This window comes from Cervus elaphus, chromosome 2 (genome assembly GCF_910594005.1).
Source record: "Cervus elaphus chromosome 2, mCerEla1.1, whole genome shotgun sequence".
Classification (NCBI taxonomy): domain Eukaryota; kingdom Metazoa; phylum Chordata; class Mammalia; order Artiodactyla; family Cervidae; genus Cervus; species Cervus elaphus.
The window spans coordinates 22,616,933-22,689,021 of record NC_057816.1 but is presented as its reverse complement, the minus strand read 5'-3'; the positions used below and the strand labels follow the sequence as shown (position 1 = coordinate 22,689,021).

At 38.4% G+C, this 72,089-nt stretch overlaps 4 protein-coding genes and 1 pseudogene across 6 annotated transcripts; all 5 read right to left on the bottom strand.

The window, feature by feature from the left end:
- Positions 1-3,921: 3,921 nt before the first annotated feature.
- On the bottom strand, positions 3,922-4,878 carry LOC122706300 (olfactory receptor 147-like). The gene has a single exon (XM_043921438.1). It carries the CDS (start codon positions 4,876-4,878, stop codon positions 3,922-3,924), a length of 957 nt encoding a protein of 318 aa, XP_043777373.1.
- Positions 4,879-14,868: 9,990 nt separating this feature from the next.
- LOC122704969 lies at positions 14,869-15,799 on the bottom strand (annotated as a pseudogene).
- Positions 15,800-31,855: 16,056 nt separating this feature from the next.
- Positions 31,856-33,279, bottom strand: LOC122704958 (olfactory receptor 8B3-like). 2 transcript variants are annotated; one of them, XM_043920116.1, is made up of 2 exons: positions 33,272-33,279; positions 31,863-32,808 (listed from the first exon to the last, which is right to left on the bottom strand). In XM_043920116.1, the coding sequence occupies exons 1-2, from the start codon at positions 33,277-33,279 to the stop codon at positions 31,863-31,865; spliced, it is 954 nt and encodes a 317-aa protein (XP_043776051.1). The 2 variants fall into 2 exon arrangements, with proteins under 2 accessions (XP_043776060.1, XP_043776051.1); XM_043920125.1 differs by lacking the exon at positions 33,272-33,279 and having other exon boundaries at positions 31,856-32,822.
- Positions 33,280-36,701: 3,422 nt separating this feature from the next.
- Positions 36,702-62,461, bottom strand: LOC122675550 (olfactory receptor 8B3-like). 2 transcript variants are annotated; one of them, XM_043874457.1, is made up of 3 exons: positions 62,396-62,461; positions 39,047-39,092; positions 36,702-37,648 (listed from the first exon to the last, which is right to left on the bottom strand). In XM_043874457.1, exon 3 carries the CDS (start codon positions 37,629-37,631, stop codon positions 36,702-36,704), a length of 930 nt encoding a protein of 309 aa, XP_043730392.1. In that variant the 5' UTR covers positions 37,632-37,648; positions 39,047-39,092; positions 62,396-62,461. The 2 variants fall into 2 exon arrangements, with proteins under 2 accessions (XP_043730392.1, XP_043730401.1); XM_043874466.1 differs by lacking the exons at positions 39,047-39,092; positions 62,396-62,461 and adding an exon at positions 41,344-41,352 and having other exon boundaries at positions 36,702-37,637.
- Positions 52,904-53,854, bottom strand: LOC122675561 (olfactory receptor 8B3). The gene has a single exon (XM_043874479.1). It carries the CDS (start codon positions 53,846-53,848, stop codon positions 52,904-52,906), a length of 945 nt encoding a protein of 314 aa, XP_043730414.1. The 5' UTR covers positions 53,849-53,854.
- Positions 62,462-72,089: the final 9,628 nt, after the last annotated feature.

The following is a 72,089-nucleotide window of genomic DNA, read 5'->3' as shown; positions in this document are numbered from 1 at the left end:
AAAAAAGCAGCTCTTGGTTTCATTGCTTTTTATACATTTTTAATCTCTAATTTATTTAGTCTCTGAATTTTATTATTTCCTTCCTTCCACTGACTTTGAACTTTATTTGTTCTTTTTTTCTAATTTCTAGGTTATTTGAGATTCTTCTTCATTTTAAGGCATACCTGTACAGCTATAAAAATACCTCTTAGAACTGCAAAAAAAAAAAAAAAAGTTGCATTTTTATTTGCATTTGTCTTAAAGCATTTTCTGATTTCCTATTTAATTTCTTCTTTGACCCATTAGGTTTTTTAGTAGCAGGTTGTTTAGTCTGCATGTGTTTGTGGTTTTCCCATTTTTCTTCCTGTAGTTTCATACTGGAGTGCCCGAAATAGGTGTTTAATATAATTTTTATCCTCTTAAATTTGTTAAGATTAGTCCTGAGGCCTAGTATGTGATGTATCCTGGAGAAAGTTCCATCGCTACTTGAAGCTAGGGTGTGACTTCCCCTGAAGTGTGATGGCAGTCACTGCATTGGTGGGATGTAGGGCTGGAGTTGGTGGAGTTAGAGCGATCCAGGGGTGAGCAAGAGCTTCAATTCTCAGTGGCTTTCACCACCTTATCAGGGGTAGGGTGCAGCCTAGGTGCTGGAACAAGAGTCTTGAGAAACTGGGTTTCTCCTGTCTGTAACGGCAGTCTGATTTTTTCTGGGACAGGACCAAGGCCTGAGAGCTTGGGGTGGTGCTTCTGGGCTGGTTTCTCTTTTTCCCCAGTGTGTATGTCTCAGTGAGAATCTGGGCAGGACTGGAGGGTTGGGGCCATACCACTGAACTGGCCCTGCTCCCTCCTAAGTTCACAGAGGGATGTACGCTCTGTTGATAATGTTCTCCTCTCTGGAGCTAACTTCACTCCTCCTGGAGTGTGCGCAGAGACATATGAGCTGACAATGGCTCAGTTGCAAGCTCAGTGTCCAAGTCACCTCTGTTTTGTCCAAGAGTGCACACTTTCTTTGGCAATGGTGGCCTCCCCTTAGCAGGCAGCAGCCACAGGGACAAGAGGGACTGAGCAGAAGCTCAGTTAAGGCTTGGTGGGAGTGTTGGAGTGGCCCCTACCAGCTGCCCAGAGTCCCAGGCAGTTTTCAGTCTGCTGTCTCCGTGCTATGACTGGGAGTGAGCAGTGCTGGCAGAGGCCCTTCAAGAGCAGGGTCTCCGTTTCTTACAAACTCAGGTAAACCTCCACTGGTTGTCAAACCAGATATGGCGGCTCATCTTCCTGTTGTTAAACCCCAGGGCTGGTGTGCCTGAAATCTGGACGGAAATCTTCCCTCCTCGGGGAGGACTCCCTAGCCTGTGATATCCCCTTCCTCTTCTCTGTCCCAGGCTAGGGGTATGTGTTCTGACCTGATGACTTCCCTCCCCTTCCTGCAGATTCCATGTGGATCATTCATTACAGCCTTGGTTGTAGAACAGCTGTTCTGCTAGTGCCCAGGTTAATATCAGCAAGAGTTGCTCCATATGTAGTTGTACTTTGAGGTGTTCCCGAAGAGGGGTGAGCTTAGCATCCTGCCACTCTGCCATTTTGATCTCCTTTCTTATTTTCTGTAGTTTCAATTGTTATAGGCTACCTCTGTGTGGAAGATCAGGCTTAGGTAAAAATTTAAGTTCTTCCCTGGTCTTTCCGAGCCTGCATTATGTACAAGCATGGGGACTTTCTAATTACCTCTGGATGTGCTTCTTGCTTTTCAAAAGCCTTGGTCTTTGTGTCTGACTCCCACAAGACAAAAAAGAGAAAAACAAAGATGAGAAGGATAAAGGGTACTGGCCTTTAAAGCCCCTGGAAATCACTTCAGCTGTATCAGGCGGGGATTATAGCCATGGTGGGGAGGTGCACCAACAGTGGCTGTTCCCCCTGTGTCTGCATGTGTGATTCAGAAGCAACAACTAGTAATCAGGGGACAGACATGGGATATTTGAGGGGAAAAGCCCTACTTTCTCACTTTGGCTACCATTAAGCTTTGTGGAAGTTTCTCCTGAACATGTGCATGCCGGCCAGCCATGCAGAAAATATTTACATTATCCTTTGACACATTATACTGAAGACTTTTAAGGTAGAATATTTAACTAAGAAAAATAATAGTTCAGCATCCTTTTCAGTAAAGACAGGGCCAAAATTTGTGTATTCACAAAATATTTCTTTTAAGATGTCATTATACTGCCAGCTGCACTTTGCAGTTTAGTAACTTAAAATATTTATGGAAGCACACAAAATCAAGAGTGATTTAGTTGTTCCTAGGGCCTTAAGCTCTGTTGGCTTAACTTTGTTAAGTATCAAATAACAAGTTGGTGTCCTATCCAGAGAAACTCTGTGATAATGGAATAGGTAGTCATTCCCTTCTCAAGGGGATCTTCTCAAACCAGGGACTGAAGCCTAGTCTCTTGCATTAGCAGGCAGATTTTTTACCCTCTGAGCTATCAGGGAAGCTTGAAACCCCATGAGCTCTGAATGTTTCTAGGACCTTCCAGAAAGAAGAGGAGAGTAACAGGTAGGGGCTTTAATTATCCATCATTTTACTCTAAATTTCATCTTTCTAACTTGAATTCAAATTATTCTTAACTATTTTACTAGTTTATTTATTATTTTATTACTGCTGCCTTCTTTCTATGTGGTTCCAAATGTAACCACGGTGTTTTTCACCTTCATTTTCCCAAAGCGGTACTAATTTATGGTCATGTATTTTGTAGTTTTACCAAAAATTTAAAGACATTTACAGTCCTGTACAGAAAGGATACAGTTTCAAAATAAAATGTTTCCTGAGCCTCATGAACACTTCTCACACACGGTCTCTTTTTTGTTGACCATGTGCCTTGCTGAGGAGGTCTGTCCTAATGACATGATTCTGGGCACCTTTCTCACCCAGATCCTATTCTTTTAGTAACAGACACTTCCAAACATCCCAAATTCAGTTTTCTTAATTTTGCAGAAAAAGTAACCTCCCAATTTGAATCAATCATTTCACCAATAGTTGAGCCCAAAAAGCCTTCCTTTCCTAACTAAAGAAACCAATGAAACTCTTTGCTAAACAAGCAAGCATCAACAAAAAAGGTAACACGTGGCATGAGAGAAATTCTGTAATAAATAATAGTCAAGCTACAAGTTAAAAATATTTTCTCAAAGTACAGTCTTACTGAAACAAATAGAACAGAATTAATTTGATATAAGCAGTTTACAAATTAGTAGACTTGAAATTAGAAGGTTAACAGTTTAGTCTAAATTTTTTCTTTAAAGCTGTGACTTTAAATCAGTAACCGTTCTGAACTTCATTTTACTATTGATGAAATAAATATATTTATATGATGTGCATGTACTGGTTTCACTGCACAAGGGTAAAAAGAAAATACTTGCTGAAAGCAAGATTTAAAATATTTACAGATGCAAAATGAATCATACTCAAAGCCATTTTAGAAACTTCAGTATCTAGCATTTAAAGGAAACATTTTTTCATAGTCAGAGAATGGATACATGGGAGTAGAAATAAGAGATTATGATGCATGCTTCTAAAAGTAAGTGGGTAGATAAGCACAACTCCAATGAAACAGTGTTACTCTAGTGTTATCTAGGTGATTTCCTTCATTGGTTGCTCATTATATCAGAGGTGTTTCAAATTTGATCACTTGAAGACCATTTTCTTTTTCCAGTAAAAACTAAAAGTTTGAAATCACAAAAAAACATAGATGACATTTCTAATTTAATGTTATTACTAAATAGGAAAAATGGAAGGATACAATATTATAGAAAAAAGAAGTTCCAGATAGAAAAATTGGAAGTAAATTATTGAGAAAAGGCACACATTTTCTTAATCATGTTATGAAAAAAACAGGATAAGAAGGCTGCAACTAAAAATATTTAATTAATTTTTAATTAACACAGAATCTCCTTGTCATATCAATAACTGCACAGAAGCATACTCTCTGGTGAAAAACATCTAGGCAGGGTTTTTCTCAGAGCAAGTTTAACATCTTTGTTCCTCAAACTGTAGATTAAGGGGTTCAGCAAAGGAACCGTATTGGTGTAAAAAACAGAAGAGATTTTTCCTTCATCCACAGACACAGCAGAAGATGGTTTGAGATACACAAATGAAATTGATCCAAAGAAGAGAGAAACAGCAATGACGTGAGAACTGCAGGTGCCAAAGGCTTTGGATCTGCCCTCTTTGGAGCTGATTTGAAGGATGTTGGAGAGGATGAAAACATAAGAGACAAAGATGGTGATACTGGGCACAGTGACATTGAACCCTGCTATAATGGAATCTACCAGCTCATTGACATAGGTGCTCGTGCAGGAGAGCTTGAGCAGGGGCATGATATCACACATAAAATGGTTGATGGTGTTTGCCTCACAGAAGGTCAGTCTCAGCATGCATGCAGTGAGAACCATGGCACCGGCAAAGGCCATGAAGTATGAACCAAGCATAAGGCTGGAACACACTTTAGGGGTCATGGCAACATTATACAAAAGTGGCTTACAGATGGCCACATAGCGGTCATAGGCCATTGATGTCAGCACATAGATTTCAGAAATCACAAAAAAAATGAGAAAATAGAGCTGGGTCATGCACCCCATGTAAGATATAAACTTCTTTGATATGAAGTTAATCAGCATTTTGGGTGTAAACACAGAAGAATAACAGAGATCTATGAAGGACAAGTTAAAGAGGAAAAAGTACATGGGCGTATGTAGGTGTGAAGTCAGCCCAATAAGGATTAACAAGCCCAAATTTCCCATCACAGTGACCATATACATTACTAGAAAGAGGAAGAAGAGCGGGAGCTGGAGATCTGGTTGGTCTGTCAATCCCAACAAAATGAACTGAGTCATGGAAGAGCCATTTCCTGGAGCCATTCTTCTCTAAGTAAACCTGTGAGCACAGGAGAAAAGGTTTACATAGAGGAATCTCACAGCAGCTCCTCTCACATAGTGATGTATGCACAGGGAATGACCAGAACTATCCAAAACTTGACCCATAGAAATTTTTTTACCATTACCATGGAGATGCGAGACAAGAGTTTTCCCTTTCAAGGCGTTATAAACTAAGCAGCAAAAAATCACCAAAGTTTAACCTACAGAGTGAAGGGAACAGCTGCCATATGCAAACATAACTGTTGGGGGGTGGGGGGGAAGGAAAAGGAAAAGAAGTTTGAACTAGGACAGAATTTTCCTTCTCTCATCTCACCATTTCTTCTTCATGCATTGGACCCACCCCTCACCAGTAAATTGAACCCTGTGGACCATAACCCACTAGGCTCCTCTGTCCATGGGGATTCTCCAGGCAAGAATACTGGAGTGGGTTGCCATTCCCTCCTTCAGGGGATCTTCCCGGCCCAGGGATCGAAACTGTATCTCTCGGTCTCCTGCATTGGCAGGCAGGTTCTTCACCACTAATGCCACCTGGGAAGCCCAAAATTGAAGGCAGCAACCCTCAGAGCCTGATGCTTTTCTCTAATGCAGATTAGACCTGATGGAGTAGGAGTCAAAGAAACTGTCATATATATATATATAAGATCCTTGGTCTCCATCTCAAACAAGCAAAACACAAAAATAAATGGAATTCAGAAATTCACCCTCCATAGCCAGAAAATCCAAATTCTTTCTTCTTATTATGGCTATATCCCTGATCCAGGAAGGTCAGTTTCAGATTCATAGGCTTTGGTTTCTTTGATTCTAAGAAAATACCACCTGCAATTAATCTCTGATATTCCCTGGAAAGTATATTCAGAATTATAGATCATCATCTTGAGTATGACTTTTCACTCTATCAAGGAGCAGATAGCAATAAACAGTCTCTGTTAATATCATTCTTGCTACACAGTAAGTCACAAAAGATATACTGTGAGTGTAATGGTATAATGTACTCAGATATAAAAAGGGCAGCCGCTTCCTCAGTCTCTTCCCCAGGGAACAGTTTCTGGGTGTAATAGGTAACTAAGGGGATTGTATTTACACCTAGACCACAATATGTCTTTTGTTCCTTATGCAATTAATATTTCATTCAAGTTTTTCCTTCACTGCAGGGACTGTTAACCCTCCAAGGACAAGCCAAAATTAACAACCATTTCCCATTAGCAACATGCAGAAGGCCCCAAGCCCTAGAATCTCCTCCTCTGTATGACCACACTGATTCAAAAACAATTTCTGTACAAATTCCCTTTGTGAGAAACCCAAAACTTAGTTAAAAGGATCCTGCCCACAGTTTGAGCACGATACCAGTTATGTTGAAGTTGTTAAGAAATTTCAAAATAAACTCTTGCCATATACCTATGGTGGTCCAGAACCACGTGACTGGAACAAACTTCCCCCAGTTCCCAGATTCTTCCTGGAGAGATAAAGAGATGTACAACACAAACAAAGCCCCAACTTTTCTAGGGGCTATCCTGAAGACTGGCTTCAGTATGTTTCAGTATAGCCTGTGCCAGAAAGTTGAGGGGACATAGGGTATGGCATAGGTTAGCTGCCTGAGGTGAGAGAAAGAACTGAGATAGCAGTCTGGGCTAGAATTCACCTCCCCTTCGCTTAACACAGCTAGCTGTAGAAAATACTTTTCCTACAGCTTCTCCTTAATTAAGGAAAATGTGCACTGTGCATCCAATGACCCGATTTATCTAGGGGCTGCTTGAGGAATTGACTTTAGTCTCCTCTGTTTTAGGAGCCTGATGTGATCCTAACATGATCCAAATACTTGAGAGCTACTAAAAATAAAGTGGATTGTACTTTTACAAGGTTAAAGAGGTTTGCTTTTTCTAGCTAGGCTTAATGATGTGGGTTTCCTCCAGCACAAAGCCAGTTCATGAGGACTAAAATAGGTTGCTGTTTTGTCTATATACAGACACAAAAGCAGAAAGTCAAGGTAAAATGAAGGAAAGTTCAGTTACATTCCAAAAAAAACAAAAGCCTTTCCAAAACAGCCTAAAAGTGGCCCTAATGAAATGGATACATGCTTTACATGACACAGATTTCATTTAACTGCCATAAAGATGCTCATTGTAGTCACCGAACAATACATGAACAAGTGAGAATTTTAGCTTTATGAATACCAAGCAGAAATCATGAAGCCAAAGAACACAATAATTGAATGGAATAATTCACTAAAAATTCAAAACAGCAGACTAAACAAACTGAGGAAAGGATTGTAAAATTTGGGGGGGAAAGACATTTGAAATAATTCAGTAAATGGAGGATAGAGAAAAAAGAATTAAAAATAGTGGGCAAAGTCTAAGGGATTTATGAAAAATGTCACCTCGACCATATAGGCATTATAGAGATTCAGAAGGAGAATGTGAGAAATGAAGCAAAATATTTCTTGAAGAAATACTGGCTGAAAAATCACTGCATCTGTGCAAGGAAATGGATCTCCAAAACCAGGAAACAAAAAGGATCCCAAAGAAATCAACTGAAAAAGACACCTTACAATCAAGTTATAAGAAGTCAAAGACAGAATTTTTTTTATTGAAGTGTGGTTGTAAGTTTCAGATGCACAATATAGTGATTAAATATTTTTATAGATTATACTCCATTTAAAGCTATATTAAAATACTGACTGTATTCTCCATCCATATATTTTTATTTTATGCATACTGATCTGTATCTCTTAATCCCCTCCTTCCTTGACTGTCTCTCACCTCTTCCGTCTCCCCACTGATAACCACTACTTTGATCTCAGTATCTGTGAGATTGTTTCTGTCCTATTATATTAACTTTTTCCTTTTTATTTTTTATATTCCATATATAAGTGGTAATACAATATTGGTAATTCTCTGTCTGCCCTATTTCACTAAAAAATATTCTCTAGGACCAACCACATTATTGCAAATGGCGGGATTTCATTATTTTTATTGGCTGAGTTATATATTAAACATATATTATATAGCCCAGCTTTAAAAATGTTATATATGATACTTAGTCATTAAATATATATATATGTGTGTACATATATACAAATACATGTATATGTATATATACATTTTTGCTGTTATTCACTCACTAAGGGCATGTCTGACTCTTTGCAACACGCCAGGCTTCCCTGTACTTCACTATCTCACGGAGTTTGCTTAAACTCATCTCCATTGAATCAGTTATGCCATCCAACCATCTCATCCTCTGTCACTCACTTCTCCTGCCCTCAATCTTTTCCAACATCAGGGTCTTTTCCAGTGAGTGGGTTCTTCGCATCAGGTAGCCAAAGTATTGGAGCTTCAGCTTCAGCACATCCTTCCAACGAATATTCCAGGTTAATTTCCTTTAGGATCAACTGGTTTGATCTCCTTGCTGTCCAAGGGACTCTCAAGAGTCTTCTCCATTACCACAATTCAAAAGCGTCAATTCTCCTAGATCACTACCATTAAAGCTCATCACTAACTTTAGGTTCTCTTTTGATGTATATTACATAGGTTTGAACAAATTTATAATGACATATATCCACCATTATAGTATCATACAGAGTAGTTTCATTGCCTAAGAATTAATCTGTGCTCTGCCTATGGATCCTTCTCTCCCCTGGCAACTAATGATCTTTTTACTGTCCCAATAGTTTTGCCTTTTTCAAAATGGTATGTAGTTGGAGTCATATAGTATGTAGCCTTTTCAGATTGACTTCTTTCATTTAGTAATATGAATTAAGTTTCCTCCAGTCTTTTCACAGCTTGATGGCTCATTTCTTTATACTGCTGTATAATATAACTGTCTCGATGTGTCACAGTTTATTTATCCACTCACCTTCTGAGGGGTATTTTATTAGCTTCTAGGTTTAAGTGATTATGAATAAATTCTGCTATAAAGATTCATGTGCAGGTTTTTATGTGGATGTAAGTTTTCAACTCATTTGGGTAAATTCCAAGAAGTATAATCGCTGGATCTCATGGTAAGAGTAGGATTAGTTTTGCAAGAAATTGCCAAACTGACTTCCAAAGTGGCTGTACCATTCAGAATTCCCATCACCCATGAAAGAGAGTTCCTGTAGTTCCACATTCTCTTCAGGACTTCATGTTGTTTATATTCCAGATTTCAGCCATTCTAACATGGTGTAGTAGTATCTCATTTTTTAAAAAGTATCTCATTTTATTAAATCATGGTTCATTTATAATGCTCTGTTAATTTCTCTTGAATAGCAAAGTGATTCAGTTATACACTTATATATATATATATATATATATATATATATATATATATATTCTTTTTCATATTCTTTTCCATTATAGTTTATTACAGGATAGCAACTGTAGTTCCCTGAGCTATACAGTAGGACCTTGTCTATTCATTTCCTATATAATAGATTGCACATGCTAATCCCAAACTTCCAGTCTATCCTTCTCCAACCACCATTCCCTTCCCCTGGCAACCATGAATTTGTTCTCTATGTCTGTGTGGTTCTATTTCATTGTTGCTTTCATTTGCAGTTTCTTGATGCCATATGATGTTGAGCAACTTTTCACATGCTTATTTGTCAACTGTATATCTTTTTGGTTAGATATCTGTTAAGGTCTTTGACTCATTTATAAATAATCTTGCTTTCTATTGTATAGCACACGGAACTCTGCTTAATGTTATGTGCCACCAGGATGGGAGGGGTGCTTGGGGGAGAATGGGAACATGTATATATATGACTGAGTCCCTTGGCCGTTCACCTGAAACTACCACAACACTGTTAACCAGCTATACGTCAATACAAAATAAAAAATTTGAAAAAAATAAAGAAAGCATCAGTACTTGGAAGGATCTAGAGAATTTTACGATTAGTGAAATATCTCATATAGAAACATAGTATAAGATACCAGTTATATGGGAATCTAAAGTATAAAACAATCAAATGTATACATCAAAACAGAAAGAGGCTCAAAAACAAAGGGAAAAAACTACAGGTGACCAGCAGGGAGAGGGGCACGAGGAGGGTACAGGATTAAGAAATAAAAATTGCTATGTATAAAGCAGATAAGCAACAAGGAGTTATTTTATAGCACAGGGAATTATACAATTATCTTGCAATAATTTTAATGGAGTATAATCTGTAAAAACACTGAAACACTATGCTGTACATCTGAAAATAATGTTGTCAATCAACTATATTTCAATAAAAAATGCATTTAAAAAATAAATTTCAGCATGAAAAGGTGTTTGTAGTTAAAAAATTATAATAAAAGTCTTGGACAAACCAAAAGGAATTAATATTATATTTTGAATGGCCTGATGTAAGATTTCAGGCATAGGAATCAAGGGAGATAAATTGAACTGGCAAGAGAAAATTTAGAATGAAAGACCTATACAGCTATCTAATCTTATCTAAATAATTTATTTCCAAAATGTTTTGTATACAATATTTACATGATTCTGTGTTAAAGTATGTCTACCAAGTAATTAAGAAAAATAGCAAGAACTCACAAAGCTATATATCATCACAGTTTTTAATTATAAATAGATCTATTTATAAAAATAATTCTCCAAATAAGACAATCAGCAAAATCAATGACAGCACCAAATTCACTCACACTAATTTGACTAAATAAGCTCTTTTAAAAATTACCTATCTCATAACATTTAGCTAGATTTTTGACAACAAGTACACATGGGGGAAAATATAGCTATAAGCACTGAATCAACTATGTTGGAAATATTTTATGACCTTGGTAGATATTAAATTGAATGTTTAATTATTTATTAAACCATGAATGAATGGTTTAATAATCTAGCATGTCTGTTATGTTTGATGATAAAAAAAGAAAAACAGGTATTTTCAACCTTTATCATATTAACATAAATTATCTAAAAACTGAAAATATTCTCATATTTAAAGATGAATTATGGTGATTTTATCTACTCGATAACATTTCCAAATAAAATCATCAAAATTCTAATGTAAATGTGTGCTTGTTTGTGGAATGTAATTTTTCTGTCAGGTCTAATGAAAGAAATATCAATTACCAATCAGAAATTCTCTTTTTACTTATTTTATTGAAGTATAGTCGATGTACAATATTATATGAGTTACAGGTGTATAATATAGTGATTCACAATTCTTAGAGGTTATATTCCATTTATAGTTATTATAAAAATACTGGTTATATCCCCTATGTTGTACAATATATCCTTAAAGCTTATTTTATACATAATAGTTTATACCTCTTAATTACCTATCCTTTTTCTTTTATTTATTTTTATTAGTTGGAGGCTAATTACTTTACAATATTGTGGTGGTTTTTGTCATACATTTACATGAATCAGCCATGGAGTTACATGTATTCCCCATCCTGATCCCCCCTCCCACCTCCCTCCCCACCCGATTCCTCTGGGTCTTCCCTATGCACCAGGCCCAAGCACTTGTCTCATGCATCCAGCCTGGGCTGGTGGTCTGTTTCACCCTAGATAATATACATGTTTTGATGCTGTTCTCTCGAAACATCCCACCCTCGCCTTCTCCCACAGAGTCCAAAAGTCTGTTCTGTACATCTGTGTCTCTTTTTCTGTTTTGCATATAGGGTTATCATTACCATCTTTCTAAATTCCATATATATGCGTTAGTATACTGTATTGGTCTTTATCTTTCTGGCTTACTTCACTCTGTATAATGGGCTCCAGTTTCATCCATCTCATTAGAACTGATTCAAATGAATTCTTTTTAATGGCTGAGTAATATTCCATGGTGTATATGTACCACAGCTTCCTATCCATTCGTCTGCTGATGGGCATCTAGGTTGCTTCCATGTCCTGGCTATTATAAATAGTGCTCTGATGAACATTGGGGTGCACGTGTCTCTTTCAGATCTGGTTTCCTCAGTGTGTATGCCCAGAAGTGGGATTGCTGGGTCATATGGCAGTTCTATTTCCAGTTTTTTAAGAAATCTCCACACTGTTCTCCATAGCGGCTGAACTAGTTTGCATTCCTACCAACAGTGTAAGAGGGTTCCCTTTTCTCCACACCCTCTCCAGCATTTATTGCTTGTAGGCTTTTGGATAGCAGCCATCCTGACTGGCGTGTAATGGTACCTCATTGTGGTTTTGATTTGCATTTCTCTGATAATGAGTGATGTTGAGCATCTTTTCATGTGTTTGTTAGCCATCTGTATGTCTTCTCTGGAGAAATGTCTGTTTAGTTCTTTGGCCCATTTTTTGATTGGGTCATTTATTTTTCTGGAATTGAGCTGCAGGAGTTGCTTGTATATTTTTGAGATTAATCCTTTGTCTGTTCCTTCATTTGCTATTATTTTCTCCCAATCTGAGGGCTGTCTTTTCACCTTGCTGATAGTTTCCTTTGTTGTGCAAAAGCTTTTAAGTTTCATTAGGTCCCATTTGTTTAGTTTTGCTTTTATTTCCAATATTCTGGGAGGTGGGTCATAGAGGATCCTGCTGTGATTCATGTCGGAGAGTGTTTTGCCTATGTTCTCCTCTAGGAGCTTTATAGTTTCTGGTCTTACATTTAGATCTTTAATCCATTTTGAGTTTATTTTTGTGTATGGTGTTAGAAAGTGTTCTAGTTTCATTCTTTTACAAGTGGTTGACCAGTTTTCCCAGCACCACTTGTTAAAGAGGTTGTCTTTTTTCCATTGTATATTCTTGCCTCCTTTGTCGAAGATAAGGTGTCCATAGGTTCATGGATTTATCTCTGGGCTTTCTATTCTGTTCCATTGATCTATATTTCTGCCTTTGTGCCAGTACCATACTGTCTTGATGACTGTGGCTTTGTAGTAGAGTCTGAAGTCAGGCAGGTTGATTCCTCCAGTTCCATTCTTCTTTCTCAAGATTGCTTTGACTATTCAAGGTTTTTTGTATTTCCATACAAATTGTGAAATTATTTGTTCTAGTTCTGTGAAAAATACCGTTGGTAGCTTGATAGGGATTGCATTGAATCTATAGATTGCTTTGGGTAGTATAGCCATTTTGACAATATTGATTCTTCCAATCCATGAACACGGTATATTTCTCCATCTGTTTGTGTCCTCTTTGATTTCTTTCATCAGTGTTTTATAGTTTTCTATGTGTAGGTCTTTTGTTTCTTTAGGTAGATATACTCCTAAGTATTTTATTCTTTTTGTTGCAGTGGTGAATGGTATTGTTTCCTTAATTTCTCTTTCAATTTTCTCATTGGTAGTGTATAGGAATGCAAGGGATTTCTGTGTGTTAATTTTATATCCTGCAACTTTACTATATTCGTTGATTAGCTCTAGTAATTTTCTGGTAGAGTCTTTAGTCACCTATCCTTTTATTGCCTCTTCCCACTTCCTTTTCCCCACAGATAAACATACATTTGTTCTCTACATCAGTGAGTCTATATCTCTTTTGCTGTATTCACTAACTTTTTACAGTTTTCTGATTTCACATATAAGTAATATCATCTTTGTCTTTTTTTGCCTGACTTATTCCCTTAGCGTAATACCCTCCAAGTCCATTGATGTTGCTGTAAATGGGAAATTTTCATTCTTTTGATGGATGAGTAATATTCCATTGTATATATTTGCCACATCTTATCTCTTCAATCTGTTGATGGAGTTTAGGATACTCCCATATCATGGCAATTATAAATAATGCTGCACTGAATATTGGGGTACAAATATCTTTTTGAATTAGTATTTTCATATTTTTCAGATATATACACAGGAGTGGAATTACTGGACATATTGTATTTCTATTTCTAGTTTTCTGAGATAACTCCACACTGGAAAATTCCCACTTTCAAGCTCATTCAGAAACAACTCTCCAGAAGTTCTATCTGTCCCTTCACAGTTCTTTCTTTCCTTCCATTTTTTTTCACAAGATGAATAGTGGCTGCAAAAACTGGTCTCTGAAATTTTAGCTGTGTGATTCTGAGCAAGTCACAGAACTATTTCCTCAGCAAAAAATCAGATAAGGAGATTTATCTTTTAGACCATTTATAAAATTCTAGAACACATTATTTTCTACAGATTTAAATTTTTCTCTAATAGAGGGAAGGAGTCAAATTTATGAACTAAAAGAAAAAAATATCAACAAGACAATGTTTCTGCCAAATGCTTTTGTTTTCTTTTGAAAAGTGGAAAACACATCTTTCTTTGCAAAAGCGAAGCCCCCTTACATAGTTAGACAACGAATCCTGACCTTATGTTTGATAACATATCCCACAGTCGAATATACCACTGTGCAACTTTTAATCACAATTACAATCCACTGATAGGCAAGATGATAACAATTTCAACTATATTTATGACAACATATCAATTGACCAATAAACTAAAAACAGGCATTTTTATTGGTGTGGGTTGAGAAAGGTAGGTAGAATAGTTTAGCTTATTCATTCTCAAGTACCCTCAAGAATAAAAGAATCATGGTTCAACAAATTATTCGATTGCTTTACCTATGTGGCACCTAAAATACAGAACAGGAGCTATTACTAAAAGTAACTCCAGAAATTTTCTGGAAATTTTTACATCTTTACCATGTCCACTATTTTGGGATTACTTCTCTGTGTTAATGGAGTGGTAAGTAATGACAGAACTGATACAGGAAAGGGCTCTATGTAATGAAAGCAAGAAAGAAAAAAATTGGTCAAACAGCATACTACCTTATGGCATACCTTGGAGGTGTTGACACAAGGGAAATAAGTGGTGTTATCATCAGATGGGAAAGGTTATTGGTCCCTACTCTCCAAATGCTATGGGATCACTTAGGGCTGAGGATGATTCTCCAGTCAAATAGGCCCACAGTGTTACATTATGTGGCAAGAGAAGAATAGGCATCAGACATTAGAGATGAAATCCTGTCAAGAAGACATGAGGAAGACAAAGGAAGAAGTGAAAAAAGAATGAGAGGAAGAGGATAAAGTCGAGCAGGAATAAAAGAAAGACGACAAAGAAAAGGTGGCATAAGTGGTTTGGTTCAGTCTGTAATTCTCTTCAGGATTTTCTTCACAGCAATTTTGACATCCTTGTTCCTGAGGTTATATGAGAGGGTTTGGCATGGGTACCACATTGGTGGAAAAGAGTGAGAAAAAGTTCCCTCTTCTACAAACCCAGAAGATGATGGTCTGACATGAGTGTGCAGCCCAAATCCATAAAATAGACCAACTGTTGTAAAATGGGACAAACAGGTGCTCAAGGCTTTGGATCAACCTTTAGATGATGGCATATGAAGAATACTGAAAAGAATCAAAGTGTAAGAAATAAAAATAACGAAGCTAGATACTATTACAACTGTTCCCACCACAGCATAAACTACAATCCTATTGGCATAAATGCTGCTGTAGGTGAGCTGGAGGAGTGGGAAGATGTCACACATGAAATGGTTGATGATGTTGGAATCACAAAAGTTCAGCCTCATCACACACCCTGTGTGGACCATGGCTCCAGGAAACCCCATCACATATGAACCAGACAGCAGCAGAGAACACACCTGAGGGGACATGGCCGTTGTGTACAGCAAGGCCTTACAGATGGCCACATAGCAATCATAGGCCATGGCTGTCAACACATAGCACTCAGAGCTGACAAAAAAGCAGAAGAAAAATACCTGAGATATACATCCTGTAAAGGAGATAGCATATTTCTCAAAAAATAAAGCTCATTAGCATTTTGGGGATAAAGACAGATAAGTAACAAAGATCAATAAAAGAGAGATTGAAGAGAAAAAAGTACACAGGGGTGTGTAGGTGTGAATTTAGACAAATTAGATTCATTAAGCACAAATTGCCCACCACAATGATCATGTAGTTCAGCAGAAAGAAGAAAAACAGAGGTAGCTGGAGTTTAGGTTGGTCTGTCAATCCCATAAGGATAAACTCAGTCACAGAGGAGGCATTTTCCATATTCATTTACTACACAGTTGTGATCTGTAGGAACAGGGACAGAAACTCAGATTCACAATGGACCTTCATGGACTTTCCCTCTGTTTCCCGAGTGAGAGCTGGATCTCTTCGTTTATAACCACAGCCTTGTCTAAAGACACTCATCAAAGCATCCAAAATACAAGACTTGTAATGAGGGGGAGGAGCCAAGATGGCGGAGGAGTAGGACCGGGAGACCACTTTCTCTCCTACAAATTCATCAAAAGAATAACCGAATGCAGAGCAAACTTCACAAAACAACTTCTGATCGCTAGCTGAGGTCATCAGGCGCCCAGAAAAGCAGACCATTGTCTTCGAAAGGAGGTAGGACAAAATATAAAAGATAAAAAGTGAGACAAAAGAGCTAAGGACGGAGACCCGTCCCGGGAAGGGAGTCTTAGGCGGCCTTGCTTGGGCTAGGGTCCGGGCCTGAGTGCCCTGAGGACAATCGGGGGGAGCTTCTGTGAGGTGCCAACTTGAACTGTGGGAGACCAAAGGAGAGAGAGAAAATTGACCGGCCGGAACACACTGCCGGCCGTTCGCAGAACAAAGGGACGGGGAAAGTCCCGAGAAGAGCTCGCAGGCTGCGGACCGGCCCAGCCCCGCCGGAGGCAGGAGGCAGGGGGGAGGGGAAGGTCGCGGCGAGACACAGGGCGCAGGCACCCGACCGGCGCGGGGCGGGGACTGGGGCTGGGGACGCGGAGGGCGGAAGGCGCGCGCACCCGCCTGGCGCCAGCGGAAACTGAGACTGGGTCCGCGGAAGGGAGTGGGTGCGCCACACCTGGGGATAGCGCGCCCACCAAGCCCCTGGCTGCCTGGACCGCTCTGACCGGGAAGGCACAGAGAGCAGGCGCAGCTTTTCCTTCCGCGCTTTTGTGTAACACCGAGGGCTGGAACCTCGCGCAGCGCGGGGCGCGCTCCATATAGAACAGCCGGGAGCCTGAGCAGCGCAGACGGAGAAAGCAGCGTCAGCCCCTTCCGGCAGCGCCAGCCCGCCCCCGCAGGGCCAGCCCCTCCCCGCAGCGTCAGCCCCGCCCCCGCAGGGCCAGCCCCTCCCCGCAGCGTCAGCCCCGCCCCGCAGCGTCAGCCCCTCCCAGCAGCGCAACGGAACTAGCTACCTGAATAAGAGTCCGCCTCCGGCCGCCTGTGTCAGGGCGGAAATGAGCCTCTGAAGAGACCGGCAAACAGAAGCCAAATAAACAAAGGGAACCGCTTCAGAAGGGACTGGTGCAACAGATTAAAATCCCTGAAGAAAACACCGACTTCACCGGAAGGGCCCTGTAGATATCGAGAAGTGCAAGCTGGAACGAGGAGCTATCTGAAACTGAGCCGAAACCACACTGACCGCAACAGCTCCAGAGAAATTCCTAGACATATTTTTACTTTTTTTTTTATTTTTCTGTTTTTTCTAAGTAAGGAAAAAAAAAAAATTTTTTTTTTTCTTTTTATATTTTTCTTTTTTATTTTTTCTCTTTTATTTTCCTTTAAAATTCCCTATTACTCCCCCATTACTCCTTAACTTTCATTTTCATAGATTTTTACGATTTTTTTAATTAGGGGAAAAAAAAAATTTTGTTTTTCTTTCTTTTTTTTTTTTTTTTTCTTTTTCTTTTTTTTTCTTCTCCTTTTTCTTCTTTTTTTTTTCTTTCCTTTTTCTCTTCTATTTTCTATTTTTCTTTTTCTCTTATTTCTTTTAAAGTCCTCTAGTACTCCTCTACTACTCTTCATTTTCATCTTCACTACACTATAACCTTACAAAAAAAAAAAAAGAGAAGCCCTATCTTAAAACCGAAGATTATTCCCTCCCAATCTTGACTCTCTGTTTTCTACCTCAGAACACCTCTATTTCCTCTTTTCCCCTTCTCTTCCCCATCCAATTCTGTGAATCCTTGTAGGTGTCTGAGATACGAGAACACTCTGGGAACAGACAGCTGCGTAGATCTGTCTCTCTCCTCTTGAGTCCCCCTTTTTCTCCTCCTACTCATCTCTATCTCCCTCCTCCCTTTTCTCCTGTTCATGTAACTCTGTGAACCTCTCTGGGTGTCTCTAACGGGGGAGAATCTTTTCGCCATTAACCTAGAAGTTTAATTATCAGAGCTGTATAGTTGGAGAAGTCCTGAGACTACAGGAAGAATAAAACTGAAATCCAGAGGCAGGAAACTTAAGCCCAAAACCTGAGAACACCAGAAAACTCCTGACTACATGGAACTTTAAGTGATAAGTGACCGTCCAAAAGCCTCCATACCTACACTGAAACCAACCACCACCCAAGAGCCAATAAGTTTTAGAGCAAGACATACCACGCAAATTCTCCAGCAACACAGGAACATAGCCCTGAATGTCAACATACAGGCTACCCAAGGTCACACCTAACACATAGACCCAACTCAAAACTCATTACTGGGCACTCCATTGCTCTCCAAAGAGAAGAAATCAAGTTCCACGCACCAGTACACTGACGCAAGCTTCCCTAACCAGGAAACCTTGACAAGCCAAACGTCCAACCCCACCCACTGGGTAAATCCTCCACAATAAAAAGGAACCACAGACCTCCAGAATACAGAAAGTCCACTCCAGACACAGCAATCTAAACAAGATGAAAAGGCAAAGAAATACCCAACAGGTAAAGGAACAAGAAAAATGCCCACCAAGTCAAACAAAAGAGGAGGAGATAGGGAATCTACCTGAAAAAGAATTTAGAATAATGATAATAAAAATGATCCAAAATCTTGAAAACAAAATGGAGTTACAGATAAATAGCTTGGAAACAAAGATTGAAAAGATACAAGAATTGTTTAATAAAGACCTAGAAGAAATAAAAAAGAGTCAATTAAAAATGAATAATGCAATGAATGAGATCAAAAACACTTTGGAGGGAACCAAGAGTAGAATAACGGAGGCAGAAGATAGGATAAGTGAGATAGAAGATAAAATGGTGGAAATAAATGAAGCAGAGAGGAAAAAAGAAAAAAGGATCAAAAGAAATGAGGACAACCTCAGGGACCTCTGGGACAATGTGAAACGCCCCAACATTCGAATCATAGGAGTTCCAGAAGAAGAAGACAAAAAGAAAGGTCATGAGAAAATACTCGAGGAGATAATAGCTGAAAACTTCCCTAAAATGGGGAAGGAAATAGCCACCCAAGTCCAAGAAACCCAGAGAGTTCCAAACAGGATAAACCCAAGGCGAAACACCCCAAGACACATATTAATCAAACTAACAAAGATCAAACACAAAGAACAAATATTAAAAGCAGCAAGGGAAAAACAACAAATAACACACAAAGGGATTCCCATAAGGATAACAGCTGATCTATCAATAGAAACCCTCCAGGCCAGAAGGGAATGGCAGGACGTCCTGAAAGTAATGAAAGAGAATAACCTACAACCTAGATTACTGTATCCAGCAAGGATCTCATTCAGATATGAAGGAGAACTCAAAAGCTTTACAGATAAGCAAAAGCTGAGAGAATTCAGCACTACCAAACCAGCTCTTCAACAAATGCTAAAGGATCTTCTCTAGACAGGAAATGCAGAAAGGTTGTATAAACGTGAACCCAAAACAACAAAGTAAATGGCAACGGGACCACACCTATCAATAATTACCTTAAATGTAAATGGGTTGAATGCCCCAACCAAAAGACAAAGATTGGCTGAATGGATACAAAAACAAGACCCCTATATATGCTGTCTACAAGAGACCCACCTCAAAACAAGAGACACATACAGACTGAAAGTGAAGGGCTGGAAAAAAATATTTCATGCAAACGGAGACCAAAAGAAAGCAGGAGTCGCAATACTCATATCAGATAAAATAGACTTTCAAATAAAAGCTGTGAAAAGAGACAAAGAAGGACACTACATAATGATCAAAGGATCAATCCAAGAAGAAGATATAACAATTATAAATATATATGCACCCAACATAGGAGCACCGCAATATGTACGGCAAACACTAACGAGTATGAAAGAGGAAATTAATAGTAACACAATAATAGTGGGAGACTTTAATACCCCACTCACAACTATGGATAGATCAACTACACAGAAAATTAACAAGGAAACACAAACTTTAAATGACACAATGGACCAGCTAGACCTAATTGATATCTATAGGACATTTCACCCCAAAACAATCAACTTCACCTTTTTCTCAAGTGCACACGGAACCTTCTCCAGAATAGATCACATCCTGGGCCATAAATCTGGTCTTGGAAAATTCAAAAAAATTGAAATCATTCCAGTCATCTTTTCTGACCACAGTGCAGTAAGATTAGATCTCAATTACAGGAAAAAAATTGTTAAAAATTCAAACACATGGAGGCTAAATAACACACTTCTGAATAACCAACAAATCATAGAAGAAATCAAAAAAGAAATCAAAATATGTATAGAAATGAATGAAAATGAAAACACAACAACCCAAAACCTATGGGACACTGTAAAAGCAGTGCTAAGGGGAAAGTTCATAGCATTACAGGCTTACATCAAGAAACAAGAAAAAAGCCAAATAAATAACCTAACTCTACACCTAAAGCAATTAGAGAAGGAAGAAATGAAGAACCCCAGGGTTAGCAGAAGGAAAGAAATCTTAAAAATCAGGGCAGAAATAAATGCAAAAGAAACTAAAGAGACCATAGCAAAAATCAACAAAGCTAAAAGCTGGTTTTTTGAAAAAATAAACAAAATTGACAAACCATTAGCAAGACTCATTAAGAAGCAAAGAGAGAAGAACCAAATTAACAAAATTAGAAATGAAAATGGAGAGATCACAACAGACAACACTGAAATACAAAGGATCATAAGAGACTACTACCAGCAGCTCTATGCCAATAAAATGGACAACTTGGATGAAATGGACAAATTCTTAGAAAAGTATAACTTTCCAAAACTGAACCAGGAAGAAATAGAAGATCTTAACAGACCCATCACAGGCAAGGAAATCGAAACTGTAATCAAAAATCTTCCAGCAAACAAAAGCCCAGGACCAGATGGCTTCACAGCTGAATTCTACCAAAAATTTAGAGAAGAGCTAACACCTACCTTACTCAAACTCTTCCAGAAAATTGCAGAAGAAGGTAAACTTCCAAACTCATTCTATGAGGCCACCATCACCCTAATTCCAAAACCAGACAAAGATGCCACAAAAAAAGAAAACTACAGGCCAATATCACTGATGAACATAGATGCAAAAATCCTTAACAAAATTCTAGCAAACAGAATCCAACAACATATTAAAAAAATCATACACCACGACCAAGTGGGCTTTATCCCAGGAATGCAAGGATTCTTCAATATCCGCAAATCAATCAACGTAATACACCACATTAACAAATTGAAAGATAAAAACCATATGATTATCTCAATAGATGCAGAGAAAGCCTTTGACAAAATTCAACACTCATTTATGATTAAAACTCTCCAAAAAGCAGGAATAGAAGGAACATACCTCAACATTATAAAAGCCATATATGACAAACCCACAGCAAGCATCACCCTCAATGGTGAAAAATTGAAAGCATTCCCCCTGAAATCAGGAACAAGACAAGGGTGCCCACTGTCACCACTACTGTTCAACATAGTGTTGGAAGTTCTGGCCACAGCAATCAGAGCAGAAAAAGAAGTAAAAGGAATCCAGATAGGAAAAGAAGAAGTGAAACTCTCACTGTTTGCAGATGACATGATCCTCTACATAGAAAACCCTAAAGACTCTACCAGAAAATTACTAGAACTAATCAATGAATATAGTAAAGTTGCAGGATATAAAATTAACACACAGAAATCCCTTGCATTCCTATATACTAACAATGAAAAAACAGAAAGAGAAATTAAGGAAACAATACCATTCACCATTGCAACAAAAAGAATAAAATACTTAGGAGTATATCTACCTAAAGAAACAAAAGACCTATACATAGAAAACTATAAAACACTGATGAAAGAAATCAAAGAGGACACAAACAGATGGAGAAACATACCGTGTTCATGGATTGGAAGAATCAATATTGTCAAAATGGCTATTCTACCCAAAGCAATCTATAGATTCAATGCAATCCCTATCAAGCTACCAACGGTATTTTTCACAGAACTAGACCAAAGAATTTCACAATTTGTATGGAAATACAAAAAACCTCGAATAGCCAAAGTAATCTTGAGAAAGAAGAATGGAACTGGAGGAATCAACCTGCCTGACTTCAGACTCTACTACAAAGCCACAGTCATCAAGACAGTATGGTACTGGCACAAAGACAGAAATATAGATCAATGGAACAGAATAGAAAGCCCAGAGATAAATCCACGAACCTATGGACACCTTATCTTTGACAAAGGAGGCAAGGATATACAATGGAAAAAAGACAACCTCTTTAACAAGTGGTGCTGGGAAAACTGGTCAACCACTTGTAAAAGAATGAAACTAGAACACTTTCTAACACCATACACAAAAATAAACTCAAAATGGATTAAAGATCTAAATGTAAGACCAGAAACTATAAAACTCCTAGAGGAGAACATAGGCAAAACACTCTCCGACATAAATCACAGCAAGATCCTCTATGACCCACCTCCCAGAATATTGGAAATAAAAGCAAAACTAAACAAATGGGATCTAATGAAACTTAAAAGCTTTTGCACTACAAAGGAAACTATAAGTAAGGTGAAAAGACAGCCGTCAGATTGGGAGAAAATAATAGCAAATGAAGAAACAGACAAAGGATTAATCTCAAAAATATACAAGCAACTCCTGAAGCTCAATTCCAGAAAAATAAATGACCCAATCAAAAAATGGGCCAAAGAACTAAACAGAGATTTCTCCAAAGAAGACATACAGATGGCTAACAAACACATGAAAAGGTGCTCAACATCACTCATTATTAGAGAAATGCAAATCAAAACCACAATGAGGTACCATTACACGCCAGTCAGGATGGCTGCTATCCAAAAGACTACAAGCAATAAATGCTGGAGAGGGTGTGGAGAAAAGGGAACCCTCTTACACTGTTGGTGGGAATGCAAACTAGTACAGCCACTATGGAAAACAGTGTGGAGATTCCTTAAAAAACTGGAAATAGAACTGCCATATGACCCAGCAATCCCACTTCTGGGCATACACACTGAGGAAACCAGATCTGAAAGAGACACGTGCACCCCAATGTTCATCGCAGCACTGTTTATAATAGCCAGGACATGGAAGCAACCTAGATGCCCATCAGCAGATGAATGGATAAGGAAGCTGTGGTACATATACACCATGGAATATTACTCAGCTGTCAAAAAGAATTCATTTGAATCAGTCCTAATGAGATGGATGAAACTGGAGCCCATTATACAGAGTGAAGTAAGCCAGAAAGATAAAGAACATTACAGCATACTAACACATATATATGGAATTTAGAAAGATGGTAATGATAACCCTATATGCAAAACAGAAAAAGAGACACAGAAATACAGAACAGACTTTTGAACTCTGTGGGAGAATGTGAGGGTGGGATGTTTCAAAAGAACAGCATGTATACTATCTATGGTGGGGCAGATCGCCAGCCCAGGTGGGATGCATGAGACGGGTGCTCGGGCCTGGTGCACTGGGAAGGCCCAGAGGGGTCGGGTGGGGAGGGAGGTGGGAGGGGGGATCGGGATGGGGAATGAGTGTAAATCTATGGCTGATTCGTGTCAATGTGTGACAAAGCCCACTGAAATGTTGTGAAGTAATTAGCCTCCAACTAATAAAAAAATTTAAAAAAATAAAAAAAAAAAAAAAAAAAAAAGACTTGTAATGATTATTCCCACAGACTCCTCATTTTCGTCTTTCTGTCCTTATTCCTCTTGTTTGTCTCTGTGCTTAAAAAAACCTGGTAGACTCCCAGTGTCTCCGCACATCATTTTTCCTTCTCTCCAAGCTCTGTTCAGGATCAGGGCTGAAAAGGACAATAAATATGTGGTTTTCCTCAGAACCCTCAATATATATAATCTGAGATTTGAAAGGAATTGAGACAAAGGTGATTCAACCCTCACCTTCTTTTTCCTCAATGCCTCACTGACACTGAACCTTAGGACTCCTTCTACTCTACGGTCCTTAGAAGGTCAGTTTCTGACAAGGAAGAAGACAGTATCCATCACTGTGGTCATCAGTCCTTGACATACTAAGGGAACAGGCCACAATTTTTATATGAGAATTCTCCCAGAAGGTTTTCTTCACTTGCAAGGACAACATCCACCTTCAGTTCAGTTCAGTTCAGTCACTAAGTCGGGTCCGACTCCTTGCGACCCCATGAACCGCAGCATGCCAGGCCTCCCTGCCCATCACCAACTCCCATAGTTTACCCAAACTCATGTCCATTGAGTCGGTGATGCCATACAACCATCTCATCCTCTGTCATCCCCTTCTCCTCCTGCCCTCAATCTTTACCAGCATCAGGGTCTTTTCAAATGAGTCAGTTCTTCACATCAGGTGGCCAAAGTATTGGTGTTTCAGCTTCAACATCGGTCCCTCCAATGAACACCCAGGACTGATCTCCTTTAGGATGGACTGGTTGGATCTCCTTGCAGTCCAAGGGACTCTCAAGAGTCTTCTCCAACACCACAGTTCAAAAGCATCAGTTCTTTGGCACTCAGCTTTCTTTACAGTCCAACTCTCACACCCATATATGACTACTGGAAAAACCATAGCCATGACTAGATGGACCTTTGTTGGCAATGTCTCTGCTTTTTGATATGCTATCTAGGTTGGTCATAACTTTCCTTCCAAGGAGTAAACGTCTTTTAATTTCATGGCTGCAATCACCATCTGCAGTGATTTTGGAGCCCAAAAAAATAAAGTCTGACACTGTCTCCCTGTCTGTTTGCCATGAAGTGATGGGGCCAGGTGCCATGATCTTAGTTTTCTGAATATTGAGCTTAATGCCAACTTTTTCACTCTCCTCTTTAACTTTCATCAAGAGGCTCTTTAGTTCTTCACTTTCTGCCAGGGTGCAAGGGTGGTATCATCTGCACATCTGATGTTACTGATATTTCTCCTGGCAATCTTGATTCCAGCTTGTGCTTCATCCAGCCCAGCATTTCTCAAGACATACTCTGCATATAAGTTAAATAAACACAGTGACAATATGCCTTGATGTACTCCTTTTCCTACTTGGAACCAGTCTGTTGTTCCATGGCCAGTTCTAACTGTTGCTTCCTGACTTGCATACAGATTTCTCAAGAGGCAGGTCAGGGGGTCTGGTATTCCCATCTCTTGCAGAATTTTCCACAGTTTATTGTGATCCACACAGTCGAAGGTTTTGGCATAGTCAAGAAAGCAGAAATAGATGTTTTTCTGGAACTCTCTTGCTTTTTCAATGATCCAGAGGATATTGGCAATTTGATCTCTGGGTCCTCTGCCTTTTCTAAAACCAGCCTGAACATCTGGAAGTTCTCGGTTCACGTATTGCTGAAGCCTGACTTGGAAAATTTTGAGCATTACTTTACTAGCGTGTGAGATGAGTGCAATTGTATGGTAGTTTGAGCATTCTTTGGCATTGCCTTTCTTTGGGATTAAAATGAAAACTGACCTTTTCCAGTCCCGTGGCCACTGCTGAGTTTTCCAAATTTGCTGACATATTGAGTGCATCACTTTCATAGAACCATTTTTTAGGATTTGAAATAGCTCAACTGCAATTCCATCACATCCACTAGCTTTGTTCATAGTGATGCTTCCTAAGGCCCACTTGACTTCACATTCCAGGATGTCTGGATCTAGGTGAGTGATCACACCATTGTGGTTATCTGGGTCGTGATGATCTTTTTTGTACAGTTCTTCTGTATATTCTTGCCACCTCTTCTTAATATCTTCTGCTTCTGTTAGGTCCATACCATTTCTGTCCTTTATTGAGCCCATCTTTGCATAAAATGTTCCCTTGGTATCTCTAATTGTCTTGAAGAGATCTCTAGTCTTTCCCATTCTATTATTTTCCTCTATTTCTTTGCACTGATCACTGAGGAAGGCTTTCTTATCTCTCCTTGCTATTCTTTGGAACTCTGCATTGAAATGGGTATGTTTTTCCTTTTCTCCTTTGCTTTTCACTTCTTTTCTTTTCACAGCTATTTGTAAGGCCTCCTCAGACAGCCATTTTGCTTTTTTACATTTCTTTTTCTTGGGGATGGTCATGATCCCTGTCTCCTGTACAATGTCATGAACCTCCATCCATAGTTCATCAGGTACTCTGTCTATCAGATCTAGGCCCTTAAATCTATTTCTCACTTTCACTGTATAGTCATAAGGGATTTGATTTAGGTCGTATCTGAGTGGTCTAGTGGTTTTCCCTACTTGCTTCAATTTAAGTCTGAATTTGGCAATAAGGAGTTCATGATCTGAGCCACAGTCGGCTCCTGGTCTTGTTTTTGCGGACTGTATAGAGCTTCTCCATCTTTGGCTGCAAAGAATATAATCAATCTGATTTCGGTACTGGCCACCTGGTGATGTCCATGTGTAGAGTCTTCTCTTGTGTTTTCAGAAGAGAGTGTTTGCTATGACCAGTGCCTTCTCTGGGCAAAACTCTGTTAGCCTTTGCCCTGCTTCATTCTATACTTGAGGCCAAATTTGCCTGTTACTTTAGGTGTTTCTTGACTTCCTGATTTTACATTCCAGGCCCTTATAATGAAAAGGACATCTTTTTTGGGTGTTAGTTCTAAAATGTTTTTTGGTTGGGTTGTCTATTTTTCTGAGAGTGAGTTGTATGAGCTTGTGTATTTTGAAGATTAATCATTTGTCGGTTGTCTTATTTGCAATATTTTCTCCCATTCTGAGGGTTGTCTTTTCATTTTGTTTAGTTTTATTTGCTATGCAAAAGCTTTTGCATGCTTAGCTGCTCAGTCATCTCTGACTCTTTGTAACCCCACAGACTGTAGCCTGGTCTGGAGCCTCCCAGGCTCCTCTCCATGGGACTTTCCAGGCAAGAATACCAGAGTGGGGTGCCATTTCCTTCTCCAGGGATCTTCTCGACACAGGGATCGATCCTGCAATTTCTCCTGCATTGTAGGCAGGTTCTTTACCTGCTGAGCCATCTGGGAAGCCCTATTTAATTAAATTCCATTTTTTTATTTTTGTTTTTATTTCCATCACTCTAGGTGGTGGGTCAAAGAGGATCTTACTGTGATTTATGTCACAGTGTTCTGCCTACATTTTCCGAGTTTTATAGTTTCTGACCTTACATTTAGGTCTTTCATTTGAGTTTATTTTTGTGTGGTGTTAGGAAGTGTTCTAATTTCATTTTAACATGTAGCTGTCCAGTTTTCCCAGCACCGCTTATTGAAGAAACTGTCTTTTCTCCACTGCATAGTATATTCTTGCCTCTTTTGTCAAAAATAAGGTGCCCATAGGTGTGTCAATTTATCTCTGGGCTTTCTATCTTGATCCACTGGTCTATATTTCTCTTTTTGTGCCAGTACCATACTGTCTGGATTACTCTGGTTTTGTAGTATGTTATGAAGGCAAGAAGGTTGATTCCTCCAGTTCTATTTTTCTTTCTTGAGATTACTTTGGCTATTTGCAGTCTTTTGTGTTCCCATAAACTTGTGAAATTTTTTGTCGTAGTTCTGTGAAAAATGTCATTGGTAATTTGATAGGATTGCATTGACTCTATAGACTGCTTTAGGTAGTATATTAATTTCCACAATATTGACTCTTCCAATCCAAGAACATGATACGTCTCTTCATCTGCTTTGTGTCCTTTTCATCGGTATCTTGTAGTTTTCTGCATACAGGTCTTTTGTCTCCTTAGGTAGGTTTATTCCGAGGTATTTCATTCTTTTTGTTGCAATGGTGAGTGGGAATTTTTTCCTTAATTTTTCTTTATGATTTTTTGTTATTAGTGTATAGGAATGCAAGGGATTTTTGTGTATTGATTTTGCATCCTGTGAATTTACTAAATTTATTAGTATTAGTAGTAGATTAGTACTAAATTTATTATTGATTAGCTCTAGTAATCTTCTGATGGTATCTTTAGGGTTTTCTATGTACAGTGTATCACCTGCAAAGAGTGAGAGTTTTACTTCTTCTTTTCCAATGTAGATTTCTTTTATTTATTTTTCTTCTCCGATTGCCGTGGGTGGCCTTCCAAAACTTTGTTGAATAACAGTGCTGAAAGTGGCTATTAATTGTAATTGTCTTGTCTTGTTCTTGATCTTAGAAGAAATGTTTTCAGTTTTTTACCATTGAGAATAATGTTTGCTGTTTTTTACATATTACTTTTTAAAAAACTTTATGAAGTCATTTTAACAGAGAAAAACAAATCAAAGGGAAAATCCATCATCCCACCACCACCACCAAAAAAAGAAAAGAAAAACCCTCAACACTAAAATAATCATTGCATATATATTATTAGATATTCCAGATATAACAGAAGCATTTGGGAAAGTCCCCAGTTTCAAAAGTTGTTTACTAATAAGCAAACCCTGCTGGATCTTCCTTATTGGCTCTTTCAGATCCCCACTCAATCCTTCTGCAACTTTCTCTGGACCCCTCCCTGAAGGTTGGCTTTTATCGGCTACATCAGTGGTTCCCTGGTTACCTGGTGTCTACTTGGGAATTATCAGGGGAGGCACTAGCTGAGAGGGAAGGAGGGAGAGGCAAATTACACGCATGGGACTAAGACATACAAACTACCAGGCAAAACAGATAAGCAACAAGAATATATTGTATAGTAATTATGACTATTAATTGTAATAATTTGTAACAGAGTACAGCATATGAAAGTATCAACATACCAGGCTGTACACATGAAATTAATATGAATATGTAAATCAACTATACATCAATAGAAAAGATAGGGGCAGAGTTTGGGCAATGAATTGAGGGAAGACAGAATAATTGCTAAAGGACTATTGTCCAGCTACTGAGTATACATCTAAGGGGCTGCACTGAGTTAAGCATATTTCCATGTGCTTATTGGCCATTTACACATGCCATTTACACACATGGATGTGTCTTTCAAATGATCTGCAAATATATGAAACTGTATTTTATCATTGAAATATATTTTAGTTATTAAATTGCTAGAATGTACTTTGGCTAGAATAAATTGATCAAATCTATGTACTGCACATATTTTCCTAGTATATGGTTTGCTTATGAATATTTTTGATAGGTATTCTAATTTGAAAGAATTCTATCTTTTTTTTCTTCTTTGGGATCTCCTGTTTAAGAAATGTCTAAGAAATCTATGCCTACAGGAAGACATTTTCCTATGTTTTCTTTTAGAAGACACATTTAAGTTTTGTGTTTATTGTTTTGATACACTTTAATTTTTGTGTATGCTGTTAAATAGAGATCAAATTTAATAGTTTTCTCATGAAAAGTTAGTATTTCCAAGCATCAGGTTCTTAGTTTTTCTTTCTCTCTGGAATTGTCTTATTACTTGGTTAAAAAAAACAATTAACTGTATAGATGAGGATCTTTTTCTGAATATTCTATTTTATCTGTTATTCATTTGTCTGTTTTATAACAAAAAACTCAATCTTTATTTGAACATTACACTAAGCTTTAAAATCAGTAAGTTCTTTGTGTCACTTAAAGTTCTCCAAGAAGCAAATGCCAAGAAATATCAGACTTGCAAGACATTTATTACTTCCCTGATAGCTCAGTTGGTAAAGAATCTGCCTGCAAGGCAGGATACCCTGGTTTGATTCCTGGGTCCAGAAGATCCACTGGAGAAGGATAGGCTACCTACTCCCATATTCTTGAGCTTCCCTTGTTGCTCAGCTGATAAAGAATGTGACTGGAATGTGGGAGACCTGGGTTCGATCCCTGGGCTGGGAAGGTCCCCTGGAGAAGGGAGCAGTTACCCACTCCAGCATTCTGGCCTGGAGAATTCCAGGGACTGTATAGTTCATGGGGTCGCAAAGAGTTGGACACGACTGAGGGATGTTCACTATCTTTCACTTTTAAGACACTTACTATAAAAAAGTCTATGAAGGCTAAAATAGGGGGCTAAAAGTCCATGAGAAAGGCCTTCAGACCTCAATGAAAATCTGACATCTAAGAAGGGGACGACAGAGGATGAGATGGCTGGATGGCATCACCGACTCGATGGACATGAGTTTGAGTAAACTCCGGGAGTTGGTGATGGACAGGGAGGCCTGGCGTGCTGCGATTCTTGGGGTTGCAAAGAGTCAGACACGACTGAGCGAATGAACTGAACTGAGCTGAACTGAAGAAAAGAGAGAGAGAAGGGAAATCCCAGGCCACAGTGCAGTTCTATAATTCTCATTAATAATGATAGAAAGTCCCTAACCAAAGACTGTCTATCAGGAGATGCATGTATAATATACAACATATAAAATGGCCAGCTCCTGTGTGACCCACCAGGCCAAACTGTTGGCTGAGGACATCTCAGAGTAAGCATGGACTCTGCCTGAACACTATGGTGGATCCAGAGCAGTATAAGCTACAGACAGTGACTGATGCTCCCCACAGATACTTATCTTGCCTGGGAGCTGAGCAGCATGTCTAAAGCTGCGAAAGTCCACCCTCAAAGAAATAAATGATACCCCAAAGTTCTTTCTGATTTATTTATTTACTAGTATTTGTATTTACTATAATATTCCCTTTATTATTTATAGCAATAAAATTTATTATTGTTGTTACTCAAACAAGATAACACAATTTAACAAGTATTTCTTATCCTCCAAATACACCTGATATTCCAAATATACAAGCTGAAAAGGCACTGGAGAAATAGAAAACTTACAGAAAACAGCAACTACTTTAAATCTGTAAATTACCTTATCAGTGAGACAAGGTGCTACAATCAAATGTTGAAATCCTAACCCCCTCAATGATAATGATATTAGAAGGGACCCTCAGGAGGTTCTTAAGTCATGAAGATGGAACCCTCACAATTGAGATTAGTGCACTGAAAAAGACATTTCACAGAATCACTAGCCCCTTCCACCAAGTAAGCATATAATGAGAAGGGTGTAGCCCAGAAAAGTGCCCTCACTCATCTATGCTGGTATCCTGATCCTAGACTTCCAACCTTCAGAACTGTGAGAAATAAATTTCTGTTGTTTATAAGTCATTGAGTTTGTGGTATTTTGTTACACTAGCCTGAATGCACTGAAACAGGTTTAAATAAGCTCAAGAACCATTGAAAGGAATATAGTTTATCATTAGCATATGACTTTTTTCATGATAAATCTCATTAGATGAATAAAACAATGTCTAACATATTTCTCCTAACTGAATGTGCAATATTTTCCTTTACAGTGATAAATAACAAACTGCAGTAAGAACTATATGCTCTTTTTCGAAACATTTTATATCATTTTATATAATAACAAATGCAAGTTCTATAATAAAGCAGCCAGTCCCCTTACTGGGATCCTAAGGTACGTGTGTATTATTCCTTTAATTGTATTCTGTTAATGCCATCTTTGGCAATAAAAGATGAAACTACATATATTCTCTTTAGTATTACATGACCTGGGCTGATGGAGGCTCTCAAAAACAGGTGATACTATGGTACAAATTTTGCAATTTGCCAAGGGAATAAGAAAGGAGAAAACTAAAAAGTAAGCTGATAAGAAACATAGAACAAAAGGAACAGATCAGAGAATATGATAGCACTTTAAGCTATATACTAGTTTGTATTAAGACAATTTATTGAATCCTGTTGCCTATACCAGCAATATTATCAACAAGCATGAGAATGCTTCTATAGTATTTGGCACTTCTGTATTTAGATAGGCAAAGTGTAATTTTAAATTTCTATGATTTATACTTCATCACATTTGTACAGAGTAGGAATAACACAGAAGATAGAAGTATTAAAAATTATATTTAAAAAGGTCAGCATATTTGTTCTTTTTATAAACAAGTTGCTATTCAGTAAACTGATATGAGGTACAAGAAATACAGGGGACAAATATGAGATAAGACCAGAAGTAACAAGACAAGTCTATTATTCCAAATATAACACAATATGTGGAAGTAACATGGTGATAAACAAAGACTCTTCTTGAAAAATACCAATAAAAACTAATAAAAACTTGAATTGCTTTACAATATTGCCTCTTCAAATTAGAACATAGTTCTCCTCTGGGTTTTAAACAGGAATTTCCTCAGTGTCACTTTGATATCCTTGTTCCTCAAACTGTAAATCAAAGGATTGAGCATGGGCACCACATTAGTATAAAAAACAGAAGAAATTTTTCCCAGGTCCATAGATCCAGGAGAAGAATATTTAAGGTACATGAATGCCGCTGAACCAAAAAAAAGAGAAAGAGCAATCATGTGGGAGCTACAGGTACTGAAGGCTTTTGATCTTCCTTGAGTGGATTTAATATGAAGAATACTAGTGAGGATGAAGATGTAAGAAATTAGGATGGTGAAACTGGGTACTGTGATGTTAATACCCACGACAAGGAGAACTACCACCTCATTGACATAGGTGCTGGTACAAGAGAGTTGGAGGAGTGGGAGGATGTCACACAAGTAATGGTTGATGACATTAACATTGCAGAAGGTTAGTCTAAGCATGCACCCTGTGTGGGCAGACGCTCCAGCAAACCCCATCACATATGCAGCCAGAGACAACACCAAACAGACCTGATGGGACATGGAGACCTTATACAGCAAGGGATTACAGATGGCCACATAGCGATCATAGGCCATTGAGGTCAACATGTAGCACTCAGAGATGACAAAAAAGAGAAAGAAAAACAGCTGAGTCATGCACCCCACATAAGAGATGGTATTCTCCCTGAATACAAAGTTCATCAGCATCTTGGGGGTGAAAACAGAAGAGTAACAGAGATCAGTGAAGGACAGGTTGAAGAGGAAATAGTACATGGGGGTGTGGAGGTGAGAGTTTAGACCAATAAGAAGGATCAAGCCCAGGTTGCCCACCACGGTGACAACATAGATCGCTAGAAACAGGTAAAAGAGGGGTTGCTGGAGCTCTGGACGGTCTGTTAATCCAGCAAGAATAAATTCAGTCACTAAGGAGTCATTTCTAGCCAGCATTCTCAACTTCAAAATCTGTGAGAACAGAAGAAAATTTCATTAGTAGGGAACACAGCTCTGTCCTTACAAAATCACTTTTATATGAGCTTTATTTATGAGACAGAGTCCCAGACTGGCAGAAATCATGTACGTCCTCCCCTGCTTCATAGTGTTTGGAGGCACGCACATCTCAACATTTAAGTCACTCTTTTTTATCAAATTTATTTATTTTTAATTGAAGGATAATTACTTTTCAATATTGCATTGTTATCTACCAAGCATCAACATGAATCAGCCATAGGTTTACCTATGTCCCCTCCCATGTCTTTTGCTTTCATAAGTTGTATGGGACAAATCACGGCTCTAACTTTATTTTTACTAAAAGATAAAGGGATGGGGCAGCTGAGAAACAAATCTACCTGTTGACAAGTTTCAGTGGTGGGAATGTATCCCCATCTCTCTAACCTACTCATCTGACCAGTCACTTTTTCATTTCTATTCAAGTTTCCATCACTCTACTAGATATCTCAGTTTCCCTATGATGACCTTCAAGAAAGAGAGAATTCCTATAGAGCAGAGGTCACACCAATATTCTGCTTCCTGGAAGGAAGTTGTTAACAGTCTATAGGAGTTACAGACACTTTACAACAAGATATCATGAAGTCAATAATTGGTAACAGGTATGGAGGAGAACCTTGGTGGCCTAAACATATACTCCATTTTTCTACACATTCTCCTGCTCTATTCCATCCTAGAAGAACAGAGGATGAATAAAACAAGGTGGATGTACTTTACCATGTTTTGTAGGATAGCATGAAAGAGAAATAAATTAATTTGGGTGCTGATTAAATTAGGTGTTAAGTTAGTGAAAACAAACCAAGCTGTATTCTTATAATGACATGTATAGCTGTATAATACATATATTTCAACAAAAAAAATTTTAGGAGAAAAATATTTTCTTCCTCTGATATTGCTATGTTCTGTATTTGTCATTGGAACTGCTATAGTTCCCCTGCTACCAGAATGAGGACAAAGCCAACACAGAGGATATGCTCAGAACAATACAAGCAGTTGAGTCAGAGATCCAGACCTTGGAGTTTCTTGTTATTCAATATAAATACTTTTCCTCATTTTTTAGCAACAGAGAAAAAAAGAAACTTGGTTAGTTCACATTCCTTCCATTGAGGAAACTCAGTGCCAAGGGAACTTCATATGTATTTCACCTCCACTGTTCTGGAAGAACTGGCTTTGGAGATATCGACACTGAGCAGATGCAGTCACAGAATCTTCTCCCTGTGTTGGCAAGAGTCAGAGCATTGATACAGCAGTCTGAATGTTACGGAAGTTAGTCTAAGGTTCAGATTAAAGTTGTAGCTATAAATCTATTAGGAGACTGTAAAGGGAAACCACAGACTAGGCAGCTACAGCTATGTTGTAGATTTCATGGCATTTGCTTAAGGCTTGTAATTTTTTTTATACCTGATTAGAAATCCAGGACTAAGTCTCCCCTAAGACCTTCCCATTGTGATAAGCTCTGCAGGCAAGAAATTGGTGTCTATTTTTACACCCTAATCATGACAGTAAATGTTAGTTTTCCTTCAGGGAACGTACATCTCCTGGGACATAGAAAAAGATCCTCTCTGTTCTTCATAAAAATGAAAATAACTAATGTCACTGAAAATTTCATTAACTGTCATTCCAGGTAACATATTAATTTTTGTAGAAATTTATAAACCCTTCAGTAAAGGTTATTTATTTGCTTTGTAAGATAGTTTGAGTATCTTTAAATATTTATGAACATTTTATAGACATATAGTAAAAGGATATTTTTATTGCTTTTAGACATTATTATTGCATTTAGACATTATTGTTTCAGTAAAATGCTATTAGGTATAATTCTAATCCAATATTCCATGAAAATTTAGTTTGGGCTGTTCTGACTCAATATGTCTTTGCTTTTAATAAATTAAGTCTATAAGAAAATCAGGCGCTTCCCTGGTAGATCAGCTGGTAAAGAATCCGCTGGAATCCAAGAGACCCTGTCTCAATTCCTGGGTCAGAAAGATCCCCTGGAGAAGGGATAGGCTACCCACTCCAGTATTCTTGGGCTTCCTTGGTGGCTCAGACAATAAAGAATCCACCTGCAATGTGGGAGACCTGGGTTCAATTCCTGAGTTGGGAAAATCCCCTGGAGGAGGGCATGGCAACCCACTCCAATATTCTTGCTTGGAGAATCCCCATGGACAGAGCAGCCTGGAGGGCTACAGTCCATGGAGTCGCAAAGAGTCGGACATGACTGAGTGACTAAGCATAGAGCATATAAGAAAATCACTGTTCAAAGACTTCTATTTCAAGAAAATATGACTTTAGAATTCCTAGATATGTATTAACTTCTATTCATGCTTATGAGCAGCTAACATTTATTTTGAAATAAGTATAGATCCACAGGGAGTTGCTAAAATAATATAGAGTCCCTTGAACGCCATCTAGCTTCCTATCATGATGACATCTTTCACAATTGTTGTGTAACAGTAAAACCAGGTAATGGACACTGGTTTAGTAATGGTAACAAGACTTCAGGACTGCAGACAGTGAGATTTTAGCAGTTTTATATGCACTGAGTGTTCACACTGTGTGTGTGTACATGTGTGTAGATCTACACAATTTGATTCTTTGTATATATTCATGTAACAACACCAAGACAGGATACAGAACTGTTTTACTACCTTTAGAAATTCTTATACTACTCTTTTATAGTCACACCCATCCCCTTCCACCTTCATTTCTGTTTTCTCCATCTCTATCTCTTTCATCTCCACCTCCATAGTCAAGTCATTTGGAGGATAATAAATGAAATCAAACAATATGCAATCTCTGAGATTGGCTTTTTTCACTAGCCATGATGCCTTTAATGTTCATCCCATTTGTTGCATGTATCAATAGCCATTTCCCTTACTATTGAGTAGCATTCCATTTTTTACAATTTAAGTTTATTCCACCTTCAGCAGTAATTTAAATATTACTGTATTCTTGTATTTATACAAAAGTAAATCTGTTTTATTTATGGAAAATGTTTCAGGGGCAGAGGCTAGAAATCACAGTTGAAGCTGGTTCTTCTCTGAATCCCCTTTAAGCCAATCTGAGTCAAGGCTCTCCTTCTTCTTTCTCTATGAATAAAGACTGAGACATCCAGATTTTTAGCAGGTTTTTAATAACCGGTCAAAGACAAGGGGAAAGCAAGGAATGCCCTACCCCTGCACTTTGTGAGCGTGTACAGCATCATTACCAGTCACAAGCAAATTAGTCAGGAAAAGGCATTTGGTTATAACAAAATTTCTATTATCTAAATTTATTATCATTCATTCAATCCCAGTACACATGTGATAGTTTCAGAACTGCAAATCAATACCAGTGTTTGAGAAATACATTTACTGTCTGGTGTACATTGCTTGTATACAGTTTTTTTTCCCCCTTTTCTCCTTACAATGTATAGTCAAATAAGTAGGTAACACCATCAAAGAAAGAATTTACAGATACACAAAAGGGAAAGTCTACCATGAATCCTATGATGCTAGATTAGAGTCAGAGATAACATGTTTCTATCAAATATATATTAAGATTCATTGTTATTCGGTCACTAAGTCATATCTGATCTTTGAAACCCCAAAGATTTGCAGCACACCCTAAGAGCCACAGTTTTAGGGAATGGCCACACTTTCTTGGATTTTACCTCCAAAACACCCCAGCAGGTTCTCACAGTGAAGATCTGAGAAAGAACCACCTTGGCTTTCACAGGGGAGGGAAAGAGTAATATTTGTAACAATTATTAGTAACAAATAGTACTAATTATTGGTAACAAATACTATTAACTACTAGTAACAAATAGTACTAACAAATAGTACAAAAAAATTTCACTTAGAACACCCTTTTCCTCAAAGTCTTACTCAGTGCAACTTGGACATCTTTGTTCCTCAAACTGTAGATGAAAGGATTCACCATTGGCCCCACAATGGTGTAAAAAATTGTGCACACTTTATCTTCATCCAGAGACCCAGCAGGGAAAGGCTTGAGATACATGAACGCAGATGATCCAAAGAAAATAGAAACCACGATTATGTGGGAGCTGCAGGTACTGAAGGCTTTGGACCTGCCCTCTGCAGAACGGATGTGGAGGATGTTGGAGAGGATCAAGATGTAAGAAACGGAGATGGTGACACTGGGCACTATGACATTGACGCCCACCACAATGAAAACCACCAGCTCATTGATGGAGGTGCTTGTGCAGGAGAGCTGGAGGAGAGGAGGAATGTCACACATGTAGTGATTGATGATGTTTCCATCGCAGAAGGAGAGTCGCAGCATGCACCCAGTGTGGGCCACGGCACCCACAAGCCCCATCGCGTACACACCCACCGTCAGCATGAGGCAGACCTGATGGGACATGGAGACCTTGTAGAGCAGGGGCTTACAGATGGCCACGTATCGGTCATAGGCCATTGACGTCAAAACACAGCACTCATCAATAACAAAGAAGGAGAAGAAGCAGAGCTGAGTCATGCACTCTGCATAAGAGATGATGTTCTGGCTCACAAAACTCATCAGCATTTTAGGGGTAATGACAGAGGAGTGGCAGAGATCAATGAAAGAGAGGTTGAAGAGAAAGTAGTACATGGGAGTGTGCAGGTGAGGGTTCAGAGCAATAAGAATAATCAAGCCAATGTTCCCCACCACAGTGACCACATAAATTGCCAAGAAAATGAAAAAGAGAGGCAGCTGGAGTTCTGGCTTCTGTGTTAAACCCAGCAGGATAAACTCAGTCACTGAAGAATCATTCTCTGGGGCCATTCTTCCCTAGGACACACCTGGAGAACAGGACAGAGGGTAACGTTAAAATAAGTACCCCGCTCTCTCCACCCAACCCCACTCTAATGAGAGAGACCCAGAATGCAAGAAGGAACCCCAGCCCACCCCCTCTGTGCCTTTGTTTTCTCTTCTGTATAAAGGCTGAGGGAATTTTTAAAGATGTGTATCAAAAACACTAATGAGCAAGTTCTACAGGGATAAGATTCAGTGACCCTGAACCTCATGACAACAGCCTCTCTGCTCCGCTTCTGCTCTGACAGTTACCAGGCCCACCCGATGATCAGTGATCATCTCAGCAGAGAGAAGATGTGTCATTTCAGGGAGTCCCAGGCTTCCACAGATGAGGTGTGGAAGATGAGTAACAAGACAGATAAAATTCAACACTCACCTCATGAGGACCTCAGTCCTGCTGGGTTAATTGAGCTCAGAGAAATAAAGTCACTTTCACCCTTCCCGAATGTCAGGTAAAGGACTTCTACAAGCTCTCAGAAAGGTCCTAATGTCTCTCCTTGCTAAATTCAGCACAGAATCAGATCCAAAGTCAGATTTGGATCAGTTTTGGAAGCTTCTAAATGACAAAATCAAGGTCAGCTCACCTTATTAATTAACTCTTCTCCATTATTTGCATGGAAGGGCAAGTGGCTTTGATGAATTTTGAGGGAGAACAACCTAAAACAGAGTTTTCTGTTGTTTTGTTTTCAGTGAGTTTTAGACTGATGAAGCCAGAGCAGACCTCAGTAGCTCTGGCTCTGAGATGCCACGAGTTACAGGTCATGATTCCTGATGGTGGCTCTGCAAGAGTGTCCTCTCCAGACTAGGGGGTGTAAATAGCATCTGCTGGTGCCCAGGGAGCCACCTGCTAATTTGACCCACGGGTTTTTATGAATTGGGAAATCCTAGGAACCTGATTAAAAATTAAAAGACCTATGTTTTCTTAGTGTTTTCCCCAGAGGTCAGACTTTGAGGCAAAAAGAAATTACGTACTTTGCATATTCAGCCTAGTTCATGATAACAACACTGACTTTTTGGAAGTATACCACTTTACAGACCTTTTAGTTTCTTACAAAACAGGACACATCCCCAAATAGAAAAGCAGAATCTCCCCTCCATCCACGTGGTTTCTTTCTAGCATCTATCACTATATGAAATACTATACATTTATTTGTTCCCTGCATGTTCCCACCACACATAAACACACATTTATGTACTCACAAACGTTTGAATCTAAGCTATATTTTTTTCTATTTTCTTCAGAGTTATTTCTGCAGCACCTCAGAGCAATACTTGGCACATAATAGGCACCCAGTAAGTATTTGTATAATAAAAGAATAAAGAAATGAGGATCCCTTTCCCATCTTTCCTGGAACCTATGTTGGACACTACAGCAAAATTCTTACCCTGCAGGCAAAGGCTTATGTAGTTCTGGTGTTTTTCTTGGCAGACCTAAGTGTAAGACAGGAAAGACATCAGTAAGGCACGTAAGGTCACTGCTAAACTCTTAGATCTCATCTAAGAGCACTCCAGATCAAAGCTGCTGAATTCAGAGAAAATAATGTAATTTCCATCTTCCCTGAGTGTCACAAAGAGGATTTCTACAAATTCTCAGAAATGTCTCAATGTCTCTCCCTGACAGCATAGATCAAAAGGCAGATTTGGGTCAATAGAAGAAGCTTTCAAATGCCAAAATCAAGGTCAGCTCACTATCGGAAGCCATTAGAAACCATTCAAGATTTTTATTTCTTTTTTTGACATGGCATTGAAATCATCTAAGTGCAAGCTTAGAAAGATTAATATGGCAACAGATGGTAGAATGGCCTGGCATAAGAGAGACTGGAGACAAGGTGACTCACAAGAGGCAATGAAAATGGTCAATGAATGATAAAAATGCCCTGAATTAACTGTGCTACTGTGAATAATTCCAAGAAATAAACACATGCAAGAGATACTTTAATCGCAGCACTGTTTATAATAGCCAGGACATGGAAGCAACCTAGATGCCCATCAGCAGACGAATGGATAAGGAAGCTGTGGTACATATACACCATGGAATATTACTCAGCCATTAAAAAGAATTCATTTGAATCAGTTCTAATGAGATGGATGAAACTGGAGCCCATTATACAGAGTGAAGTAAGCCAGAAAGATAAAGAACATTACAGCATACTAACACATATATATGGAATTTAAAAAGATGGTAATGATAACCCTATATGCAAAACAGAAAAAGAGACACGGATGTACAGAACAGACTTTTGGACTCTGTGGGAGAAGGCGAGGGTGGGATGTTTCGAGAGGACAGCATCAAAACATGTATATTATCTATAGTGAAACAGATCACCAGCCCAGGTTGGATGCATAAGACAAGTGCTCAGGCCTGGTGCACTGGGAAGACCCAGAGGAATCGGGTGGAGAGGGAGGTGGGAGGGGGGATCGGGATGAGGAATACATGTAACTCCATGGCTGATTCATGTCAATGTATGACAAAACCCACTGCAATGTTGTGAAGTAATTAGCCTCAGCTAATAAAAATAAATGAAAAAAAAATAAAATTTAAAAAAAAAAAGAGATACTGAAAGGAAAGTCGGTAGAGCTTCTCACAAATGGGATAGAAATAGACAAAAATCCCAAAGATATTAGCCTAGGTGCCAGGTTAAACTATGATGTTACTACAAACAGAAAATTCAGAAAGAATAGGAATGTTCATAAACATTATGCATTCAGTTGTGAACATGCTGATCTTCAGTTTCCAGCTGGACAAGCAAGTAGAAGTATGGGAACCCACTGCAGTATTTTTGCCTGAAAAATCCCATGAACAGAGAAGCCTGGTGGGTTTCATAGTCCATGGGGTCACAAAGAGTTGGACACAACTGAGCAACTAAAAAGAAGTATACAACCCAAGCAAGGCTAAATAATGCTCAAGAGGAAGACAATCTGATAAAAAAAAGATCTGGGGACCATTTCCACAGAGGTTAAAGTCATGGAGTCAGGGGAACTCAATGAGAAAGTATAAAGAGAGCAGAGACACAAGAAAAACATTTGTAAAATCTTTCGTATGGATTATACATAGGACATTTGAAAACCCAATCATTACTAAAATGAGTCCCAACTATTATTACCAGATCCTTAGAAATAACAAGAGTACCAAAAATTACTCAGGACAAACTTGAAATGTGCCCCACAAGATAGACATTTTTGGGCTTAGTCTTGATGAGGACCTTAGAGATTCATTAAAACATGCGTTTTCTATGAAAATGTTAGAAGTCTTATTTACATTATGCAGGAAACAGAAACACTCCCTCCAAGTTTATATTACATGAAGTCACATTACAAGAAAGTTTATGGCAAAGTGCTAAGCTAAAGTTAAAGGTCATTCTTTCATCTTTAATACAACCAGTGTAAATACAGGCAGAGAAATGACTGTAGAGATACTCAGCTTATTCCTAACATTGCAAAACTAACTCATTACCCTCCTTTCTTCTATCTATATAATGGTCACAGTAGCCTGATTTAGTTATAATAAAATGTGTCAAACAGTTATCCTTTTCACTGAGCTGTTTCTTTTGCTAATTCCTGGTTCCTTTTTTTAACTCAAGCCCAATATGTTCTAACTTAACAAAGTCAGCAGTAGATTAAGTTTCATACTAGTGAAAGAAGAGAGTGAAAAAGTTGGCTTAATGCTCAACATTCAGAAAACTAACATCATGGCATCTGGTCCCATCACCTCATGGGAAATAGATGGGGAAACAGTGGAAATAGTGGCTGACTATTTTGGGGGGCTCCAAAATCACTGCAGATGGTGACTGCAGCCATGAAATTAAAAGATGCTTACTCCTTGGAAGGAAAGTTATGACCAACCTAGATAGCATATTAAAAAGCAGAGGCATTACTTTGCCAGCAAAGGTCCGTCTAGTTAAGGCTATGGTTTTTCCAGTGGTCATGTATGGATGTGAGAGTTGGACTGTGAAGAAAGCTGAGCACAGAAGAACTGATGCTTTTGAACTGTGGTGTTGGAGAAGATTCTTGAGAGTCCCTTGGACTGCAAGGCGATCCAACCAGTCCATCCTAAAGGAAATCAGTCCTGGGTGTTCACTGGAAGGACTGATGCTGAAGCTGAAACTCCAATACTTTGGTCACCTCATGCGAAGGGTTGACTCATTGGAAAAGACCCTGATGCTGGGAGGGATTGGGGACAGGAGGAGAAGGGTGAGATGGATGAGGATGAGATGGATGGATGGCATCACCGACTCGATGGACACGAGTTTGAGTAATCTTTGGGAGTTGGTGATGGACAGGGAGGCCTGGTGTGCCTCGATTCATGGGATCACAAAGAGTCGGACACGACTGAGCAACTGAACTGAACTGATACTATCATAAAGGTGCATAAAATGTAAATATTTATTAACTAAATAGGATTTTAATTTGCAGTACTATGTCACACTGAGCTAAGCTACTGCAAACATCCAGAATCATTGGCTAATATATTTTTAAATGTAACTCTGTAATAAAAAGAAAATTAAATCTACAAGTGCCAGAAAGGAAATGGGAAGGCAGAATCTAACTCAGCAGATCTAAGGTGGGGTTCTAGATTCTTATTTTTTTTTAAAAAGATGTAAAGTCTAGTCTAAATTCATGTTTTTGCATAGGGACATTTGGTCTTTCTAGCACCAATTGTTATGAAGACGATCATTTCTCCATTGATTGCTTTTGCTCTTTTATCAAAGATTAGTTGACTATATTATGTAGGTCTACTTCTAGATTCTCTCTTTTAATCCACTGTCTTTTCCTTCAACACCACACTGACTTGTTGTCTATAGTTTTATAGGGAGTCTTGGGCTTCCCAGGTGGTGCTAGTGGTAAAGAACCCGACTGCCAATGCAGGAGACATAACAGACGCAGGTTCATTCCCTGGGTGGGGAAGATGCCCAGTAGGATGGCATGGCAACCCACTCCAGTATTCTTGCCTGGAAAATTCCATGTACAGAGGGGCTTGGTGGTCCGCGATCCATAGGGTCACAAAGAGTCTGACACAGCTGAACTAACATGCACACACACATAGAATCTTAAGGTTGGACAGTCTCTCTCCTATAACTCTCTTCTCCTTCAGTACTGTATTTGACATTCTGGGTCTTTTGCCTTTCTATATAAACTTTAGAATCAGTTCCTTTTTTTATTTCTTGATTTTATTTATTTGGTTGCTCCAGGTCTTAGTTGCTGCATTATTGTTGTTTAGTTGATAAGTCACGTCCAATCCTTTTGTGACCCCATGCACTGTACCCCACCAGGCTCCTCTGTTCATGGGATTTCCCAGGCAAGAGTACTGGCGAGGGTTGCCATTTCCTTCTCCAGAGGAGCTTTCCATCCAGGAAGCAAACCCACATCACCTGCATTGCAGGCGGATTCTTTACCACTGAGTTCATTTGTTTGTTTGGTAGTTCTTGCTGTCAATTTTGAGGGACTGTCTACAGAGATAATCATATCATCTAAGAACACAGGCAGCTGTATTTCTTTTTTTCCAGTATGTATTTAAAAACTGTTTAAAGTTATCATTCCAAGATACAGGCTCAAATATTAATATGTTTGAAAAAATGTACCTCAGCATCCTTTGTCCCAAGGAAAATCAAATCAAAATTATAATGAGATACCACTGCATATACACCGGAATGGCTAAAATTAATAAGACTGTCTACACCAAGTGTATATTTGGATGTGGCACTCCTGGAGCTTTCATACACTGCTGTTGGAAGAGAAAAATTGGATTGTTACTTTAGAAAGCAAACTGGTATTTTCTAATAAAGTTGCATACATAGGTAGCATCTGATCCAGACATTCCACCACTGTTATACATCATCCAGAAAAATTAGTGCATGTAAAAAAAATACTTGTACAAGAATGTTTACTGAGGTTTTACTTTAATAGTCTAATTTCCATCAAGACGAGAATATAATAGATAATAAAATTGTAGAAAATACATTCAATGAGCTATTTCTCAGAAAAAAAAAAAATGCCCTATCACATGTGCCAATGTGCTTGAAATACAAAAATCATTATGCTGAACAAAGACAGAAGACCCAAAAAGATTATAAACAGTATGATTTTATTCATAAGATTTTTAGGAACAGGAAAAATTACTCTGGAGTGACAGAAATCACAGCAATTGTTACCTCAACTGGTGCATGGGAGCTGGCTATTGATTAGAAAGTGACATAAGGGAAATTTCTGGGGTCATGGAAATGTTCCATATCTTTTTCTGGGTGATGATTAAATAACTTTATACTTAGGCAAAAAGTCTAATCTGTATATCTCATATTTTTATGTTTTATTATATATAAATTAGACCTCATAAATTACAATTTGAAATGTTTTTGAAAAACTTAGTAAAATTTGTGTAAAAACTTATGGAGCTTAATATTTTAAACAATATATTGTTCAGTAGACCACTAAGTAATTATTATGGAAGACTAGTCTGTGTTTCAGTAATACGTCTCTAATCTCTAACATCAGTATGAGGTAGACCCATCTACTCCTTTCCATTCCACCCTTAGAGACACTGCTGTACCAGATGGGTCAGTAGTCTTACACGGGATTTGACTTGGGTGTTTCCATAAAGGATATTCTGACTTATATTGAATCCATGTCCCAAACCTGAGGAAATTCAATGTAGTTGACATAAAGAAAGAAACCCTGGAAAAAGAAATAATCAGAATCAACTGGGACATTTAAGCTTGTGCTCCATAAGCTCTGCCAATTGTCATAGTTTGTTTGCATTTCTATCACCAAGAGTGACAGTCAAGCTTGTCTCTTTAAAAAAAAAAAATTTACAAATAATTTTAGTTTAAAAATATGGCAACCTTCATGTTTAACAGGAAATCTAACTGAAAACTAGCTTAAAACCAAGTGTGCAAAAAGCAGGAAAACTCAATCCAATGAGGAAAAACCTCAATCTGTAGAAACATGCTAAAAATAACACATATTTTAAAGTTAATAGACAAGAAAAAAGAGCTGTTATTAATATATGCTATACATTCAAGGAAAAATTTTCATGTTAAGGAAAGACAAAAAAAATGCTGATTTCTATGATCTGAAAAATACAATCTATGAAATGGAAAAATGTTCCAAATCCAAAAAAAATACATAATCCCAAAATAATCATGAGAGAAACACTAGAAATCCCAATTGAGGGATATTCTACAAAATGTTGCTGTTGTTATTTAGTCGCTCAGTCTTGTCTTGACTCTTTAGTGACCCCGTGGACTGTAGCTCGCCAGACTTCTCTGTCCATGGGATTTTCCAGGCAAGAATACTGGAGTGGGTTGCCATTTCCTTCTCCAGGGGATCTTCCTGACCTAGAGATGGAACCTACATCTCCTGCCCATGTCTCCTGCATTGCAGGCAAGTTCTTTTACTGCTGAGCCACCAGGGAAGCCCATTCTACAAAATACCTAATACTCTTCAAAAAACTGTCAAACTCATCCAAAATACAGGAGGTCTGAGCAAACGTGACAGCCAAGAGGACTCCAAGGAGACATAATTAATCAATGCACTGCAGTATTCTGAATGGGATCTTAGGATGGAAAAAGAACATTAGATAAAAACTAAGAAAATTGGGATAAAGTATGGACTTTAATAATAATGTGTCACTAATGGTTCATTAACTGATGAATGTATCACACTGCTAAGCCATTAGGGAAGCCTGATGTAAGACAGCAAGAGGAACCAGACTCTGTACTACATTAACGATTTTTCTGCAAATTTAAAACTATTCCAAAATTAAAAAAAAAATGTCTGTAAAAATAAACGTGTTGAATGCAGTTAACACCACATCAGAAGAAATGATGAGCTGATGGGTAAACTTAAAGAAGAGCAATAGAAACTACCCAAAATGAAATCCAGAGAGAAAAAAAGAACAACAAAAATATCAACACAGTTTTATGGGACTGGCATTCCATAGAGTATATTTGGAAAGTGTGGAATGGTAAACCTGGTCCCGTCCCAAGGAATCTCTCTGCATGTGGAATAAACTCAGTGGCCTTAGCCAGCTTATCTGATGGTTTTATTAGCTAGCTTGTCTCTCATTTAATTGAACCAAGTCAAGCCTTAGAAATGCAGTTCATTAGCCTGTCCTAATGGATACAGATTGGATTGTTCTCTCTTTAAGAGCCTAAAGCCTTCCAGAGCATCTGGTCACATTCTATAGAATACAAAGCACCCTAGGCATCTCTGAACCAGTGGATTTTCTGTTTTCTTCCTCATTTAAAGAAACACTGCCCATGTATTGCTCAATATGTATTTAAGGCAATGAAGCCACAGAAAGAACAGGGATACACGTTATCATTGCTTTCAAAATGGTGTTGCTTCTCTAAGTTGAAATGACCAGGGTTGTCTATGTAAATATCTACATACGTAGAGACGTATAAATATAGGTGCAATACTGATGTAGATTTGCAGGGTTCAAAAAGCAGTTTTCATTGACTGGGATGGACTTTGTATCCTGTATCATATTGAATAAATCATTAATATTTCTTAAAAAAAAATATCAACACAGCATCAATGAGTCCTAAGACATCAAGCAACCTCATATGTATGTAATTGGAGTTTCAGACCACAGGGAGGAGGAGTGGGAGAAAATTACTTGAAGACGTTAACAACTGAAGACATTCACCTAAAGCATACAGTGAATACCCCCTAACCACCTAATCTAATTTGAGAACAAAGTTGACTAAATAAGCTATTTAACAATTGTCATTTCTGGTATTGTTGGGCTAGGTTATTGGATCTGCCACCTACTCAAAACCAGCTAAAAATACTGAAAAAAATATTCTATTTTATGACTGGCTTTTGATCACGTAAATTTTGTATTATTTATTAATTGTAAATGCATGTTTTAGGAACTATTTAGGGTCATATTTGATGGTAAAATCAGAAAAGTCGGTATATTCATTATATGCTATAGTAACGTAAATTAATCAAAAAACCAAAAACATCTCTTATATGATTTTTTATTAAATAAGAAACCCAAATAAAATATATTCATAATTCTAAATAAAAATCTGTACTTGCTTTCAGAATATAATTTTTTTGTATCAGGCTTTGTACTTGAAATAGTCATTTGCAATTCTTGACCAGTAATTTTTAATTTCTTTTATAAACATCTATGAGAAACTTTATATGTGTAAGATACAGAGTTTAAATCATTCTTATCACCATTGAAAACTTTGCTGTCAAAATCATATTTAAATAATGAGTTATTTTCTTTTTGCTTACAAATTTAATGTTCAACAAATTTAGAACTAATTTCATTTTTTCATTTCCAATATTTCAAAATAACAAGTCTAATTTTCAGAAGGCTATGCATTCTTAGAGCAATCACACTGCATCTAGTTTGCTGCTGCTGCTGCTGCTAAGTCGCTTCAGTCGTGTCCGACTCTGTGCGACCCCATAGACGGCAGCCCACCAGGCTCCGCCATCCCTGGGATTCTCCAGGCAAGAACACTGGAGTGGGCTGCCATTTCCTTACATGCCATTAAAAGGACAAATTGGCTAGAGATAGATGGAAGTATCTGACATGGGAGACAGAGACTGGGGCACCTACTTGGAGACGGAATCCCAAGCATCAGGATTCCCTGCCCAGCCTCCCACCACCATAAGCTGAGCACCACAAGTCTGAGCACCTGAAACAAACACCCCCAGCAGCTCTGTGGAACTCCTGACCACAGTAGGCACTGCCCGCTTTGTGTGTGACTGTCCTAGCTGGTGACCAGGTGGTGGAGTACCTCTTTGGTTGAGCTGTTGAAATAGAGCAGAGAATGCCTCACTTGGCTAACCACGCTTGTCGCTGACCAGAGTATGGTATATGCCATCACATCAGACACACTCTATTGTTACCCTTCTGAGAGCATCTATCTAGCATACACTTTAGGCTCTGTTCATCTAGGAATTCCACATGAATAAAACAAACTTTTTTTCCCAAAAAAAATAGTATGCATGAAGCATATACAGAAGGACAATAAAGTCATATATGACATTACCTGTATCTTCAAGAAATTCATCAATTTACAGGCATGATACTTCCAAATATCCTAAATGCTTAATATATTGAAATAATTTTTGCATCAAATTCTATAGTAATAATTATTTCTAAAACACTACATTTAAAGCCTTAAGCATTTTAGTTTTATATGAATTGTGATTTTAATATTTTTAAATGATCATTTTGGACAGGTTGATCTACAGAATATAAAATCATCCTGCAAAATAAGCCTGCTGATTCACAGACCGGGCCAGGCATTTGCTGACTCATACTTCCAGCAGCGTGTTCTGGGTACTTGGATATCACATTCAGACTCCAAGCCATGTGTCATGCCTGCAACTATATTTTGCCTAGATAAACCAACATACTCCCCAAAAGTATGTGAAACTGGTAAGCCACAAATATACATGGCCTTTTATTTGGTTGGACAGGGCCAGCCACTCATGGAGGTGTGTCTCTCCCCCCATGTTCTATTTGCTTGGTTCTACTACAACCTCAGCTAATCTCTCCCATGCAGTGAAAATAGGACTACCAGAATACTTAGATTTAATCTTACCAATTCAGCAGCTACAAAGACAAAAGCCTGTTTAAACAATTTTGGCAGAAAAGACTATAGCCAAATAACTGTTCCTGACTAATCACTGTCATCAAAGTTAGACTGGATATGCTTTGTGAGAGGGTCAAGTCAGTCCAACACAATCACATAAAATGTATTCCCTGTATCAAATTCCAGTCAAAAAAAAAAATAGCATACTACGTACTTCCTACAGAGGACATTTTTAAAAAAGAGAACTGGATCGATAGACACAGAGTATAGTAAGCAGCAGGGGAAAATATAAAGACTAATATCCTATAAAAAATAGCTACTACTTCCAGGACTGATGGAACAAAAAGAAAGACTAAGAAGCATTACCAAATTCTAGAATCTCAGAGGAGAAGCTCTACAGGATTGCTGCTTGGATTAATGGAGGGTTTGAAGATGCCCCACAGCTGGTGCCTGGACCTCTGAAATAGAGACTCCAACAAGAGGCTGCAAGGTCTAACATGGAGGGAGACCCTGAAGAAGACCTGACAAGTGCTTGAACCACTCAAGGGGAAAAGTCTGGACAATGATGTGAGGGAGCATAGTACAGCTGGTAAGGGACTGTTGAACAGCTATCTATCATACCTAAGGGGTGCACCAAGTTAAGCACATTTCCATGTGCTTATTGGCCATTTACACATTCCTTTAGAATGCGTCTTTCAAATCATTTGAAAATATATGATATGGTCTTTTTATCACTGAGATAAACTTTAATTAAGTTGTTACATATCCTAGATATAATAACTTTATCACATATACGTATTGCAAATATTCTTCCAATCTGTGGCCTGCCTCTAAATATTTTTTGATACATAGATGCTCTAATTTAAACGAAACTCATTTTATTTTTTTTTCTTTTAGGTTTAGTGTTTTCCAGAATATGTCTAAGAAATCTGTGCCTATATTAACATATTTTCTATGCTTTCTTCTAGAAGCTTCATGACAGTTTTATGTATATACTTTTGATCCATTTAAAATTAATTTTGTGTATGATGTGAGGTAGAAATCAAAGTTTACTTTTCCTCGTGATTAATTAGCATTTTCAGCATCAATTGCTTAGATTTTTCTTTACCTCCAGGTTAACATAGTTGCTTGGTTAAAAATCAATAAACTATGTAAGTAGGGATCTGTTTCTAAATATTCTGTTGTGTCCCATGGATTTATTTGTCTATATTTATAACAAAACCAATCTGTTTTGATTACCATATCCTAAGACTAAGTTTTAAAATCAGTTAGTGTTATGTTATTTTGAGTTCTCCAAGAAACAGATGCTAAGAAATGATTAGACTTCCAAGACATTTACTGTGGTTAAGTGCCTGTGAAAGATAAAATGGGAAGGAGTGGGTGTCAGTGAAAAAGCTTTCAGACCAGGATGAAAGTGTGACACCTACGAAAGGAGAGAGAGAAGGAAGAATTTGGTAGAAAAACCTCAGATTACAGTGTAGTTCAAAAAGAAAAATCTCAAATAGTATGATAAGTCCCTAAGCAAAGACTGCCTATCAGAAGAGATCTATGTTACAAAGATAATGGCCAGCTCTGTTATGACCAAGCTAAGTCAATGGTTGAGGACATCCTAGAGGAAACATGGACTCTGCCTAAACAGTATGTTGGATCCAAGGGAATAGCAGTTACAGACAGTCAGTGATGCTCCCCACAAATGGTTCTACTGAAAAGGGGTGAGCAGCACCTATCCATGGCTGCCACATTTCACTTCCCAAAAGAAATTATACCCCAAAGTTCTTTCTGATTTCTTATTATTGTAATTTATTATTATATTCTATTATTATTTATAGCATTAAATTTATTATTGTTATCCAAACAAGATAATCCAATTAACAAGAATTTTGTGACCTACCACTACGTATGATACTCTAAATATATGAATGGGAAAACATTGTAGAAAAAAACTATAGGGAGCAACATCTAGGTAAATGTATTTATTATCTCATTGGTGAAACAATGTTTAAGTAATTTCAGAAAATGTTGATATGGTTTATTGTATTAATACACACCCTTGATGATACTTCAGTGGATAAGTGAGACATGGCTAAAATGTTTCTCCTAACACTATGTGTAGTATTTTCCTAATGCGATGATGAAATTTACAGTAAAACCATATGCCTTTTTCAAAATATTTGTGTCAAGTAGATAGTAATAAATACAAATTTGATAACAAACTGCCCATCATACTTATTGGGATCCTCAGATACACATGTATTATTCCTCTAATCACCCTCTCTTAATGCTACGTTTGGAAATCAGTGGTAGAATTATATGTATCCTCTTGAGTACTAAATGTATTTGCCTGATAGAGATTCTCAGAAGCAGGTGGCAGGTGAAACAGATTTTTGTCATTTTAAAAGAGAACAAGAAAAGCAAGATCAAAGGAAGTGTTACAAAAAATAGAACAAAATGACAACATCAGGTGGATCTGTTTCTACATTAATTTGCAATGAAGACATTTCTTTAAATCCCTCTGACTATCAGTTCAGCCACTCAGACATGTCCAACTCTTTGTGACCCCATGGACTGCAGCACACCAGGATTCCCTGTCCATCACCAACTCCCAGGCTTGCTCAAACTCATGTCCATCAAGTCGGTGATGTCATCCAACCATCTCATCCTCTGTCGTCCCCTTCTCCTCCTGCCTTCAATCTTGCCCAGCATCAGGGTCTTTTCTAATGAGTCAGTCCTTCACATCAGTTGGCCTAAGTATTGGAGTTTCAGCTTCAGCATCAGTCCTTCCAATGAATATTCAGGACTGATTTCCTTTAGGATTCACTGGTTTGAATTGCTTGCAGTCCAAAGAACTCAAGAGTCTTCTACAACACCACAGTTCAAAAGCAAAAATTCTTTGGTGCTCAGCTTTCTTTATACTCCAACTCTCACATCCACACATGAGTATGGGAAAAACCATAGCTTTGAGAAGATGGACCTTTGTCAGCAAAGTAATGTCTGCTTTTTAATATACTGTCCAGGTTGGTCATAGCTTTTCTTCCAAGGAGCAAGTATCTTTTAATTTCATGGCTTCAGTCACCATCTGCAGTGATTTGGGACCCCAGGAAAATAAGTCTGTCACTGTTTCCATTGTTTCCCCATTTGTCAAGAAGTGATGGAACCTAAAGCCATGATCTTATTTTTTTGAATGTTGAGTTTTAAGCCAGCTTTTTCACTCGCCTTTTTCACTTTTGTCAAGAGGCTCTTTAGTTCCTCTTCGCTTTCTGTCATAAAGGTGGTGTCAATTACATATCTGACGTTATTGGTATTTCTCCCAGCAATCTTGATTCCAGCTTGTGCTTCATGCAGCCTGGCATTAAGCATGATGTACTCTGCACAGAAGTTAAATAAGCAGGGTAACAATATACAGCCTTGACATACTCCTTTCCCAATTTGGAACCAGTCCATTGTTCCATGTCCGGTTCTAACTATTGCTTCTTGACCTGCAGACAGATTTCTCAGGAGGCAGGTCAGGTGGTCTGGTATTTCCATCTTTTGAAGAATTTTCCACAGTTTGTTGTGATCGACAGTCAATGGTTTGGGGATAGTCAATGAAACAGAAGTAAATGCTTTTCTGGAACTCTCTTACTTTTTCCATGATCCAACGGATGTTGGCAACTTGATCTCTGGTTCCTCTGCCTTTTCTAAATCCAGCTTGAATATCTGGGAGTTCTCAGTTCATGTACTGTTGAAGCCCAGCTTGGAGAATTTTGAGCATTACTTTACTAGCGTGTGAGATGAGTGCAATAGTGTGGTAGTTTGAACATTCTTTGGCATTGCCTTTCTTTGGGATTGAAATGAAAACTGACCTTTTCCAGTCCTGTGGCCACTGCTGAGTTTTCCAAATTTTCTGACATATTAAGTGCAGCACTTTTAATAGCATCATCTTTTAGGATTTAAAATAGCTCAGCTGGAATTCCAACACCTCCACTAGCTTTGTTTGTAGTGATGCTTCCTAAGGCCCACTTGATTTCTCATTCCATGATGTCTGGTTCTAGGTGAGTGATTATACCATTGTGGTTATCTGGGTCATGAAGATCTTTTTTGTATAGTTTTTCTGTGTATTCTTGCCACTTCTTCTTAATATCTTCTGCTTCTGTTAGATCCATACCATTTCTGTTTATTGAGCCCATCGTTGCATGAAATGTTCCCTTGGTATCTCTAATTTTCTTGAAGAGATCGCTAGTCTTTCCCACGCTATTGTTTTCCTCTATTTCTTTGCACTGATCACTGAGGAAGGCCTTCTGACTATACCAGTAACAATATTGTTTCACAAGAGAATTATTCTGTAGTGTTTGGCACTTTTGTGTCTAGATCAGCAAACTCTAATTTTATCTTTACGTATTTAATAAACACCACACTTGTTCAATTTGGAATAGCCCAAAAGTTAAAGGTAGTTTTAAAAAAATCAATTCATATTTTCCTATTATAAAGATCCCATTAGTTGTTTACTAAAACTGTTACAAGTTACAAGAGATATGTAGGAAAAATGAGACAAGAAGAGCTACAAGAGAAATGATAACACAAGTCTATTATACCACACATAATATAATCCATAGAAGTAATGAAATTTTGAACAATCTCATCATGATATATAATAAAAATTAAGTACAAAATTGAATGTCTTTACATTATTGCTGTTACTAGTTAGAACATGTTTCTCCTCTGGATTTCAAATACAGATCTCCTCAGTGCAATTTTGACATCCTTGTTTCTCAAACTGTAAATCAAAGGATTGAGCATGGGCACCACATTAGTATAAAAAACAGAAGAAATTTTTCCCAGGTCCATAGATCCAGGAGAAGAATATTTAAGGTACATGAATGCTGCTGAACCAAAAAAAAGAGAAAGAGCAATCATGTGGGAGCTACAGGTACTGAAGGCTTTTGATCTTCCTTGAGAAGATTTGATATGAAGAATACTAGTGAGGATGAAGATGTAAGAAATTAGGATGGTGAAACTGGGTACTGTGATGTTAATACCCACGACAAGGAGAACTACCACCTCATTGACATAGGTGCTGGTACAAGAGAGTTGGAGGAGTGGGAGGATGTCACACAAGTAATGGTTGATGACATTAACATTGCAGAAGGTTAGTCTAAGCATGCACCCTGTGTGGGCAGACGCTCCAGCAAACCCCATCACATATGCAGCCAGAGACAACACCAAACAGACCTGATGGGACATGGAGACCTTATACAGCAAGGGATTACAGATGGCCACATAGCGATCATAGGCCATTGAGGTCAACATGTAGCACTCAGAGATGACAAAAAAGAGAAAGAAAAACAGCTGAGTCATGCACCCCACATAAGAGATGGTATTCTCCCTGAATACAAAGTTCATCAGCATCTTGGGGGTGAAAACAGAAGAGTAACAGAGATCAGTGAAGGACAGGTTGAAGAGGAAATAGTACATGGGGGTGTGGAGGTGAGAGTTTAGACCAATAAGAAGGATCAAGCCCAGGTTGCCCACCACGGTGACAACATAGATCATTAGAAACAGGTAAAAGAGGGGTTGCTGGAGCTCTGGACGGTCTGTTAATCCAGCAAGAATAAATTCAGTCACTAAGGAGTCATTTCTAGCCAGCATTCTATTCTCAACTTCAGAAATCTGTGAGAACAGAAGAAAATTTCATTAGTAGGGAACACAGCTCTGTCCTTTACAAACTCACTTTTATATGAGCTTTATTTATGAAAAAGAATCTCAGTCTGGCAGAAATCATGTAAACACTTCTTTGCCTTATAGTGTCTTGAAGGCACACACTTCTCAACATTTAAATCACTGTCTTTTGAATGAACTGCATATGACAAACAACTGTGCTCTATCTTCACTAGAAAATAGGGGGATACACTAGCTGAGGAACAAGCTTACTTGCTGATGGGCTTTAGGAGCGGGAAGGTATGCCCAGTTCTCTCCATATCCATCTGATTTACCACTTCCTATTTTCAACTCATGTTTCCATCATCCTACTACATACTGCAGGTTCCTTTAAGAAGGGATTCCTACAGGGAAGAGACCATATAGTATTCTGCAACCAGGAAGTCTCTTATAGTCTCTAAAGTTTCAGATGCTTCAAGAATTCAGGAAGTCAATAATTGATAACAGATATTGAGGTGAACCTTGATATCTTAAATTTTATACTTAACCATGCATTTCAGGGTTTCCACACACTGCCCTCCTCTGTTCTATCCTAGTTGCACAGAGAATGAATAAAGGAATGTGGATGTGCTTTCCTAGGTTTTGTAGGATGACAAGAATGAGAAATAGAATTCATTTGAGTGCTGATTAAGTTAGTAGTTAAGTTTGTGAAAACATTTCAAGCAGTATACTTATTAGCAAAAGATACCTTGTTATAATTCAGTGCAAAGGATAACTGCTTGACACATTTTGTTATAACTAAATCAGGCTACTGTGACTATTACATAGATAGGTGAAAGGAAGGTAATGAGTTAGTTTTGCAATGTAAGAATAAACTGAGCATCTCTACACTCAATCTCTGCCTGTATTTATACTGGTTGTATTAAAGATGAAAGAATGACCTTTAACTCTAGCTTAGTACCTTGCCATAAACTTTCTTATAATGTTGACTTCATAACTTAGAGGGAGTGTTTTTGTTTCCTGTATCACCTAAATAAGAGTTCTTAACATTTTCACAGAAAACACATGTTTTAATGAATCTCTAAGGTCCTCATCAAGACTAAGCCCAAGAATGTCAACTTATTATGTGTATTATGTGTATTTCCTATGTGTATAACTGTTGTTGTTCAGTCACCAAGTCATGTCTGACTTTTTGTGTATAGTGCATCTCAATAAAAATTTTTTTAGAAAAAAACCCAAATCTCTTCTGATATTGCTATGTTCTGGATTCGTCACTTGGAATTGCTATAGTTCCCTTGCAACCAGAATGAAGATAATGCCAATACAGAGGGTATGCTGAGAACAATATAGGCAGTAGAGTCAGAGGTCCTGACTTTGGACTTTTCAGTTATTCAATATAAATACTTTCCTCATTTTTGGCAACAGAGGAATTTAGCAAAATACAGAAACTTGGTTAACTCACTCTCCATCCATTTAAAGAACTCAGTGCTGACCCTTTATGCATGTTTCACCTCCACTGTCCTAGAAGAAGAACTGGCCTAGGGGATATCAAAGCCAAGCAGATGTACCCACAGAATCTTCTTCCTTCACAGGCAAAGAATCATAGCATAAATCTCACAGTCTCAATGTTCCAAGAGTCAGTCTATGATTTAGATCAAACTTGTAGCTATAAATTTACCAAGAGATTGTGAAAGGAAACCAGAGGCAGACATCCGAACCACCAGGTCACAGAGCACATAGCATTTGCATAAGGTTCATAATTCTTTTGAACCTGATTAGAAATCCAGGTACAGGTACCCCCAAGGACCTCCCCAACTCTGCAGGGAAGAAATCAGTGTGTATGTTTACACTCTATCTGTGACAGTAAATGTTAATTTCCCATCACAGATTATACATTCCCCAGAGCATAAAAGAAATCATTCTCTGCCCTCCCTTATAAAGATGCAAATAATTAATGTCATTGAAAATTCACTAATTATAATTCTAGGTAACATCAGTTTTAAGAATTTTAGTTCATAAAGATATACGAACATTTAAGGAAAGATTACTTACCATGGCCCTTTACAAACTCCCTGGTGGCTCAGCTGGTAAAGAATCTGCCCGCAATGTGGGAGACCTGGGTTCGATCCCCAGGTTGGGAAGATCCCCTGGAGAAGGGAAGGGCTACCCACTCCAGAATTCTGGCCTGGATAAGTCCACAGGCTGTAGAGTCCATGGAGTCGCAAAGAGTCAGACACGACTGAGCCACTAATAATTGAGTCTCTTTAAATAATCAGTTTATGAAAATTTTATAGACATAAACCAAAGGATTTTTTAATTGATTTCAGAGGTTATTGTTTAATAAAACACTATTTACTATAAGAATAATCCTATGGAAATTTACTTTAAGGTATTCTGACTCAATATGTGTTTGCTTTTAATAGATTAAAATTAAATCTATGAGAAAAATCCCTGTAAATAAGCCTCATTATAAAGTATGACTAAAATTCTTAAGTATGTATTAGCTTACATTTATGCTTGTGAGACCCAGAAGAAGGAAATGGCAATCCACTCCAGTATTCTTGCCTGGAGAATCCCATGGGCAGAGGAGCCTGGTGGGCTACAATCCATGGGGTCACAAAGAGTCTGACACGACTAAGCAACTAAAACACACATACACACACACACACTTGTGAAAAAAAATCTAATTTTTTATTTAGAAATTATTATAGAGTCCCAAGAAATTGAAAAAATAATGGATAGATTTCTTTGAAGTCCACCCAGCTTCCTACACCTATACTGCAGTATAAAAGCAAAACTATAGGCTCTATTTAGCTTTGAGCAATTTTATATGCAGTACGTGTTTCTGTCTGACCTTTTATAGATTCATGTAGCTACCACCACAATCATACACAGAACTCATTTACTAACATAAAGGAACTCCCTTAAACTACGCTTTTACAGTCACACCTATCCCCTCCCACCTTCATCTCTGTCTTCCGATAACCACTAACTTACTTGTTCTTCATCTCTATGGTTGGGTTGTTAAAACAACAAATGAAACTATACAACATATAACTTCTGATATTGGCCTTTTCCCCTAAGCACGATGCTCTTAAGTCCATCCTAATAATTCTATCAACAGCCTGTCCTTTTACTGCTTAGTGGTGTTCCATTTTATACAACCCACATTTATTCAAACTTCTGTAGTAAGTTAAAAATTACTAGGCTCTGGTTTAATAGAAAACTAAATCTGTTTTATTTATGGAAAATGTTTCAGGGGCAGGGGATATAAGATGTTCAGACTGGTTCTTCTTGTAATATTCTTTTTTTAATCAGTTTTATGGTGGAATAATTTAGATACAATAACACGATCTCATTTTAAGAATACAGTTCAATGACTTTCAAAAGAATACAGTCACATTAAGGATGACCATGGTCAAGATCTAGAGCATTTCCATCACTCCCAAAAGTTCCCTTATCCCCCTTAACAATCCATCCCCTGTCATTTTTTAATCATGAAAGAATGTTGAAATTTTCAAATGTTTTTGCTACAGCTATTGAAATATTATATGATTTTTATCTTTCATTCTATTAATCTGATATAGCACATTTATTGATTAGCATATGTTGAACCACTCTTGCATTCCATGGTTAAATCCCACTTGATCATAGTGCATGATTTTTTAATGTGCTATTGAACTGGTCTGTCAGAATTCTGTTGAGAATTTTTGCATCTATATTCATCAGAGACATTGGCTTGTAGTTTTCTTTTCTTATAGTGTCTTTACCTGGTGTTGGTGAGAGGGTAATTCTGGTTGTAAAATGATTTTTAGAGTGTTCTTTCTTACACTTGGGAAAAGTTTGAGAAGTTGTGGCATTTATTCCTATTTAAACGTTTGACAGGATTCACCAGTAACACCATCTAGTTTCTGGTCCTGGGGTTTTCTTTGTTGGGAGGTCTCTGATTATTGATTCAATCTCCTTACTTGTTATTGATCTGTTTAGATTTTTTCTGCCTTCTTTGTAATTCAGTCTTAGTAGACGGTTTCTAAGAATTTATCCATGACTTCTAGGCTATTCAATTTGTCTGACTATAACTGTTCATAACAATCTGATCCTTTGTATTATTGTGGTATCAGCTGTAATGTTTCCTCTTCATCATGGTATCATTACCATCTCTGTCTCATTACAATTGTTGAGCTAAACTTTATTTTGTCTGATATAAGTATGGTTACTGCTATTGTTTTCTGGTTTCCACTTGCATAGAACACCGTTTCTCATCCCCTCACTTTCAGTCTGTGTGTGTCCTTAACGCTAAAATAAGTCTCTTGTAGAAAGCACATAATTGGGTCTGGTTTTTTGTTTTGTTTTAATCCATCCAGCAACTCTACTTCTTTTGATTGGAGAGTTTAAATCACTTACACTTAAAATAATGATTGACAGGTAAGGAATAATGCCCTCCTAATTGTTCTCTGGCTGTTTTGTAACTCCCTTGTTCTTTTCTTTCTCTCTTGCTGTCTTCTTTTATGATTTGATGATTTTCTATAACGGTGTGTTTCTATTCCCTTCTCTTTGTTCTTTTGTATTAATGTAGGCTTTTGCTTTGTGATTACTGTGAGACTTACATAAGATAACCTAAGTATTATCTTAATGTGGTAAGTGTTATCTTAAGGTGATAACATTTTGATAACACACAAAAACACTATGATGTTACTCCTTTCCCACATTTTATGTTTTGATATCACAATTTACCTCTTTTCATATTGTGTATCCATTAGCAAGTTACTGTTGTTACAGCTATTTTTAAATAGTTCTGTCCTTTAATCCTTACTAGAGTTGACTGGTTAACACATCACCATCCTACAGTATGTATTCTGAATTTGACTTTATTTTTATACTTGCCAATATTTTGTATACTTTATGTTTCATGTTACTAATTAGTGTCCTTTTGTTTCAGCTTGAAGCACTCCTTTCAGTAAATCTTGTGAAGTCAAGTGCTAATTAATTCTCTCAGTTGTTCTTTGGGAAAGTCTTTACCTCACCTTCATCTTTGAAAGATAACTTTGATTGGCAGGGCAGTTTTTTCTTTCAACACTTTGAGTATATTGTCTCACTCTATCCTAGGCTGCAAGGTTTCCCTTGAGAAATCTCCTGGCAGTCTAATGAGGGCTCCTTTGTTTTTCCTCTGGATTTTCTTAAATTCTTTAATATCAGACTGCTTAATTATGCGTCTTAGAGAATACCATTTTGAGTTGAAATATTGGGGTAACCTATTAACTTTATAAGTTGGATGTCCAAATATCTCCCCATATTTGGGAAGTTCTTAGTCATTATTCCTTTAAGAATGCTTTCCATTCTCCATTCTTCTCCCTCTGGGACTCTAATACTGTCTCTAATATTCCTCTTGATGGCATCCCACATTTCACATAAACTTTCTTCACTCTTCTTCATTTTTTTTTTCTTTGTTCTCTACTTACTGCATAATTTCAAATGTCCTATCCTCTCCCTCACAGACCTTCTGCTTGATCTAATCTGCTGCTGCTCTTATCACATTTTTTCACTTCATTCACTGCATTATTAAGCTCCAGGATTTATTTCTTTCTTATGATTTCTATCAGTACCTCTTTATTAAGCTCTTCATTTTGTTTTCTGTTTCCAAGATTTCACTGCACTGTCTTTCTCTGTTTTCCTGTAGTTCACTAAGCTTCCTTAAAACAGCTATTTTGAATTCTTCATCAGGCAAATCACCTATCTTCACTTCCTTGGACTTTGTCTCTAGAAAATTACTGTGACCTTTGTTGATGTCATGTTATATTGATTTTTCAAATTCCTTTAATATTTTGTTACTATCTTTGAAACTGAACAGTCACATCCCTCTGGTTCTTCTGACTAGCTTCATGAGAGAATCACCTTCTGGCAGTCCTGCTAGTAAGTCTGAAGCTTTCTCAGATCTTTTTTACATGACACCTGCTGTACATTTCTCATTTCAATTTATAGCAGAATTCTTAAGCTTGTATGCTTTCTTTCAACCCTGCAAAGCTCGTTCAGTTGCTGATAGCCTCCTTTGTGCTTTCCCTAGGGTGGTGCTGCATGCTCAAGTCTATGGTTTTTCCCAGACCTGCACAGTTTGGCCAGAATTTGAGTTGGTCTCATAATTAGTCAAAGACAGGATATTCCCCATTATTAACTTTCTGTAAAAATGCACATCATCACTTGTGTGTGTGTGCACTATGTTAACAACAAAATGGGCAGAATCACAGATTAGGAGATGTCTTATGATGCAAGATGTAGGAAGATGCAGACAAGAGGCTCTCAAGACCTTGACTGGGCTCCAAGTAAATGGCTTCTCCATGGGCAGATTGCTCCACTGCCTGTTACAGTTCTCCCTTAGCAACAGGTATGGAATGGTCTGCTCAAAACAGTGACACACCAGGCTACATGAAAACAAACTGGCAGGAAGCACATTAAGGTCAAAAAACACTCAAGTTCACCTAGCACCCAGTGAGCTTTCCCACCTGAACAAAACCCCCTGCTGCCGCCACTCAGTGGGCAGCGGCACTGGTGAACAAAGAGCTGTCAGAGAGCAAAAGTGCCCCCAAGCCCCACCACTCTCCCTCCTCCATGCTGGGAGACGGAACTGTGGCTTTGGCTCAGTGGCCTTGTTTCTTTTCTTTCTTGGGATTTCTTATAACTAAAATTTTTTAAAAATCTATTTATAATGAAATAGCAGAAACTGTATTTTCACAGTGCTAGCACCTACAGGGCTGCAGTTGGGGGGGGGGGGGGCGGGGGAGGGCAGCTTCTAAACATTTGGTACCAAAAGGTATCATTCCAAATCAAAGTTATTCTCTGGAGGTGGAAAAAAAAAAAACGCAAGAAAGGTAAGAGGACAGATTTTGTAAGTTGGTAACAAAGAGGAAAGGCTCCAAAAACAGGGTGGAGTTGGGATCTGCCAGGCACCTGTAAAAGCAAGGAACACTCCCACCTCATGGGGTGCCAGGACCCCTCCTAGCAGTGTGCTGGGGCTCAGCAGCCATCATTCTCTGCCTTCACCTATTCAACAACAAGCGCTCCACTTTCAGCCCCTTTCCAGGCACGGCTGGGGGTGGTATCTGTGTGTCTGTGGGGCATGCCAGGGACTCTTCATGGGCTGGGACATTATCTATGCAGACCAGGTTTGATTGTGTGCAAAGCCTGATGCATCCACTCCTCACAACAAACTGGCCAGAGCCTCGGGGGAGGAGCCAGCCAGGTTTCTTCGTTTGGCCTGGGCAGGGCAACCCCTTAAGGAGCCCCTACTCCCTTGCCAAAGACCAGTCCTATTGTAATTCCCAAGAAAGGCGTTTTCTAGTCTGGCTCCACCCCTCCCTCACAAACTGCCTGAAACAAGCTCTGCTTCCTCATAGCAAAAGAATAAGCCATCAGGAAAGGAGATTAGAAACAACTGCTTCTAGGCAGGAACACTATGACAAACCCAGACAGTGTGTTAAAAAGCAAAGACATCACTTTCCCAACAAAGTTCTGTATAGTCAAGGCCTTTCCAGTAGTCATGAACGATTTTGAGAGCTGAACCATAAAGAAGGCAGAACAAGAAAGCACCAAGAATTGATGCTTTCAAACTAGCTAGAGAAAACTCTCATTGAGAGTCCCTTGAATAACAAGGAGATAAAACCAATCAATCTTAAAGGAAATCAACCCTAACTACTTATTGGAAGGACTGATGCTGAAACCAATTCTTTGGCCACCTGATGTGAAGAGCAGACTCACTGGAAAAACCCTGATGCTGGGAAAGATTGAAGGCAGAAGGAGAAATGGGCGACAGAGACGATTGGATGGCATCACTGATGCAATGGACATAAACTTGAGCAAACTCCAGGAGATGCTGGGGGACAGTGAAGCCTTGTGTGCTGCAGTCCATGGGGTCACAGAAGAGTCAGACACGACTTGGCGACTGAAAAACAACAAGCAGGAAAGGTGCTTGCACTCAGGCTGTAGACAGTGAGGAAATGGGAACACAAGCAGGACAGGAAGTGAGTCCTCGCTGCCTAAAATGCAAGTGGGAAAGAAAGGGCCTGAGGAGGTGGGAGATCACAACACAGAGGATGGTGGCTGCTAGAGACAACAAAAATGCAAAGAAGAGTGAAGAAGCTGCAGAGCCAGTAAGTCCTGAGCACAGGGAAACCTGAGAACACACAAACCTCAAGAAAGGCGCCTTCAGAGAATAGGGGACTGAAGTACAGAAAGGTGACCCATACAAAATGGCGGACTGAGACACAAAGAGATGGGATCCTGAAGTGAAAGACGGCCCCAAAGGTGGCCTGAAGCCCAAAGATATGGTGGAGGCACACGCGTGAGAACGGGAGGCTGAGAGCCCAGACACTGGGGTGTGACAAAAGCCCAGAGCTGGGGCAGCAAGGCCTGGGGCAGTGAGGCTCAGACCCACCAGACCAGAGAGGCCAAGGCCGAGGGCAGGGCATCCACTGAGGGGGCCCCAGGGGGAGCCGCGGTCTGGCCGTGCTCATTGGCTTCCAGGATCTTGCGTGTGAACTCACTCACCTTATGGTCCCTCGTGTCCTCCTCAGCCATGTCCTCTGGCCTGCCCGGGCCTTGCACCTCCATTTTGCAGAATCCCCCAGATGGCTGTGGGCGGGCTTCTTGTGCGCATGCTCCGTTCGACACCACATGGGGGTCCTCCCAGCTGGGCAGCCATGGGCAGCTCAGCTGGCCTGGGATCCCCAGGCTCCACAGCATAAGATGCACCTTTGTCCCTGTGAGACACGTCAGGGGCCAGGCTGCCAGCTTGAGGCTGGCCAGGGGCCAAGCTGCCAGGCTGCTAGCTTGAGGCTGCTGTCGGCCATGGCGGATGGCGCTGGCCGCTGATCTGCCCGAGTCGCTTCTGTGCCATCCATCTCGCAGTTGCTGCCGTACAAGGCCTCGGTGGTGGCCCAGGTCACGCGTGCCCATAGGCCCCCACTCATCTCCTTTGGAAGATTTCTTGGGGTCACCCCTGTCCAGCTGGCCACCCGGAGCCCTCAGGCTGCTTCCTTTAGGGCCCAGCCCATGCCAGAGACCAGGGAGCTCTCACTCAGGACTGAGCCAGGCCTCCAGCTGCTTCCTGCACCGTCCAGGTCTTCGGAGACTCTCCAGAGAAGGTAAGAGTGAGGCTGCCCCAGTGCTAAGACACAGGTCTCCGGGGGAGGCTGCGGTGGGGCCTTGGGACTGCTTCTTGAGTTTTGGGAGGTTGCGACTGTAGCCCCCTTGGCTCTCGCGCCGTGTCGAGCTGCGGCGAGCCTAAAGCTGAAGCAGCGGTGGTGACTGGTGGGTGGAGTCAGGCAGATGGAGCATGTGTCCCTTGCTTCCCGTAATATTATTCATCATAAGTGAATCAGCCGGGAAAAGGCATTTGAGTACAACGAAATTTTTATTATCTATCATTTATTATTGTTCCGTCAATCCCAGTACTTATGGAATAAGGTTTCAGATTTGCAAACACTGTGAGAAACGAATTCAGCAACTAGAGTACAGTATCTAAACACACTTCTTTTTATCTTTAACCTTAAAATATCCAGTCAAAATTTGGCATTGAGAGGAGTCCTTTGTAAAATATCATGGACTCCCTTTATTCTTACATGAACTTAAACACTTTTTGATGCATCAGCATTTCTCAGATTGTTGTGTGCATTGGTTGATTTCCAGAATGTTGGAATTATTGTGTTTGCCAATTTTGTCCAAGTTTATAGATATGCTGTGGAGATTTGCTGACCTGCCCACTCAGCTATAACTGGACATTCCACTGAAGAAGGTCCTTTTGATTTGACTTACCTATCGTTTTCAAAAAATATAAACTGTATTTGCAACTTTTGATATTTTTTGGTGGAAAAATCCAAATTTTGGTGGAAAAATCCAAATTCATTTGTTGCAAATGAATTTATGTTACATGAAACAGAACTTTTGGGGAAAACCACTAGTGACATTGTTTGCCAAAGAAGAGCCTTCTCTTTTGAGAAGTGAGGTACAAAGATTACACAAATTTCAGTGATTGATTCACTGAGAATTAAAACTCCCAAAAATGTTATATTGCAAAGTTTATTCATATTTCTAACTTCAAATTTAACCCATTTGACAGCTAAGTGTTTTGTCAGTTCCTACTTTGGCTTATATATGTGAGGAGAAAATATTGTATTAGAGTTTATGTGGATAAACAGTAGAAAGTGACTCTTAATTCACTACTGTATGTCAGCTATATCTCAATAAAAGTAGAAAAAAATGACTAGCTCTTTTAAATAGAGTTAATTCAAAGAAGATGGGAATTCAGATAATTGGTTTGAGATTATAAAACCAGGATTGGAGGACAAAGCATCTTACAGATGCGGGCACCAGGTTGGTAGACAGAGGTTCTGCAAGTGTGGGGCAAGCCAAAGGACTAGCAGCTGTACTGCTGCTGACAAAGAATTTCACCCAGTTCTGAGCAGTTGGCCACAGTTACATCATGTAGTGTAGTTGGGAATATGTTTTGCCCTCACTGTCAGGAGAACAAAGGGAGTCAATGGTTCTACTCCCTGAAGTTTTGACTTGTGGGAAAGCATTTAAAGGTAGAGACTGTCAAGTCAGGTGGTCTGAAATTTAAATCCAGATTGAGTCTTCACTTTCTAATTGTGAGATTTTAGACAATTTATGTGACCTTTTTCACCCTTGGTATCCACATCTGTAACATGAGAGTAATTGTCCTTTGCGTTAAATAACTTACTACATGTAAAATAATGAAACACTGCCTGAATCATAGAAAGAGCCTGACAAGTATTTGCTCTCCTTCTGCTCATTCATATTCACCAGTATGTATCACCTGAACCTGTCCCCCACCTGCCTCCTGAACAATTCTGTTTTATGTCTATTTCTGTGCCTCAAGTTAAAGTGCCCCAAACTGCATTCAACATTTACTTGTGATTCTCAATGTTTCTCCTCCTCTGGTCATCATTTTCTAAGCTTTTTTCACCCCTAGGCAACAAACTAAATTCATAAACTAAATGTAAACATATTCATCTCACTCAACTTTATCCAGCCTCCAGTCCCAGAGAACATATTTCTTTGAAACCCTGGTCTGGCCTTCCCTCTCAGTTACATTGATTTGATAAGCTTCTTGTCTCAAGTTTAAATTACTCTAATAGGGATAGGCTACCCACTCCAGTGTTCTTGGGTTTCCCTGGTGGCTGAGACAGTAAAAAATCCGCCTGTGATGTGGGAGACCTCGGTTTGATCCCTGGCCTGAGAAGATCCCCTGGAGAAGGAAATGGCAACCCATTTCAATATTCTTGCCTGGAGAATCCCCATGGACAGAGGAGCCTGGTGGGCTACAATCCACAAGGTCGCAAAGAGTCGAACACAACATGACTGAACGACTAAACCACACAATAGTTTCCAGTGTGAGTTCCTATGGAATCTTTTTCACTTCACTCTCACCACACACACACACCCACACTCTCTTTACTGCAACATGGTTATAACTAAATTTTTAGGTAAATATTGGCAGTTAACATTATTAAGACAATTTTAAACACTATTTACAGAGGTACATCAAATACAATTATTACTTTCATTTGATTTGTTGTTTTCCTTGAAGGGAATATTTTTAGATGCTTTCATTTGCTTCATATTCTACAGATTTCTCTGATTTATCCCTTTTGTACAGCTCTCCTTTCAGTATATTCAGCTGCAGCTATATGATGTTAGCTGCTGTTCTTAAAATGTTGCCTTCCTTAAGAAGTCTTTCTAAGAAATTTATAATCCACTTGAGTGTTGATAGACTGTCCTCTTACTCTAGTGAAAATCTAACATCTTGAGATCCCTGTTCACCATCTTTCTGAGGATTCTCTTCACCTCTTATGTATGTTAGATCCTCTGTTTTCTGGATCCCATATTTTCCTGTTTCTTGGTTTCTTCATTTTTTAAATGAACTTTATTTTTTAGGACAGTTTTAGATTTATAGAAAAAATTGAGAGCATAGTACAAAGAATTCCCATATACTGCAAACCATTTCCCCCATTATTAACATTAACATCTTACAATGTGTTTGTTACAATTAGCAAGCCAGTGTTGTTATGTTATCATTAGCTAAAGTCCATACTATACACAGATTTCCTTACTATGTACTTCATGTCCTTTTTCAGTTCCAGGATCTCATCAAAGTTACGTTACATTTAGTTGGTATGCCTCTTTAGACTCCTCTTGACTATGTCAGGTTTTTTCCTCATTTTTGGTAGCACAAATGCTCCATTAATTTCCTTAGAAAGTGTGCATGGAATGCAAATGTTAGAGACTCTACATTCCTGAAATTTCTTTAATTTTGGCTTCCTATTTTTTTCATAGTTTAGTAAGGTATGAAATTCTAGTTTAAATGTAACTTTTTCTCAGCATTTTGAAGCCATTGAACCCCTGTATTTATTTGGAATGCATTGAGTCTCTAGATCTGTTTTGAGGGAAATGGAAATGTTAACAATATCAGATCTTCCAGTCCGCAAACATGGTGTATCTCTCTTTATTTGTAACCTTTTTATTTCTCTGATCAAGGTTCTGAAGTTTTCACTTTAGAGGTTTGCACATCTGTCATTAAATTTATTCCTAAGTGATTTTAGTTTGATGCTACTGTAAATGGTATTTTTATTAATTTCATTTTCCAAGTATTTGTTGCTAGCATTTAGAAATGCAGTTAATTTATGTTTAATGACTTTGTATCTTGAAATCTTGGTATATCTGCTTATTCTAATATTTTTATTTTGTGGATTTTCTACATTAATAATCATATTTTCTAAGAATAATGCTAATTTATCTTCTTTTTCAGTCTGATGTTATTTTATTTTATTTTCACGTCTAATTTCAATAACTAAGCTCTTCACCAAATATAGAGAAAAGAGGACATTCTTCGCTCATTTCCAATCTTACAGGGAAAGCTTTTAATTTAACCATTAATTATGTTAGATTTTTTAATAAATTCTCTTTGCTAAATTCAGAGAATTCTTTTCTGTTCCTGTTTTTCTGAGATTTTTATGATAAATGGATATTTTTTATCATATGCTTTTTCAGTATCTACTTATCTGATGATACTGTTTTCTCCTTTATACTGTTAATACTGTGAATTACATTGAATGGTTTTCAGAGGTATAACCAACCTTGATTTCCTGTGCTGAACCCCACTTAATTATAAAGCATTATCATTTTTATAGAACACTATATTAGATTAGTAATATTGTATAAGTGTTTTTGCACTTATGTTTATGAGGAATATTGGTATATATTTTCCTTGTAATTCTATGTTTTATTTGGATATCCAGGTTATGCTGCCTCATAAAATATGTTTGAAAAATGTTTTCTCTTTATCTCTTTTCTGAAAGAATTTGCATACACTTGGTATTATTTCTTCTTTTCATGTATGATAGAATTAACCAGTGAAGCCATTAGGCTTGTGAGCACAAGATGTGAGCACATGTGTGTGAAGGATTGCTTACTAATTCAACTTGTTTAATAGATAAAGGATTTTTCACATAATCTATTTTGACCTAGTAATTCTTCACATTCTTTCAGCTTTTCAATTTTATAAGGAAAAAGTCTGTATTTTGAATGACAGTATGGTTATTTCCAACAATATGGTTGGCTTGAATAAACTAGCAACCATATTTCCAGTAACAGATCTAGTAATCTTCTGAATATTTACTTTTTCTGAAATAACACAAATCTAAATGATGAATGGCGTTTTTAACAAACTAAAATGAAAAAAGTATTTTTGAGTTCACTGAGAAGTGAATCACCTCTGCCATGCCATGCCATGCTAAGTCGCTTTAGTTGTGTCCGACTTTGTGCGACCCTATGAATGGTAGCCCACCAGGTTCCTCTAACCATGGGATTCTCCAGGCAAGAATACTGGAGTGGATTGCCATTCCCTTCCCCAATAAATGTATCCATTCTCCCCCAAACTCTCCTCCTACCCAGGCTGCCACATCTCTAAATCAATACAATATACCTTTTTAAAATATGCAAATATCTTAAAAATATTATTTTTGAGAAGACTTTCAGGAAACCAAAAAAAAAAAAAATAGCAAATGCCTAGACCTGCACCTCCCAATAATTCTGGTAAGAGCAATACAGAACAATAAGAACAAGTAAAACTCCACAAAAAACAATATTCACAGCATAATCCAAAGACAAAGAAAATGCTCACACTTCAAAATAACTGTAAATTAAGAAATAAAAAGCAAATCCCAGGGAGCAATTTCTCTCACTTCTACAGTGGAAGCTTCAAGCTTTTGCAATGAACAAGAGCAGGTGGAAAATGCTGTTGGGAAGATGAAAGAGTTTTGGTTGTGGTGGATCTAATTTGATCCAAAGCCACAGTCAGAAAGAATAAGTTCACACTAAATGTGAAAAGAAAAATGTGTCATGAGAGACCACAGCAAGATATACAGGAAGGGAATAGAAAGGATATGCAATTCGAAGTGTCACCTCTTGGTACCTCAAGAGAAGAAAAAATTAAAATTATGAAAATAATGTGTGTGGAGTAAAGAATAAAAGACACATAGCATAGAGGTCAAATACAGAATAAAATCTGTTATAATGACCTTAAAAATAAAAATCTTAAAAAAAAAAATCTTAAAGACTGAAATAAGGAAAAGAAGAAACAGAAGCAAAATCAAGCAAGGAATGAGATTCTTCACTGGGTTGGTTTCTCTCCAATCACTTTGTGAGAATGATACTCTCTTGAAATCTCACCCAGAATTATGCAATTGAGGATGAGATCATTATCTTGGCATTGGTCATGTTTGAAAGATGCATCTCTTTTAACAGAATACTAAAATTAAAACTATGGATAGTGAGCAGCAGATAGTGAGTCTTTTCCTTTCTCTTTATTTCTTCTCCCCATTTTGGACTTTAAAAGCTCAAAATATCTGTTGGGTAATCTTGGGTAAAGGGCAATAATGTTCACGCCTGCCATATGTTGACACTGGAAGTTATCAAAGTAGGTACCTAGATAAGAGCTACATAATTTCATGTGATCTGAGTATATGATGGAAAATATAGGCAGAACACTGTCTGACATAAATTGTTGCAGTTTCTTCTTCAATCCATCTCCCAGAGCAGTGGAAATAAAAACAAAAATAAACAAATGGGACCTACTTAAAAACCTTTGCACAGTAGAGGAAACAATAAACAAAATGAAAAGACAACACAGAGATAGTGAGAAAATATTTGTAAATGATGTGACTGAGGAGGGATTAGTCTCCAAAATTAACAAACAGCTCATGATGCTTAAAAGCACCAAAACAAACAACCCAGTCAACAAAGGACAGGAGACCTAAATGGACATTTCTCCAAAGAAGACATACAGAAGGTCAAGAGTCACATGAAAGAATGCTCAACGTCAACTCATTGTTGTTGTTGTTGCTCAGTTGCTCAGCCATGTCTGACTCTTTGCGACCCGATGGACTGCAGCATGCCAGGCTTCCCTGTCCATCACTAACTCCTGGAGTTTGCTCAAACTCTTGCGCATTGAGTCAGTGCTGCCATCCAAACATTTCGTCCTCTGTCATCCCCTTCTCCTCCTGCCTTCAATCTTGCCCAGCGTCAGGGTCTTTTCCAATGAGTCAGTTCTTCACATCAGGTGGCCAAAGTATTGGAGCTTCAGCATCAGCCTTTCCAATGAATATTCAGGATTGATTTCTTTTAGAATTGACTGGTTTGATCTTGCAGTCCAAGGAACTCTGATGAGTCTTCTCCAACAACACAGTTCAAAAGCATCAATCATCGCTCAGCCTTCTTTACGGTCCACCTCTCACATCCATACATGCTTACTGGAAAAACCACAGCTTTGACTATACAGATCTTTGTTGGCAAAGTAATATCTCTGCTTTTTAATATGCTGTCTAGGTTGGTCATAGCTTTTCTTCCAAGGAGCAAGCGTGTTTTAATTTCATGGTTTCAGTCACCATCTGCAGTGATTTTGGAGCCCAAAAAATAAAGTCTGTCACTGTTTCCGTTGTTTCCCTATCTATTTGCAAAGAAGTGATGGGACCAGATGCTATGATCTTCTTTTTTTGAATGTTGAGTTTTAAGCCAACTTTTTTTACTCTCCTCTTTCACCTTCATCAAGAGGCTCATTAGTTCCTCTTTACTTTCTGCCATAAGGTTGGTATCAGCTATGTATCTGAGGTTATTGATACTTCTCCTGGCTACCTTGATTCCAGCTTGTGCTTCATGCAGCCCAGCATTTAGCATGATGTACTCTGCATAGAAGTTAAATAAGCAGGGTGACAATATTCAGCCTCGATGTACTCCTTTCCCAGTTTGTAACCAGTCTGTTGTTCCATGTCTGGTTCTAACTGTTGCTTCTTGACCTGCATACAGATTTCTCAGGAGGCAGGTGAGATGGTCTGGTATTCCCATCTCTTTCAGAATTTTCCATAGTTTGTTATGATCCACACAGTCAAAAGCTTTAGCATAGTCAATGAAGCAGAAGTAGATGTTTTTCTGATATTCTCTTGCTTTTTCTATGATCCAACAGATGTTGGCAATTGATCTCTGGTTCCTCTGCCTTTTCTAAATCCAGATTGAACATCTGGGAGTTTTGGTTCACATACTGTTGAAGCCTAGCTTGGAGAATTTTGAGCATTACTTTGCTAGCATGTGAAATGAGTGCAATTGTGTGGTAGTTTGAACATTCTTCAGCTCTGCCTTTCTTTGGGATTGGAATGAAAACTGACCTTTTCCTGTCCTGTGGCCACTGCTGAGTTTTCCAAATTTGCTTGCATATTGAGTGTAGCACTTCAACATCATCATCTTTTAGGATTTGAAATAGCTCAGCTGGAATTTCATCACCTCCACTAGCTTTGTTTGTAGTGATGCTTCCTAAGACCCACTTGACTTCAAATCAAAACTACAATCAGAATGGCCATCATCAAAAAGGCTACAAACAATAAATGCTATAGAGGGTGTGGAGAGAAAGGAACTCTCCTACACTGTAGGAGGGAATGTAAATTGGTGCAACCACTATGGAGAATAGTATGGAAGTTCCATAAGAAACTAAAAATAGATATACCATATGATTCAACAATCCCACTCCTGGGCATATATCCAGAGAAAAACATAGTTTTTGATATGATACATGTACCCCAGTGTTCATCGCAGCACAGTTCACAGAGCCAAGACATGGAAGCAACTTAATTGTCCATTGACAGAGGAATGGATCAAGAAGATGTGATACATATATACAACAGAATATTACTCAGCCATAAAGAAGAATGAAATAATGCCATTTGCAGCAACATCAATGGACCTGAAGATTATCATATTAAGTGAAGTAAGCCAGACAGAAAAAGACAGATATCATATGATGCTGCTTATAGGCAGAATCTAAAAACAAATGATACATACAAACTTACTTACAAAATGGAGAGAAACTCATAGACTTAGAGAATGAACTTATGGTTACCAAGAAGGAAGAGCTGGAGGGAGGGACAGATTGGAAGCTTGGGGCTAACATTTAAACACTGCTACATTTAAAATAGATAACCAACAAGAACCTACTGTATAGTGCAGGGAACTCTGCTCACTACTCTGTAATAACCTGAATGGGAAAAGAATTCTAAAAAGAATAGATGCATGTATATGTATAACTGAATCACTCTGCTATACACCTGAAAGTAACATTGTTAGTCAACTATACTTTATCTTTGGAGGAAAAGGTGGAGAGGACCAGGCACTTTTTACTTGATATATGTGTCAATCATCTATGGCTTCAAAAATAAGCACATATTACTTTTATAATTAAGGCATCAATAAAAGTAGTAAAAGTTAATTTCAAGATGTTCCTGTGATACTGTTTCTCAAATGTATCTAAATAAATTTAAATATGTCTCAATTAAATTTTTAAAAAGGATTCAGTGTTCCATTTACTGCCAGATTGAAGACAAGAGGGCCACATGATGATAAATGCAGGCAGCCTCTACAAACTGAGAGTGACCCCAGCTGACAGTCAGCAAGAAAATGAAGCTCTCAGTTCTGAAACCCCAGAAATTGAGTTCTTCCAACAACCTGAATGAGTTTGGGAAAAAATTCTTCCCCTGAGCCCCCAGAAGAAAATGTGAAGCTTGCCCACACCCTGATTTTAGCCTGAGCAGAGAATCCAGCCATGCCATACCAGACTTCTAATTTATGGAATAACTGGGTATTTAATTTACTATGTTTATGGTAATTTATCGTACATCAA

Coding starts and splice junctions, on each gene's coding strand:
- LOC122706300 (XM_043921438.1), bottom strand. CDS start 4,878: ATGGCTCCAGGAAATGGCTCTTCCATGACTCAGTTCATTTTGTTGGGA.
- LOC122675561 (XM_043874479.1), bottom strand. CDS start 53,848: ATGCTGGCTAGAAATGACTCCTTAGTGACTGAATTTATTCTTGCTGGA.